Source organism: Tasmannia lanceolata, unplaced genomic scaffold (genome assembly GCF_043159265.1).
Source record: "Tasmannia lanceolata isolate RefF3 unplaced genomic scaffold, GAP_Taslan_0.1 ptg000002l, whole genome shotgun sequence".
Classification (NCBI taxonomy): domain Eukaryota; kingdom Viridiplantae; phylum Streptophyta; class Magnoliopsida; order Canellales; family Winteraceae; genus Tasmannia; species Tasmannia lanceolata.
Genome location: NW_027518679.1, coordinates 12,986,052 through 13,058,140, shown reverse-complemented (window position 1 = coordinate 13,058,140; position 72,089 = coordinate 12,986,052). Strand labels below are relative to the sequence as shown.

Below are 72,089 nucleotides of genomic sequence, written 5' to 3'. Positions count from 1 at the left end.
GGCCCTCGGCCGATTCATGCCCAAATCAGCAGAGAAGTGCCAACCCTTCTTCAAACAATTAAAAAACATATGGGAATTCGAATGGACCCCGGCCTGCCAAGAGGCCTTCGACTCTCTGAAGCAATACCTCCAGACACCGCCCGTACTCGCGAAACCCGAGCCGGGGGAAGAGCTATTTTTATATCTGGCCGTCAGCCCCACGGCAGTAAGCGCGGTGTTGGCCAAACAAAGCGACAAAAAGGTACACCCTGTGTACTACGTGAGCAAGACTCTCCACGGTGCAGAAATCCGATACTCGAACATAGAGAAATTCGCCCTCGCAGTCGTCAGTGCCGCTCGAAAGCTCCGCCCCTACTTCCAGGCCCACCCCATAGTCCTGCTAACCGACCAGCCCCTCAGGAAGATTCTCCAAAAACCAAAGACCCCGGGTAGGATGGTAAGTTGGGCCGTCGAGCTGGGCGAGTTTGACATACAAGTCCGCCCGAGGCCGACTATCAAATCTCAAGCCCTCGCTGACTTTATAGTGGAATTCACGGCCCCGGCCGAAGAACCAGCAACAATGGGGAGCGGCGGGGGCCCCACTGTGCACACGGTCTGCGACGACGGGATGCAGGACTCCTCGGAACAGAACAGCGAGACCCCTTGGATCCTGCACGTTGACGGCTCCGCCGGCAATAAAGGACACGGAGCGGGAGTGGTCCTCCACGGCCCAGAAGAGTTCACACTGGAATATGCCCTCAGGTTGAATTTCAAAGCCTCCAATAACGAGGCCGAATACGAAGCCTTACTAGCAGGACTAAGTCTAGCCGCGGAGCTCGGTGCGGGCAAGTTGAAAGTCTATAGCGACTCACAGCTTGTCGTTAACCAAGTAAACGGAATATACGAAGCCAAGGGCTTCAGAATGAAAAAATACCTCCACAAGGTAAAAGAGAAACTGCAGGGGATGGGAGAGGTAGAGATCCTCCAGGTGCCGCGAGACATGAACAACCGAGCGGATGCATTATCAAGAATGGCCGCCGAAGAGACCCATGACTTCGGCACCGTGCTCACAGAAATCCTGCCCCACCCCAGCATCGACGAGATACAAGTTCTGGAGATTCCACCGGGGCCAAAATGGATGGACCCCATCATACGATACCTGAAAGACGGTATACTACCCGCAGATAAGCTGGAAGCCTGGCGCCTAACCGCGAGAGCCGCCCATTACGTGGTCCACGGGCCCAGGCTCTACAAACGGTCATACACATGGCCGTACCTCCGATGCCTGGTACCCTCCGAATCAGACTACGCGCTACGAGAAGTACATGAAGGGATCTGCGGAGACCATGGAGGCGGCAGGACCCTAGCCCAGAAAATCGTAAGGCAGGGCTACTTCTGGCCCACGGTCCTTAGGGACGCCAAGGAATTCGTCAAAAAATGCAGCCCCTGCCAAAGGTACGTAACCACCCCCCACCAACCGGCTACACCGTACACTGCAATAGCAGGACCCCTGCCTTTCGCCATGTGGGGCATGGATCTACTCGGACCATTCCCCAAGGCCCCCGGGGGGCATACAATGTTATACGTCGCCATCGACTACTTCACCAAGTGGGTTGAGGTCAAAGCCGTGGTGAAACCCAATTCCAAAGCGACGGAGAAGTTCTTCTATCACGACGTCGTTTGCCGTTTCGGCATTCCAAAGACCCTTGTAACAGACAACGGTCCCCAGTTTGCAAGCGCCGAATTTGGCAGATTCTGTGATAGCCTAAGCATCGAACACCGTTTCGCCTCCGTAGCACACCCGCAGGCCAACGGGGAGGTCGAGGTAACCAACAGGATTTTGCTACAAAGTCTCAAGAAGAGATTGGGAGAAGCCGGAAAAAACTGGCTGGACGCACTCCCTAGCGTCCTCTGGGCCTATCGAACAACACCACGGACCGCAACTGGAGAATCCCCTTTTAGCTTAACCTTTGGGACCGAAGCGGTCATTCCGCTAGAAATTGGCCTCCCCAGCTTCCGCACCGCGAATTACGACGAGCAGGGAAATTCCGAACTCCTCCGGAACAACCTCGATCTCGTGCTCGAGAAAAGAGAGCAAGCCCTCTTCCGAACCGCCTCCTACCAGCAAAAGGTGGCACGATACTACAACGCCCGGGTAAAAAAGCGTTCGGTAAAACCCGGAGATCTGGTGCTACGGCGTGCAGAGGTATCAGACCCCCGCAACACGGGTAAGCTCGCACCCAAAGGGGAAGGACCGTACAAAGTCGTTCGAGCACTTTGACCCGGGGCCTACCAACTAGAACGCCTCGATGGGACCCCGGTCCCTCGCAGTTGGAGCATGGACAACCTCCGAAAGTTCTATCAGTAAAACGACAGGGTAAGTTCCGTGCCTTTCTTTTAAAAATATGACAAGTGTTTTGGTTTCCTTTTTGTGTTCTAGAAGCAAAGATGTATTGTTGTCAACAAATTAATGGAAAAGCACTTCTACAAAAGCAGCGTACATCTCCACTTTCCGGCCCACGATAAATGAGGGACCCGAAAGAAAACAGGGAGTGAGACAGAGGTAACATCGGGGCCGATCCCCCCGAGAATACCCTAAAACGCTCCCCATGAAAAAAAAGACCTCCCCCTTTAAGGGCAGGCGGGACCCATTAACCCCGAACTGATCATTCGAGGGGAAGATAGTCCTCCCATAAACAGACGCCCTACGGGGTGCACTAAGAATACCCTCACCAACAAAATTCGCAAAGGCCTGAGGACCAACAGCAAGAACTCGAAAACCTCGCGGCGCGTCGTATATATGCAGAGATGTCAATACGGTTACATACCAAACAAAAAAATAGGTAGTTCAAAAGTTATTACAGACCAAATAACCAGGAACATTAAAAGAAAAGAGCAAGCCCCCCGAGGCCTTCACAACATCACTGGGCCCCCTCGGAAGTCTCGGCAACTACGCGATCCACCGGGGCGGCCACCTCCTCTCCTACCGGCTCCACCACTTCCGCCGGTGCCGGCAAAGGATCAACCTCAGACTCATGCATCAGTTTATCGAGAGGGAAGGAGGGATCGACCTCTTGAACGCGCCGCCGGCATTCAGCAAACGCATCAATCTCAATATACACGCTGAACGCAGCCGCAGCCTTAAAAAACTCCGCAGAGTCGTGCCATTGCCTTCGCCAATTCCCGGGCATGAGTTCGCCGAGCCAGCGCCAATTTGTCCGACGCACGGCTCCTCTCCTCCACAGTTACCCGGAGATCTTCCCGGAGTTGAGCAACAGTGTCATCAAAGGTCGCTCTCTCCGCCCGGGCTCTGTCCAATTCCTCGCGTAACTGCCGGTTTAACTCCCCCGCAGCACTTATCTCAGCCTCATCCTCAAGAAGGCACTGCACCATCCTCCTGGCATAACTTTGGGACTGCAAAAGGCAAGTTATTAGAAAACTTCCAACATGCAATCTCGAAAACAGCGAGGAGAGAAAAATACCATCAGAAAACTGGCCACCCGTTACTTACACAGGAAGTTGATTGAAAATACTGAGCCCTCAGGGCCCTACGATCGTAGCCCTTCAGCTCAGCCTCGTCACAAGGAAGGGCAGTTGTCACCCCTAGCTCCACCCCAACCCGGGGATTCGCAAGAACGCTGTCCTCAACACCAATCCTCCAGCCAGGCTTAAACAGTTCCCCTCGCACCTGGAAACTCTGCGGGGGAAGCTCCGCCCGCTCCAGAAGAAGCTTGGTCATTACCGCCCCCTCCATCCGACTTGGCACGTCCTCCGCAAAGATTGAAGGACACGCCACGCGGCTGGCGACCCTCCTGGCAGGATGCTCAGACCCCGGGGGTGAGGAACTAACCGGCCCCTTCTCTCCAACCGCTCGACCAGAGGGGCTGGAAGGCATAGATGTTGCGAGCCTCGCTTGCGACCGACCCAGCCTGGCCGCGGCCATAAAGTCAGAAGGAATTTTCTTACGGCTCGACAAGCCCGTTGTCACCGCCGCAACCTCCTTCCCCTTACCAACGTCACCAGAAGAAGACATCTCTCCTGCCAAAAACAAGAAAATAACAATCGCTCAAAGCAAAGAAAAAAAAAAAAAAAAAAGAGAGAGAAAGAGGGGAGGGGCTCACCACGATAGCTGGCTGAACTCTCCCCCGTTCCCTCGCCCATGCAACGGACCCTCCTCTCCACAGCTCCCACCAAGCCAAACCTCTTCAGGCTCCTCTCCCACCTAAACTCGGAGACGTCAATAGCCTCCCCAGAGGCGAGCTTCCCCAAGTCAAACTTGTTGTAGTCAGACTCGTCGGGAAGGGACTTCCTCCGCCACTCAACGGAGCGCCTCCAAGAACGAGGAAAATCCCAGCCAGCGCCCAATGGAGGGGTAACAAACACATACTCCTCCTTCCACTTCTTGATGGACGAAGGCAAGTTTGCTGCAATCTTCACCTGAGGACGCTGGGTCAGATAAAGCCAGCTGTCCTCCCCCTTCACCAACGGACTGAGGGCAACGCAGGCCCGGAGCAGCGGAAGGGTGGGCTGAACCTTATGAAGACCCGCCTTGGCCACAAAGGCCAGGAGTGTGCGCCAACTATTAGGCGCCAGTTGGGAAGGAGCCACTTGGTAAAACTCGAGGGCCTCTATTATAATGTCCAAGAGCGGAAACCTAACCCCCGCCCGGAAAGCTTCCACGTAGAAAGCTACCTCTTCCTCCGTGGTACCCCCACACACCCCTTCTACAAAGGAGGGGACTCTAATCCCATAATCGTCGGGGATATGGAACTCCCTCCTAATTTTCTCCGCCGCCCCTTTTTCCAAAGTATTCCTGAAACACGCCACCCGGCCGGGACGAATAACGGCGCCAGGCCGAATGTCCCCAATCTCCGCCCCACGAGCATAAGAAACTCGAGCCGGAGATTCCGAAGCAGCGGCCCCCACCGACGACCCGGAGGTCCCGGAACTATCCCTCAACTCCGTGGGCTGCCGCACATCTTCAGCGACGCCGCTCCCACCCTCTACAGACAACCGCCTCCTCTTTCTCACCGGAGCCCTCTCCACCACTTCTACCGACGCGGAAGAGGGGCTCTGAGGCACAGTCGCAACAGACATCGTAAGCTATGAAACAAAGACACAGAACTCACCGAACGAAGCGTGGACGACAAGCAACACGTAGAAGAATCGCCGCGGAGAAAAACTCGTTCTAATCGAGGAAGACGAAGGAATAAAGTAAAAAAGGAAATCCCCAAAAAGGCTTTAAAAAGGGCTAGGGTTTTGACATCTGTCGTTCGATCTCCCGCCCTTTCTAAGTCGATGGGACGCGTACACGTGGCGCCGATTGAGAAACCCAAGGGAACCGCCATAAGTCGAAGCGCCACACGGAAAGGACGTCTCTACCCCTACCCACGACATAACTTCCCCAACAAGCCATCCATACACCTCCACCAAAAAACAAAAAAAAACCACGTTCGATGGCAAAGAGCTCGGAACCCGTCATAAAGGTACGACTAGATACCCCATACAAAATATCGAACGCAGCGACAAGGGCTCAGAAATGCGCGAGAAAGCAAGCATGCAAAAGAAAAGCAAACACGTAAGGAGAAAACACACATCAGAAACAGGAAAAAGAAAGGCACCATTCATAAACCACTTCCTCCTGGCCCAAAGGCCTACAAAAAGGGGAGTAAGGACAATAGGCACGCAGGCCCAAAGCCCCCAAGATCCCTAAGACAAAAAAAAGAAAGCGCAAAGACAAGAGGCTTCCTCCAAAAATTCCAAAATCCCATCGCAATCAGCTCAGAGGGACTGGCCGCTGAAAGAGTTTTCCGCATCAGAAAGCTCCCTATCACTCTATTCCCCGTCCGAAGAGCTTCCCCAACGCCGATTCCCAGCAAAACGGGCCTGGTCAATTAGCCAACGCACCCGGTTCCTCAGCAGATCGTTCTCCGCGCGCAAAGCAGCAATCTCCCGATCCATGTCCCTCATCCGGCTAAAAACCTCCATTCCCCTACGATGGACGCAGGAAAAGAAGGAACGGTTGCGGTGAATAAACGCTTCATGAGACTCCCTCTCATGCGGGGCAGGAGGATGATCCATGTCCCCCTCCGGAACCCCTCGCTAAGGCCCCAGCCCGCCAGAGTTTGCCTCGGGGTTTTCGGACGACTCCCGTCGCGATCAAACCTACGATCGCCGCTCACAAAGAGACCCTGGAAAGGCGACGACATCTCGGACAAGCCTGAAGAAAGGCCGGAAGAAATCAAAAAGGCAAAGAAGAGACAAAGGGCGATCTTCCTGACTTCAGGAAAGCTCACCCCTTATAGAACCTTTATAGGAAACCCCGGTGTGGAAAAATGAAGCACTTACTACCCGCGTGTTCGTTTCCTACTGAATAACCAGGCGGCGCCTCGGGAAGGAGCCGCCGGACGGAGCAGAATATCCGCTCGCACCCCAATGCTCCCATAAACGCCTTCACCACATTATCCTTTAACTATGCCAACGGGCCCGCTCCCCGAGGCCAATCAATGGACTAAAGGTCATATCACGATAACATACAAAGACGGCGCTATCACCGAAGCACGCCACGTGTCGCCCCCAGATCTACATAAAGCCTAACCTTCATAAAGGAAGTAGAGGGTAAAGGGCAAGATCATACGAATTCGACACGTTTCGCTATCCCGACCCCACGCAAGTTCGGGCCCAAAAAAAAAAAAAAGAGAGCGCCCGGAAGGGTCGGAGCATCGCAAATCCTTGCAAACACAGAGATTCTCCATCAAAAGCCAAGAACAACATTAAGAGATACGGCCCAAATACACATAAACTACCCATTGACATCCTCCTGGCCCATAGGCCTACAAAAATAAAGGGAAACCAAAAAAAAAAAATAGCACAGGGCACGCAGGCCTCAGAAATCCCCGCCAGAGAAGGGGATAGACACGCAGGAAAACATAGAAAGCCAAAGCTTAATCGAAGAACGACTCCTCTCCAGAGGAGTTCCCCTCCTCCTCCCAGGAGGTCTCCAGCAGGGGGTCCACCTCATATTCCAACAGCTGCTCGTTGAGAAGATGAACTTTCTTCTGAAGAACCTCGTTCTCCCGCTTCAAGTCCTCGATCTCCTGACCCATCTTCCAAACACGTCCACGCAGTTCCGTTCCCTGACGATAGGCTCGAGAGAAAAACGACCACTCCCGGGCAGCACGGGACCTGGACAAACTGTCCTTCCGAGGCAGGGAAGAAAGGCGAAGGGGGGGGGAAGCCCGACGAAGCGCCCGGACCCCTCTTAACCTTCTTCCGACGAGCCACGAGATCCTCCCCCGAATCGGAGGACAAGTCAGGGTCGCTCGACGACTCCTGGAGGAAATAGGCCTTGCCACTACCTCGTGAAGAAGAGCCAGACATGTTACTGGAGAATATACGAAAAAAACCCCTACCGCAAAGGAAAAAAGAAGAGCGACGAAGAGCCACAAAAAGGCACCAGGGTAATTCCCCCCTTTTAAACTCGGGAAAGAAATCCTGGTGCCTCGAGACAACGCAGCCTCCCTAACGACGCTGCCGCTTCCCAAGGACAGCCGCCGGATAAAACGGCACGTCTCCTCGCACCCCGGAGCCCTCGTAAATATCCTCATCATGACTTAGCTCGAACAAAACGTTACTCCCTTGGCCCATTCAATGGACCAAAGGAGTAAGGGGGAGTTATGATGGGGCACAAATACGGCTGCGCTCCCAGATATCGCCACGTGTCATCCATGCACGAGCAGAGCCCAACCATCATGAAGAAGGGTGTTGGAAAATGGCAAAGACCACACATTCATGACACGTGTCGCCCTCTCACCACCCAGGCCTCATCATCACAAATTAGGGAAGGAAATGGCCGCCAAAGCCACGCGCGCCGGCGAGGCAGAGGGACGGCCCAATCTTGCAAAGGAAGTTTTTCCCTCCATAATGATGAAAAGGGCCGCACACCTCCCTTTAAAAGGGGAGGGAAAGGAAGAAGAAGGGGACCCTTTTTTTTCTTTTGGCCCCTGAAAGCAGGGAATTCACCCATCCTCCACCCCGCAATACCGGAAAAAGAGGCGAGGCAACAACAGAGGAGGCCAGGAATCCCATCATGCCCTCCCTGCTAGTCCCCTCCGACTCACTCATTTATGCACCCAGAAATGTCCCCGCGCACCGGCCCTGGTAACCCTGGTCAAAACCCCCTCCCTTTCTAGCTGTTCTTTATATTGACTGGTCGAAGGATCTGACTTGGGTGTCGAAGTGGTCGTCCGGGACCCACCCCGGACCCCCTGACCCCCTTTTGTTTGTGATTGCAGACCCCGCGGAGGCCCTCTACCGACCACGCGATCGCAGACCCAGATCCAGACGCCATCACAAATGACGTACATTTATGTTTTATGGTTATTTACATGTACCTATTTAGAATGAGTTCTGAGCGTGTAGCATTATTTGATGAAAAGTGTATTAGTATTTTGCATTTCCAGCTTTGGTGGCATCATGTTTTAATCATTTAAGATGATTATAATCTGGTCCTTCCCCTTGATTTTTTAGATATATCTTAAATGAATGACTTGAGATGAAATTGTTACATATCTAGGATTTTTCCTAGAATACTCTTATTCAAGTTGTTAAGTTGTATGGGCTATACTTATACTGTTTTAGGTTTATAGATAGCTATTATGGTATATGTGTATGTGTCTAAAAGAGGATTTCTTAATGTTATGCTTGTATATTCAGGAAATGACTGAATACACTTACTTTATATGCTAAATACTAATAGTTATATGGGTCTGTGATTATATACCTAAACCAAAAGGGGTAATCACTTCATTGAAGGTTTTTGATGAATTCTTATATGCGGCTTGACATGGAACCCCATATGGTAGTGTTGAAGTTTCAGGGGCGTTTCGATCAGTCCCCTGTCTCTTGGGCTAATTGATGAAATTTGTATATAGTTTCTATTTCAAGCTCTGTTTTGGATCAGTCTCCTATCTCTTGGGCCAATTGATGAAATTTTTGTATAGTTCCCATTTGAAGCTCTGTTTTGGATCTGGCCCTTGATGCATACCCCCTCTTGTGGTTCATTCATAAGATCTGCAAATGGGAAGTGAGGGCTGTAGTATTGTTACTTGTGTGTTAGAGGTGATTTTTTTTTTTGGGTACTGTCTTATATTTACTAGTGTATTTTATCTGCTTGTCTTTATCCATTCTTTCTCCCTTTGCTACTAGTGCTCTCATTTCCATTTTTTTAGGAAGTAAAGATGGTTGGATAGTTGTAGTAGTGGTTGTCTTCCTCGGTTTCAGAAACGGTTTTAGTTTACCTTCTTTTCTTAAAATAATTGATAAAAGCCTTTTCGCCTTTGCAATGGTAATTTCCATCATTGTTAGCTTCATTTCGCCCTTTAGTTGTTGCCATTTCCTTTGGTTTCTTTTCATTCTACTATTTCACTATAGCTGAAACCTCATCTCACTGATTCAAACATTATTTCTGTGTGGCATGAGGTATATTTGGGTAGGCCATCTCTTGTGAGAGCAGTGGATTTGTGATTTGTTGTTTTCAACTAATATTGATAGCACGAGTTGTTTAGTTCATTTGGTCTAATAGTTCTTAATGGCTCAGGTTCAGGGCGATGAAGGTGTTAACCCAAGCCCGTCATTAAGGAAGACTTGCTTAAGTCCTATGTACCTTTATCTTTCTTCATATTTAGGAGACTGTCCAAGTCTTTCAGATATTCCCTTTAGGCATTAGGTTCCCTTGTCATTGCAAGACAAGGGCGATGAAGGCGTTAGCCCAAGCACATTATTAGAGGGACTTACTAGGTTAGAGTAGTACCCTCTTTCCTCTTTTTCCCTCTTCTTTAAATAGAGAGTGTGTAGTCCTTAGAGTTTTTAGTCCTTTAGATACCCATAAAACTTTGGTTCCCATTCATTGCAAGGGCAATGAAAGAGTTATCTAGAGCTCCACTAGGAGACACGCTCTGTCTCATTAAGGCGATTCTTCTACGGAGACGAGCCTCATTTAGGACCTACCCTTAGGGAGTACCTTAGTTTAGTATAGAGTTAACTCATAGGAGGCATGCTTGGCCTCATTTATAGAATCCTCTCTAAGTTATACCCCAACTTGTACCCCTACTAATTGAGGACCAACTTGGTCTGTTAGTTGCCTAATCTCTATTTAACATTGCAAGGGCAATGATAAGTGATGAGAAATAAATATGGCACCGCCCCCTTGCTCGACACGTGTCACCCATGCACCACCAGAGCCCCGCCATCATGAAGCAAGGCGTAGGGAAACGGCAAGGCAGCTCAACCACGACACGTGTCACCTTCTCGTCTTCCAAAACTCATCATCACAAATTGCGGAAGGGATTACCCTACCAAAGCCACGCGCGCCGTCCGGACAGAGGGACGGCCCAATCCTACTAAGGAAGATTTTCTCTCCATAATGATGAAGAGGCCCACACGCCACCCTTTAAAAGGGAGGTAAGGGAAAGAAGAAGGGGATCGATCTTTTTTTCTTACTCCACACAGAAACAACCAGAAAAAGAGGCAGGACTACGACAGAGGAGGCTGGGAACTTAATCCCACTCTCCCGGTTAGTCCCCTCCGACCCATCCACCCACGCGCCCAGAAAAGAATCTGCGCCTTAGTCCTGGTAAACCCGGCCAAAACCCTCTCTCCTTCTTGCTGTCCTTTATATTGTTTGGTCAAAGGATCTGACTTGGGTGTCGAAGTGGTCATCCGGGACCCACCTCGGACCCCCTGACTGTAAGTAAGGCGGGAGACGGTCGAAGAGGCGCAACGGAAGCCTTAAAACCAGTAAAACAAAAATTTCGGCCTGATTCCCGCAATCACACTGACCTAGTTACTAGATGCTATTGGTTAGGAATAAAAATTCAGAAGTATAAGAATACTTTACAAAGGTGTTGTGATTGCCCAACCGACAATCTCTGCAAGATTCACTCCTCGCTTGGTCGGCTCACCCTTCTCAAAGGTGCGGACTCCGGAAGTTGAATTGGCGGATTCCCGGTTATTGATCGGACTTAAGGAGGGATGGAGAACTCTTCTCCGCTTCTTCTAAAAACAAATTTCAGCAGCAAGCATTGATTGCTAATCTATTGCTCATTTAAGAAGGCAAGAGGCACTTCCATAAAATAATCAATGGGGTGGTTGTTGTTGTGTCGGTCACCATAAAATATGTAGAGATAACATAAAATATCCATGGTTGCTATCCAGTGACGACTCAAAAATCTTCAAAGTCTATAACTGATTGTCCCATTTATTAATATTTTGTACTTGTGTGTGTGTGTGTGTGCACCATATGATTTGGTGCTCCTCCTCCCTATATCTCATATAGGTGATCATATCCGTCCGTTCAAAAGATAAAATCCAGATCCCGGATCATCCAACGATCCTTATGGGACAAGCAAGTAATGAGTGGGATCGACGCAGGGATCCGACGGCCTATCCTGCGGAACCCATGATGGGCCCCACTGCGACTATGCCATGTAGCAACCACAGTCGCACTTAGGTAAGTGGCCCCCACCAGGACATTACCCTGAAGATGACCGTCAGATCATCTAATACCCATAATCGTATCATATACGTATGTCCTACCTCCACTCTTCATTTACTGGGTTGGGCACTACGGGGGGTGGACACTTAGTACCCCCTGGGCCCACCCAATGGTATACCTTTCAGTCTAGTAGCTCGGGCCCACAAATGCATTTGTAAATTCTTCCGAAAATATATCTTATATAATTTGAAAACATTTTGACAAACTATTTATCAAATCACCTGGCCAGGTATTTTCAGAGGCATAAACTAAGACTGAAACTGTAAATGACTTTCCTCTAATTAAAGAGGTAGAGGATTCCTTGTTGGGTATCCCTATTGACCTCGAGGGTCACCCTATGACCCAGCACTATCCGTAAGAAATCCCTAACCAGGAACTACTTTGAGATAGACCAAAGTCACAGAGTGGGCCCACAGATCAATATGACTCCTCAGGTCGAAGGACATATAAGGGTCCTGTTTGAGTAGAATCGCTTTATCCAATTTTCTGTCCACAAGCTATTCTAGAAAAGATCCTATTCAGTGCATGAACCATTCAAAGCACCCATTCTACCTTGCTTAGGATTCCCTACCCCAGTGACCGAGATAAGTCACCCCAATTCGTGTATGGAGGCAAGATCTGATGCTGGTTGTGTACAGGAGGAGGTGTCCAGCCTCAACCCCAACCAGGAACCTTTTAGGTCTGCAAAGAAAACGGAGTGTCATATCTCCCCGCTCCATAGGATCTGTGAATCCATGAGCATGACACTTCCTACGATGCTACCTAAGGACAAATGTGTGTTAATGAGCCCGTCACACACATTCCAATATAAGTACCCATGGATGTCATGAAATGATGATATTATTAATAAATATGACTCAATGCATCAAACACTGGCTTTTAGGGCATACATTCTAACAATCTCCCACTTGCACTCAAAGCCAGTTGTGTATGTATCTTAGACCCATACCCTCTAGGTGCTTCTCAAACACTCTTTGTGTGAGGGCCTTGGTCAAGGGATCCGCCATGTTATCCGCTGAAGCTATCTTCTCAATGGCTACATCTCCTCTACTGATGATCTCACGTATCACGTGATACTTCCGAAGGACGTGCTTTGACTTCTGGTGAGATCGGGGTTCCTTTGCTTGTGCTATGGCCCCATTGTTATCACAATACAACATGATGGGCCTCTCAACTGAGGAAACAACTCCAAGTTCACCCAAGAACTTCCGCAGCCATACTGCCTCCTTTGCCGCATCACACGCAGCAATGTACTCCGCTTCAGTTGTGGAATCCGCTGTGGTATCTTGCTTGCAGCTCCTCCAACTTACCGCCCCATTTGCTAAAGTAAACACGAAACCCGAGGAAGATTTCATGTCATCAACATCAGATTGAAAATCTGAGTCGGTATATCCTGAAACGATCAAATCATTCCCACCATAGACTAAACAAGAATGCTTTGTCCTCTTGAGGTACTTAAGAATATGTTTCACTGCCGTCCAGTGCTCTAGACCTAGGTCGGCCTGGTATTTGCTAACCACACTCACGGAGTAACAAATATCTGGCCTAGTGCATAGCATGGCATACATCAAACTACCCACAGCTGATGCATAGGGAGTGATGCTCATTTTCTGCTTTTCGTCAGATGTCTTGGGAGACATCTTCTTGGAAAGCTTGACTCCATGCCGAAAAGGTATTAACCCCTGCTTAGAGTCCATCATGCTGAACCGAGCTAATATCTTATCGATATAGCTTTCCTGTGAAAGTCCAAGCAACCTATCCTTCCTGTCCCTAAACATTTTAAGGCCAAGTATATAGGACGCTTCACCCAAGTCTTTCATGGCAAAGTGGTTGGACAACCATATCTTTGTGCTCGAAAGCATCCCTACATCATTTCCAATGAGTAGTATATCATCAACATATAGTACTAAGAAAGTAACTGCACTCCCACTGACCTTCTTGTATACACAAGCCTCGTCCATGTTTTGAGAGAAGCCAAACTCTTTGACTGCCTCATCAAAACGGAGGTTCCAACTACGAGACGCCTGCTTCAATCCATAAATGGATTTCTGTAGCTTGCACACTTTTCGATTACCATCTCCGACAGCTTCAAAACCCTCTGGCTGGATCATGTAAATGTCTTCCTGAATGTTTCCATTCAGAAAAGCGGTTTTGACGTCCATCTGCCAGATCTCATAATCATAATATGCTGCTATTGCTAACAATATCCGAATGGACTTTAGCATGGCTACTGGTGAGAAGGTTTCCTCATAGTCAATGCCAGCCTTTTGACTATAGCCCTTCGCCACTAGCCGTGCTTTGAAGGTCTCTACCTTTCCATCCGGGCCCTTCTTCCTCTTATAGATCCATTTGCATCCAATGGGCTTTACACCCTCCAGTGGATCTACTAGAGTCCAGACCCTATTGGAATACATCGAGTCCATTTCAGATTTCATTGCATCTAGCCAATTTTGCGCATCGATGTCTGACATCGCCTCTTGGTAGTTATGGGGATCTATCTCGACTCTATCAGAGACCATACTGTAAACTTCTCCAAGATGGATAAATCTACTAGGTAGCCTGATCTCCCTCGTACTACGTCGAAGTGTCGGAATAGGTAATGTGGGTTCCTGCTCAGTGTCCTCATGTGTTATTTCTATTGGATTATCAGAATGCTCTTCCAAGGCAATCCTATCCCTATTTCCTGTATTTAGGAGGAACTCTTCCTCGAGGAATACGGCATTTCGGCTTACAAAACAAGTTTGTTCGCTTGGGTTATAAAATAAATAACCCTTCGTCTCTTTGGGATACCCAATAAAGACACACCTATAGGTCCTAGTTTCCAACTTATCAGTGCCTATCTTTTTCACATGGGCAGGACATCCCCATATCTTTATATGATTCAATGAGGGTTTCCTACCCGCCCATATCTCATACGGAGTGGTCGGCACTGACTTTGAAGGAACTCGGTTGAGGACATAGAGCGTTGTTTCTAAGGCATAGCCCCAAAGAAACAATGGTGTGCTAGCGAAGCTCATCATACTCCGAACCATATCTAACAAGGTTCGATTCCTCCTTTCTGCAACACCGTTATGCTGTGGTGTTGCAGGTGGAGTCCACTGAGAGATTATTCCACTTTCTCGCAGGTAGTCCCTAAACTCGGTAGAGAGGTATTCTCCGCCCCTATCAGAGCGAAGAGCCTTAATGGTTTTACCCAATTGGTTTTCTACTTCATTCTTGAACTCCTTGAACTTTTCAAGGGTCTCAGACTTACGTCGCATTAGGTATAGGTATCCATACCTAGAATGGTCATCCGTAAATGTCACGAAATAGATAAAACCACCTCTCGTCTCATGAGAAAAGGGTCCACATACGTCAGTGTGAATCAACTCCAATAAATCTCTAGTTCTTCCACTCTTGCTCGTAAAGGGAACCTTGGTCATTTTACCTTGCAGACACGGTTCACAAGTTGGGAAGGGCTCCACTTGGATTGAATCCAATGGACCATCCTTAACCAACTTAGTGATCCGCTCTAGGTTAATGTGACCTAGTCGAAGATGCCAAAGATAGGTCGGATTAGCAGTGTTCCTAACCCTTTTTAGAGATTTTGTATTTGCAACCGCTATACTCTCAGTGAAGTTAACATTCTCTAAGGCATTTAGTATATATAGACCATCAATTATTGTACCTTCAGTTATCAAGGAATTTCCATTCTTTATTAAAACATTTTTATTAAAAAACACAGAGTATCCATCTGAAATCAACTTAGAAACAGAAATCAAGTTTCTCCTGATCGAAGGTACATAAAGACAGTCATTAAGAAGTAAACTACTACCACTAGAGAATGATAACTTAAAATCTCCTACAGCCTGGACTGCAACTGTTGCATCCGTTCCGACTTGTAGGTACAGCTCGCCATCAGTCAGCCTTCTAGTTTCCCTGAATCCCTGCAACATATTGCAGATGTGTGAGGTCGCACCAGTATCCACACACCATGAGAAAACAGGACCAATCATATTGGTTTCAGCAACGAAACTTTCAAACTTACCTTCTGAAGGTTTGCCCTTCTTCAGGCTCTCCAGGTATGACCTGCAGTTTCGCTTCCAGTGCCCTGTCTTACCGCAGTGGAAGCATCCATCGTTGCCTTGTGACTTTTTCTTCTTAAAGCCACCCTTGTTCTTGACCACTTTAGGAGTATGTTTCTTGGAACCCATGCCTTTCTTCTTATTACCCTTGCCTTTTGACTTGGGCGCCTTGGGAACATTTCCCTCGACAACGAAGGCTGATTTCCGGTTCCTTTTAAGGAGATCCTCTGCCGACTGAAGCATGTTCAGTAATTCTGACAACGTAACCTCCAACTTGTTCATGTTGTAATTCAACACAAACGTATCAAAGGGTTGAGGAAGGGATGCCAGAATTATGTCTATTTGGGACTCGGCATCAAAGAAGGCACCCAACACATCAAGCTCATTTAGGAAACCCATCATCTTGAGCATGTGTTCCCTGACAGGTGTGCCCTCCACCATCTTGGTGGACACTAAGCTCTTCATTGTGATGAACCTAGCAGTGCGATTCTGCTCCCCAAACATCTCCTTGATGTTGGCCATCATATCCGTAGCCGTCGGTAACCCTTGGTGCTGATGTTGTAGCACGTTGGTCATCGAAGCCAAGATATAACATTTGGCCATATCATCATCCTCAAGCCACTTGTTATATTTTCCTTTTTCCTCGTTAGTGGCATTGTCATCTGGCACTTTTGGTGCCACCGTGGTCAGAACGTAATACACCTTGGCTGCTCTCAGTACTATCGTGAGATTTCTCTTCCAGTCCACATAATTAGGACCAGACAATTTATTATCCTCAAGGATTCTAGCTAAGGGGTTGAAAGAAGCCATTTCTTAAATCTACATGCAAAGGAATGAGGCAAAAATTAGCAAGTTTCCACATTAGTTCATTATCATGACATATCTCCATCAGTTTTGGGTTTTTAAACTCGATGGTTCTACCCAGTGAACATTACATCCAAGGGACCCTCTACCCCAAGGATCAAGAGAAAAACACTTTTTCTCCAATGGGCATTGGAAGCCCATCCATGCAACATTGGCCCTCGACTATATGCTAGACCATACTTGCCCTGAATGAGCGGATTCCTCTAATCCATCGTGTTACATACGATCTCCAATATAATACGGCCTACGAGCATTGCGATGTATTTATCCTTTGGGCATCAACATCCTTTGCTCGTTTAAGTCAAACCCACTGCCTAGGAAACATGCAAGGAATTATAATTGGCTTCTGCTTTGGCATATGACCATTACATTCCCTACATTTTCCATATCTCAATGAGAATCAGATGGTTGCACTAGCTAAACAAAAGGTTCGGGTTCTGCTTTGGCATATGACCGCACATCCTTTTAACTAGCCAACTAAATGATGGCTGCGGAAGGCCATGAGAACATTCCTTTTTAATGAATCCCATTCTACAACTTAATATTAAATTTGAGGGTATTTTCGAGAGATTAACCAAACCATACATCCATCTCAGCAATACACAACATACAACATAATTAAAGTGCTTCTCGGTTCAGCATCTTGGATTAGGAGGGTACTCCCACTAACCATGATAAAAACAGCAGCCCCATTGTCCAAGATGTCAAACCGAGTGGTGATCATGGGCATCCAATCGCATTGGGAAAATCCACCCGACCTCAGGGCGAATTTCCATAGGACTCGTGTGATCTAATCACACAACAAGTTCCATAATATGACGCCAAAATAAAAATAAAATATTTTATATGTGGCTGCACCATCTCCGGTTGTAGCATCAACGATCCCATCGCGGTGCGTCTCTCGCTAGAAGATAGTCCCAACCATCGATTGCCTACCGGCTCGCATCCCGCGTCCAGTACATCAAATCATGAATCTTAAACCTCAAATTCTAGCCTAAATAATTCAATACATCAATATATGCTCCTTGGGAAACCGGTTATTTTCATAACCGCCTAAGGACTTATTACAGTTAAATAAAAAATAAAAAATAAAAATGCCATGTATCTCATATATAGGCTGAGGTCCATGTCCTTTTATGCCCAACTTTTCACCATGCACTAAACATAACAGAACATATAAACAAGCATCTCATGCATGTTCCACCATCAACAATAAAAAATGATCATGCAATCATATTGCGTATCCATCCATAAGAGAACGTATAAACAACAACATACATCTCATGCATGTTCCACCATCAACAATAAACAATTGATCATGCAATCATATTGATTATTTAATAATCAGAATTATTAAAAAACATTTTAGATTGCTTTTAGGATCCATCAGTGGCTGGAGAAATAAGAAAACCTTAAGAATCGGACAGTGCACAAGTCTGCACTTATTCCGTTTATGGGCTGATCTTGTTTCTACCATAAACTTTGACCCGGCTGATGGATTTTGGCATTATTGGGATCATTGGATTTCTAACAATATATAAAATTCCATGATTCCAGCTGATCACCGAAATTCCATCATGCAAGAATCAAAGATCTACTTTGAGCCAATGTTTCTAAAACATGCACTGTCTTGATGTTCCGCAACCTCGGATAGCCGGGAATGGGCTCCGGGCTCACCGGTAAAAACCATGATCTATCTTTGGTTGCTGGAACATTCCATCTAAGTAACTAAGGGCTCTGATACCACTGTAAGTAAGGCGGGAGACGGTCGAAGAGGCGCAACGGAAGCCTTAAAACCAGTAAAACAAAAATTTCGGCCTGATTCCCGCAATCACACTGACCTAGTTACTAGATGCTATTGGTTAGGAATAAAAATTCAGAAGTATAAGAATACTTTACAAAGGTGTTGTGATTGCCCAACCGACAATCTCTGCAAGATTCACTCCTCGCTTGGTCGGCTCACCCTTCTCAAAGGTGCGGACTCCGGAAGTTGAATTGGCGGATTCCCGGTTATTGATCGGACTTAAGGAGGGATGGAGAACTCTTCTCCGCTTCTTCTAAAAACAAATTTCAGCAGCAAGCATTGATTGCTAATCTATTGCTCATTTAAGAAGGCAAGAGGCACTTCCATAAAATAATCAATGGGGTGGTTGTTGTTGTGTCGGTCACCATAAAATATGTAGAGATAACATAAAATATCCATGGTTGCTATCCAGTGACGACTCAAAAATCTTCAAAGTCTATAACTGATTGTCCCATTTATTAATATTTTGTACTTGTGTGTGTGTGTGTGTGCACCATATGATTTGGTGCTCCTCCTCCCTATATCTCATATAGGTGATCATATCCGTCCGTTCAAAAGATAAAATCCAGATCCCGGATCATCCAACGATCCTTATGGGACAAGCAAGTAATGAGTGGGATCGACGCAGGGATCCGACGGCCTATCCTGCGGAACCCATGATGGGCCCCACTGCGACTATGCCATGTAGCAACCACAGTCGCACTTAGGTAAGTGGCCCCCACCAGGACATTACCCTGAAGATGACCGTCAGATCATCTAATACCCATAATCGTATCATATACGTATGTCCTACCTCCACTCTTCATTTACTGGGTTGGGCACTACGGGGGGTGGACACTTAGTACCCCCTGGGCCCACCCAATGGTATACCTTTCAGTCTAGTAGCTCGGGCCCACAAATGCATTTGTAAATTCTTCCGAAAATATATCTTATATAATTTGAAAACATTTTGACAAACTATTTATCAAATCACCTGGCCAGGTATTTTCAGAGGCATAAACTAAGACTGAAACTGTAAATGACTTTCCTCTAATTAAAGAGGTAGAGGATTCCTTGTTGGGTATCCCTATTGACCTCGAGGGTCACCCTATGACCCAGCACTATCCGTAAGAAATCCCTAACCAGGAACTACTTTGAGATAGACCAAAGTCACAGAGTGGGCCCACAGATCAATATGACTCCTCAGGTCGAAGGACATATAAGGGTCCTGTTTGAGTAGAATCGTTTTATCCAATTTTCTGTCCACAAGCTATTCTAGAAAAGATCCTATTCAGTGCATGAACCATTCAAAGCACCCATTCTACCTTGCTTAGGATTCCCTACCCCAGTGACCGAGATAAGTCACCCCAATTCGTGTATGGAGGCAAGATCTGATGCTGGTTGTGTACAGGAGGAGGTGTCCAGCCTCAACCCCAACCAAGAACCTTTTAGGTCTGCAAAGAAAACGGAGTGTCATATCTCCCCGCTCCATAGGATCTGTGAATCCATGAGCATGACACTTCCTACGATGCTACCTAAGGACAAATGTGTGTTAATGAGCCCGTCACACACATTCCAATATAAGTACCCATGGATGTCATGAAATGATGATATTATTAATAAATATGACTCAATGCATCAAACACTGGCTTTTAGGGCATACATTCTAACACTGACCCCCTTTATTTGTGATTGCAGACCCCGCGGAGGCCCTCTACTGACCGCGCGATCGCAGACCTGGATTCAGACGCCATGAATAAGGATACTTGGAGCCCACCTTTGTGTCTAAGAGACTTGCCCAGTCTCACTAACGTCTTGTTTATTTTCTCTCTGTTTATTAGCAAGTCTTTGACTTTTTTACCCCCATATTTGGTAGCGTTATTAGAGAGTCTCCGACTCATTTACCCTCTCATTTTAATAGCGTTAGAGTCGGTAACTTATTTGCACTTCCTCTTTAGTGTTATTTGTTTAGGAGTTTAGCTTTTAGCATAACCTTATTTCTCTTCATTAGAGACTTGTTTAGTCTTATTAGAGCCTTATCTAGTTAGGATTTTTAACTTTCATAATGGGACACTAGTTTACTTGTTTTGGAATCATTTCACTTTTAGTGAGTTTGTTTGTGTGGAGTTTTTTCCTTTACCCTAAGGGTTTTGCCCTAGGGTGGTGCTTTGTGTGTTCCCTTTGGCCTTTGACCAAAAGGGTTAAAATATTTTAAAAATCTAAAAAACATTGAAATATTTAAAAATCCAGAAACATTAGGAATTTGAAACTCAAAAACATTTGAAAACTTTAAAAACATAAAAATATTAAAATATCTGAAATGTCAAAAAGATTTTAGGAGCGTATTAGGAGAGTTTGTTTCCGAACTACGTTGGCTAGATCCTCTTCCATGAGGTACGTAGGCAGCTTAGGATCTTTATCCCAAGTCCAGTCAAACCTTTAAAAATAAATATTTCAAACTTTCAGAAAGAAACCTTTTAAACACTTAAAAGAAAATCAAATATGTTTGAAAAGCTCTTCCCCTTAGATTCTAGGATGGTGTGAGAGGGGGTTTAGATTGTCTAGAGTTTTGTTTGGTCTTGTTTGTTGTGTCTTGTGTGTGAGTGTCCCTAGAGTTAGGAGGCCTCAAGTCGTCGTCGGTTAGACACTTAGTCAGGCTGATGGCTAGATTAGGATGCACTTAGTTAACCCACTTTCTAGGGTCTCAGCTTAGTTACACATAGGATGTAGGGCCCACCTACATGAGACTAGGTTGATTTGCATTAGTTTAGGACCGTATAGGAGTGTCTAAAATACTTGAACAATTCAAACGTGAGTCGAGTTGTATCGTGTCGAGTCTAGTGTGGTTTAGGCACATTTAGGCATTGTAGCTTAGAATAGACCACCGAACTACGCTAACTCTGATTCTTTCCGAGGCTAGGATACGTAGAGCAGCCGGGATGGCCATCCTGGTCCGAGTCAAACTTCACATTAGAGTCTAGGGTTTGTTGTGTTGTGTCGTGTGTGGTATCAGGTTGTGTTGTGTGTTTCGTTGTATTTTCTTATTTTTCTATACGGACCTTATACCTTTAGCTGTAGCATGCATGTGTTTGTCCACCAGAACTTAGACACCAATTAGGCATGACACTCGTGACTTAGCTATGCTTAGGTGACATTTCTTTTTTTATATTTTGTATGTGCTTATTATCCTCGGGTCATGCATGTTTAGGTAGACATTTTCTCGGGGATGTTTGTTCCGTTTCACATGATTTTCGTCTAAAACTCTTTAAAGTTAATAAATAAATGGCATAAGAGACCAAGTGCTCGCACTCAGGCAAAATGAAGTGCTCTTCGGACCTTCCTCATTCGTAATCAGGCATGGACCCACATATATTTCTGGTTATCCATTGCACAGAGAATTTATTTTTATGGGTTCCAGGGCTGACTTCCCTGGATGGCGACTCTGAGTTATTTTAGGTATGTCTTGGTTTGGGAATTTATCCTTGGATCAAGAGGTATCTCATACATTTATCGCCACTCATGCTATGCTATGAGGGTGGCACCTGTTTTAAGGGTTCCTCAGTAGAGCTCTCCTTCATGTGGCGATCCAAAGGTCCGACGGGGGACTCGTCTCCTCGCCGTCGTCCTCAGGATCGGGGTCCACAGGCTGGCGACTCTGCTGGGAAATTCTTGAAACATTGCCTAACTCTGTAAAATCTAAAGAAATTTGGGCCAAAATTAAGTTAAATGGGAACTCTATCATTAGAAATCCAAAGGCACCAAATAGGAGCGTAAAACCAGGGATTCACACACTGCACTGAAAATAATATCATATTTTATATTCTTTATTTCTTTCATTGTTTTTCATTATCATTGGCTCTAGGGATAGATACGGCGCGTACCGGATGGGATGTCATTACCCTGATGGGACCGTTGAATCTATTTCCAAGCTATGCACCGGTGTAGACACCCCATTTTGACCGAACCCTTAATAGTTTTGTATGAGCAAAACTATATCAAATCAGTGATTTAGGGTTCCAAATTTCATCTTACGATAGGTTAGGGTTCCATCTAGGTCCCTGCAAAATTCCGTCGAAATCTGACTAGAAATGCCAAATAAGATGAAGCGAGTAAGGAGCGTAGTGTAAACAAAAAGGGGGGTGAATTTATCCTGAGCAGGGCAGAGTATGAGCCATATGGGACACGATAGAACCGCGCGCTCATCAATTTTTGCGTCAACCGCGCGCCCATCAAAAATAGTTGTGCTGATATCAACATCACTAAAACCTATAAATAATACACTTAAACTCTCATTTGGGAGGATCTAGGGTTTTTCCTAATTTCTAGTGAGAGAAAAAGTGGGAAAACAGAGTTCTTTTCTTCTACTCTATGAAAACCCTAACCATAGCTCATTTTCAGTTCGAAAATTCTTCCTTTTGTTCAAGATTTTTCTCTTTGTCTCTATATCTTGCTAACATTTGTTTGTATCACTTCTCCCTTTTCATTCTCAAGTCTCAATTTTGTAAGAAAAGACCTCAGATCCATGTTTTTCTCATGTCCAAACCCTAATTCGATGCAAGATTTCTTAGATCTGTTATATTCTTAGGTTTAAGGTGTTAGATCAGGTGTTATTATGGAATCAGAGCTTAAATTCAAAGAATAAGAGTAGAAGTTAAAGAGTAATTCAAGAAAATCAAGTTGAGAAGAAAAGGAAAGTAAAGAACACAAGGAGCACTCGTTTCTACATTTCAGGTATTTATTATATTTTGTAATTTTTTGATGAGATCCTATTAAAATCTGGTTTTGTTTGCCTTTAAATATAAAATGCTAATAGCATTTGTAAATCATTTATTGATCTTAATCTTTCTCTGAATTTAGATCTTTTCCTCTATAAATATGTATTCCTGATTTTTTCTGATATTTGTTTAGACTTGTCATTTTGTGTAAAGAATAATTTTGTACACTTAGGGGTTTTTAATTCATCTTATAGACAGATTTTGCTTGTAGCTTATTTGTTAAGTAAATGATATGATTCATGTCATGATTTGTCTCATGCTTATTCAAGTAGTTAGTGATTAGTTTTAGCTTAAAAGTTTGTATGGTAGAAATTGAATTCAGCCACTTGTGAGTATATAAAGAAATGCATCATTTAGTTTATTCTAATTTTTTGAACAAGTCGTACACTTCAAATTTTGTTGTCATGTCATAGAAGCAGTTCAGGTTCAATCTATTAGTTTGATTGCTTTAGATATGTTGGTGAAATCATCTAAGTTGGCTGGGAGATTAGTAATATAGGCCTTGAACAATTTATTCTCAGTCCAAATAATATTGTGAAGGGAATGCAAACCATTAAAGTTTGTGTCACTTTTGGCTTTAGTGTCAAAATTTTCTTCTATTAGGTATGTCTTCATTGTCACTGACATGGTCATTATAAAAGAATTTGCTACAAGTTTGTTTGAACTAATTCATTCATGTGTTTATAATTTCCTCTTAGGCTTCCCAGTCAAGTTTATTGAAATGAGTTGGTAGTTGAAGCAATAATTCATTTTTGTTTCAGCCATGATACAACTCTATGTGCATGTGTTTGTTGTCCTAAAAATTTTCAAGTGTTCTCTTTTAGTATGTACTTTCGCAGGAAAACTGATGGTTGTGTTAGTGTTTGATGTTTAAACCTTTATCTGTGTAAGAGATCATTAATTTTCATAGTGGATGCTTGATCATTGTAAGAGACAAAATTTTCTAGCCATTAGTTTTGGCTAGTTAGCAATTTTCATTGGAATTCAAATGTTGAGAAGAGGTGAATGTTGTTATAAGAAAGAATTTAAGGAGCTTTACCGAGGTCAAGTGTTATTTTCCTCATGAGTATTTAATTAGGGGGCGGTTGAATCTCATTTATTGCAAATTAGATTCTGATCATTGGAATTCTCACTTTGTTAGACTTTATAAAAGTAGAAAAAAAATTAGTGTTACGTACATTCACATACAAAATGATCCTAGTTGATTGACTCTACTGATCTTTACAAACATTGATTGATCATTTTCAGTTTACCTAATCCTGCTATTGGTAAGGAATGATATTAGTATTATCCATATATATAAACGTACAGTCATTCTTCTTTGTGATTTACACACATACAATTATTGGCTTGGGTTATTGTGTATTTATATTATAAATTTTAGTCCCTCATTCTATGATAATAAGAGGTAGCTGCAGCTGTGTCACTTTGAGTACTTTCTCATGTTGTATCCAATGTTCTCTTCATGCTCTTACTATTGACACCATTCTTTTTAATTATTGCATCAGCATCATCATGCTTTGTCACTTATTTTATTCTAGCTTATCTTTATATTTCGTAGGGAGTGGTATTAGTCCCGCCATGTAATGATAATTGCATAGTGTTACTTTGTCTTTTTATTTTAATGGACTTGCAAATCTTTTGGAAGCTGAAGTAACCTTTAGGCAGTTCTACCAGCACAAAAAAATAAGATGCTTGGATGACTTCATTTTTTTAGGAGGGTGTCAGTTTTGAGATGCATTTATTGACTTTGTTCTATTTTGGTATATTGGTCGATGATTTTTTCTTGGGTATGCACTGGCAGTTGTTCTCTCTAGTTAGTTATCTCTATAAAAATCATCATTTTAATAAAAGCTGAGCACAATATTGCATCTGCTAATTCTTCTTTATCTTGTATTAACTTGGTGGTTAAAAGTTTCTTAAAAGCTGTAATAATCTCAAGACACAATTTGATAATTTTAGAAAAGAGGAAATATTTACATGTCTTAAATCCAAAGTCTTTATTAGCATGATTTATGCCTTGTATTTCTGTATGTGAATGCATGATACTTTTATTTGCAAAAGAAAATCTTTCAGTTATTTTTGTCTTTCAAATTTGTTGACTTGCTTTGTAAAAAAAAAAGTTTTAGAATAGTGAAAATTATTTTAAAAGCTTTGAAAACTAGTAGTTTATACCCTGTATCTCTTTTATTTCTAATAGAATTACTAGAGCATTAGCTATCTATCAGGTTCATATTGAGTTATTTTTAGTTGGTATTTCTGCTAGTCATTTAATTATCCGAGTTTCAAAATAAAGCATTTTGTTGCTTTCAGCTTTGAAAATTGTGTTAAAAAGATATAGAAGTATATATACTTGTTTTACTAAGTTTTGAAACCATGTATATGTTTTCTGGGCATTAGGCTCGCTTGTTGACATCAATTTGCAAAGAGAGGTGACTAAGATCACATTCTCCACTTGGTTTTGAACACTTGCATAAAAGTTTTGGGATGATATTATTGAATTTCTAGGCAATGGCTCTTATGCAAGTCATTTTTTTTTACACTGTTTGCACTATGTTTTAGTAGTTGCACTGACTCAATTTTCTCTACACTATTCATACTATATTTTAGTAGTTACACTAGCTCAGTTTTCTTTACATTATTAGCATTACATTTTTAGTAGTTGCATTAGTTCAGTTTTCTTTTTCATTATCACCCTCATCTATATGGTAGTCTTCTAATGAAAGTACAAAAGGATATTATTAGAGGATGTCAAAGTCATTTGGCCTTGAATTCATCAGACTCGTTTATGCTTAATCTTTGGTGATGAGACACACAGATAGATATTTAAATATATATATATATATATATATATGTGTGTGTGTGTGTGTGTGTGTGTGTGTGTGTGTGTGTGTGGAGTATACTGGATGTGTATAGTCCATTGTAGGGAATTTCTTAAGTGTCTTGTAATTTCTGTTTTATCTGCATGACTCCTTTTTCCTTCAATTCCTTCTCAAAATATGATGATTTAGGTCGATTCTTATTTGGATTTAATAGGGAAAGGAGAAGAGTTGCAAATCATCATTAAATAGAGTCATGTCTATAGTAGCACTTTGCAAATTGATATTAGTACTACTGTTTTAAAAATTCCACATGTCAACCTAAATACTATTCTCTAATTAAGTGGGGCCATATGAATTGCTTGGCGTTTGGCGACTACTTAAAAATTAATTACTCTTAGTGTAATTGTTTATTAATTGTAAATATTAACATTCTTTGGTTTCAGTTGTTGCATAAAATCATTATGTTTTTCTTCTATAGATTGGGTCATGAAAATTCCTTATTAGAAATGTTATTATCTTGAGAGGTCATAGAGTAGATGAAAGAAAGGCAATAATTTTCTTGACGTATAGGGAAAATACGGCTTAATGTCTAGAGAAGATGGGATCATTTTTTTAACTATGGTGGTGGTAAAATTGTAGATTAAAAATGATTATATACTATTCTTTATATTTAGCAATTAATCCACGTTTTGTTCAATATTTCAGAACACTTTGTATCCACTGGATTAACTATATGATCCAAGCTTAGAAATTTCTATAATTATCTCTTTTTCAGTCATGTATTCATTCTTGTCTCTTATTTTGTGTGCGAAGTTTGTTTTCAGTTTATGCAATTTCTTCGACTGGTCAGGGTAATAGGATGCTTTGGAGATCATCATTTTTATTATTTTTAGATGATAGTTATTTGAGTTGGAGTATAATGAGACATTTAGACAACTCTTGAACAGGTTATGAGACCCAAAGCTATTGTTATTGACTAAATTTTCTATTAACAATTTCTTGTTTTGTGTCATGTTCTATGTCTTTTTGAAAGTGATATTAATCTTATTATGGTTTTAGGCCATTGGAAAAATAGGATAGTTGCAATAAGGAAATGTCTTAGATGTTAGAAGGGCGATGAAGGCGATAGCCCAAGCCCAACCTTAGGGGACTTACTCGGTCCTAGTAGTAATCCCCTCTTTATTTAGTAGACTTTCTTAGTCTTTTAGACAACTTTAGATAATTAGTTACCTCATTGCAAGGGTAATGAAAGAGTTATCTAGAGCCCTCTTTTAGAAGACAAGCTATGTCTCATATAGAAAGAGTTATACCTTCTAGAGACAGGCTTTGTCTCATTAGTGAATCATACATAAGAGACTATTCAAGTCTCAAGTAGAACACCCCTCTAAGATAAAGACCGATTTAGTCTATTAGTTGCACTTGCCCTGACCCTATTTATCATTGCAAGGGCAATGATAAGATTACTTGGAGCCCTCCATAGGAGACATTCAGTATCTCATTAGAGTTAGTTATTCCCCCATAGGAGACAGGCTTTATCTAATTTGCCCTAGTTATCCATTTGTTTTAGGAGACTAGCTTAGTCTCATTAGCACTCCCCTCTTAGGGTTATGCACTAGGAGTCAGTCCTTTAGTATATGAGTATGTTCTTAGCTAGAGAGTCAGTTTTTAGCATAGGAGTCAGTCTTTCAGAAATCTGTCCTACCATCATAGGAGGCTAGGATTTTATCCAACCTTTCACAAGTCATGGGATTCTGTCCAACCCTTGCAAAGTATGTGATTATGTTCAACCTTTGCAAATCTTCTGAGTCTGTCCTGCCCTTACAGATGATTAGGAATCTGTCCATTCCGTTTGTGAGTCTGTCTTTATATAGGAGTTTCCTTTTTAGCTATAGGGATTCAACCCTTAACACTGACACTCCGCCAGGCTGTGGATCACGGGGTACAGACATATGGGTTCCCTTTGACTAAAAGGATGAAAACACTTTAAAAAATCAAAAAAATATTAGAAAACTTTAAAAAACAATAACATTGAAAGTATTCAAAACAACAAAAATACTTGAAAACATGAAAACTCAAAAACATTCAGAAATTTCAAAACATCAAAACATCTGAAAAATCCAATCATCTAAAAAGTCTTGAGTCATTAGGAGTAGTTAGGAGAGTCTGTTTCCGAACTACGTTGGCTTGATCCTCTCATGTGGTACGTAGGTAGCTTGGGATTCTTATCCCAGGTCCAGTCAAACATTTCAAAATAAACATGTTGAAATCATTCAAAAACACAAAAATTCTTCAAACAAATCCTTTACAGTCGGTTTTTGAAAAGATCTTCCTCTAGAGTTAGGAGTTTGTCCTAGATGTTTGGGTTGTCTTAAAGTTAGGAGGCTGTCCTAGTTATATTGATGCTTTGCGTGTTTTGTGTGTGAGTGTCCCTAGAGTTAGGAGGCCTCGAGTCGTGGTCAGTTAGACACTTAGTCGAGCCGATGGCTAGACTAGGATGCACTTAGTTAGCCCATTATTTTCCTTAGGTCATACAGCCTAGTTACACATAGGATGTAGGGCTCACCTGCATTAGTTTAGGGCTAACTTGCATTAGTTAAGGCATATAGGGAGTCCTAAAAATTACAATTCACTTGAACTTAAGCAATCGCACAAGAAGCTTTAAAAACTACTCAGGTCGAGTTGATCGAGTCTAGGATAGCGGTCTTTGATGGTTAGGCATCGTAGCTTAGAATAGGTCATCGAACTACGTTGACTCTGATTCTTCCCGAGGCAAGGATACGTAGAGCAGCCGGGAAGACCATCCTGGTCCGAGTCAAGCATCACATTAGAGTCTATGGTTTATCGTGTCGAGTCCTGTGTGGAGTTGAGTTGTGCTGTGTATTTTGCTGTGTATTTTGCTGTGTTTTCTTACTTTCATGAACAGACCTTATACCTTTAGCTGTAGCATGCATGTGTTTGTCCATCAGAACTTAGACACCAATTAGGCATGACACTTATAACTTAGCTATGCTTAGGTGACACTTCTTTTACTTAATTTTGTGTGTGCTTATTATTTTCTTCCCCGAGTCATGCATGTTTAGGTAGACGTCTTCTCGGGGATATATGTTCCCATTTCACATGATTTTCGCCCAAAAGTCTTCAAAGTTAATAAATAAATGACATAAGAGAACGGGTGTTTACACTCGGGCGAATTGGGGCCGCCTAACACCTTCCTCATTCATCATCAGGCACGGACTTTTGTATCTCTGGTTATCCGTTGCGACAGAGTATAGTATGGGATCCAGGGCCTACTTCCTTGGATGGCGACTCTTCTTTGTTTTAGGTACGTCTCGGTTTCGAGACTTCGGTCTCCAGATCAAGAGGTATCTCATTCTACATGGCAACTCATGCTGTGAGAGGCACTCTTTCGAGAGTTCCTTGGTAGAGCTCTCCTTCACGGGTGGAGATCTTAGAGGATTGACGGGGATCTCGTGTCTATGCCACCTTCCTCGGGATCGGGGTCTACAGTCGGTGCTGCCCCCGTAGACACTAAGTGTACTTGTGTTTACAGCAGCCGATGAGCAATGAAGCATACTATGTATAACACTAGGTGTACTTGTGTTATACATCTAAAGTATGGATCATATGCATAGTGCCCGATAGATTGAGTCCGGAGCCCTACTTTATTTCATATATATTATGTACATAAATATATTTGTTGACTTAGTGAAACCCAACTAAGAAGTGCATGTGTTTATATATATATATTGCATTCATATAGGATGTACATGTGTGATGGAAACACATGTGAGCCTAGGATAGAAATCAGCCTACCCATGTAGTGTAGAAGGGTAAGTCACATTATGGTTACCCGCCGCGCTGTTTAGTACACTCACATATCAGTCTTGAGTCAAGTGTCTTGACTCCGTTAGATTATATTAGGGCTGGTGCCCCTGGTTAGGGTATATATATATATATATATATATATATATATATATATATATATATATATATATATGTACATACTATATCTATTGGGATATATCTCTTAGATCATGTTCCTGTATCTATTTTAGTTATATCATTCTTTCAGACATGGTCAGTGATCCTTACTCTTACCTGATCATCATTTAGATCATGATCTACTCTGTGATCTCCAGTTGCACGGTTGTTCTAACTGTCTCCGATTTATATCTGATTCATCGATCATTAGATCATGGCTTACTTCCTAGTAAGGTTTTTCTGGTCTATTGTTACCGATTACAGTTTGTTCATTCTTTCATTCTTGGATTTGGCCGAAGATTTTTTTGTTCATCACCTCCTGTGGCCATTGCTTGAATCTTTGTTATCCATTTCACATAAAATTCTGTAATCTTAATCATATTCTTTGTGTTAGCTGTTAGATCAGGGCATGCCTATCAGTAAATTTTTTTGGTTGAACTATTAGCTACAATTTTTTCTATTCTTTCAATCTTCCGACCTGGTCAGTAATTTTCCTTGTCATTATTCTGGCCATGGTCTACCTTTTTGTTTCTCGAGTGTACAATTGTGTCGTTTCTTTATACATGTCTTGTTTGCTGAGTTGATTTGCAGTTTTGTTATCTTCTTGTACATACCCGATTCGTTGAGTCACTTGTTTAGATTAGGACCCATTTCCTAGTCTAATTCATCCTATTTACATTCTTTCAACATGGTTGGTGGTATTTCCTTTGCCATCGTTGTGACTGTAACTTGTCTTTTTGTTCTCGGATTGTACAGATCTTTTGTATATATCTTGTTCTGTCGGTTGATTAGATTAGCACCCATTTTCAGTGGGGGATTTCTGGTTCAATCAATCGTATTTACATTTTTTAGATTCATTTGATTGATGGCATGTACTTGTCACTCTCATGGCCACAGTCTATTTACTACCCTTTGATTATGTATCCACTCTCTTGCTGTGTCATAGATTCATGTTGTGTATATATTACTTATTAGGTTAGATTCTTGTCGGTTTATCTGTTTTGTCTTAGATTTGGCTGATGGCTTGTCTGCTGTCTTATGGTCATGATCTATCGTTTCTAACCACGTTGATCATACAGTTGTTGATATCCATTATTCATATTTTAGATCTGGTCCTTGACCCTACTTTTGTCGTTCTTATGGCCATGGTCTATTATCTGAGCCATTAATTTTTCATTTGATCCATGTTTACCTATCATATATCATTTTGCCTTAGATCATATTGAAATCATTGATGAAAAAGTTTGATCTTACTTGTATCCTTTGAGTGCATGATTATTACTGAGGTTAAAACCTATTTAGATCAGGAGTATTTATCGTTCCTACTCTTTCATACCCAAAAGAGAACAGTCATATCCAAAGAAAACTTAAATGAGTGGATTGTGGATTCCTTAGACCCTATTGGTGTAGGTCATGTCATCAATGCTTTTCGTTCTTTGACCTTCATAGATTGACACTTACCTATTTCATAACTCAAGTGTGTTCATGATTATCCTTAACACTATTTGTACAAGATATTTTATCCCAATTATCATTCATTTAACCTAGTGTTTTAACCTCCATTTCAGGATTGAAAGAGAGCAAGCGTCGCTCCAACAAGAGATAAGCAGTTAAAACCAACTTGGTCTATACATTCTTTGGTATCTAGACTCGTTCTTTATTTTGATTCTCCTGTCACATCTAGAGTACCCTTACTTCCTTTCCAGAAATACTTTACTCACTCGAGACTGATCCAATGGTTGACTCAGTTGATCCTATGATAGCCATTCAAGAGATGATGAAGAACCTAACCCGAGAGATGGCAAGCATGAGAGAGGAGATTACCCATCTGAAAATTCAGAATAATGAAAAGGCCTCCGCTTCTAGAGGGCCAATATCGCAATCTCTTCGAGATGCATCTCCAGACTTGAACAGACCAACCGTTTCACAATTTAAAAGCAATTTAGAGGATGAGCAATACGCTGAAAAGTATTGTGCACCTATGGTCAATAAAGAGAAAGAAATATATGACAAGTTAGAGAAGGAGATGTATGATAAGTTTAGAAAGTTGGCTCAAGATGTAGAGAGTATGAAATTTCAAGGGCCAAAGAAGTTCTATATTTCTGAGTTTATGATACCCCCTGAGGCTATTCTGCCACCCAAATTCAAAACCCTTGACTATGCTAAATATAATGGGACCGGGTGTCCTCGGAGTCATATAGGATGGTTCATAAAGCTTTCCCAACAACACAGACTCAACCCCGAGCAGATGGCACAGTTATTACCAATGTCCCTTGTGGGAATCACAAAACAGTGGTTCTTGCGCCTGAAACCCGAAGAAGTCAGAACTATGGAGGCCATAGCAAACAAACTTGTCGGATAATTTTCAATGGAAGAGGGTATCAAAGTTACCAAGAGAGATCTGAAACAGTTGAAACAAGGTCCTCAAGAGACCTTCACCTCTTTCATCCGACGATGAAAAAGAAAGTTAGCACAATTGAATCAAGGACTCTCAGAGGAGGATCAAATCAAATTGGTAGTAAAGAGCCTATCCTCCCAATACTTCCATTTTATGGCACCTCATCACTACCCTAGCTTCGACCATCTAATCAAGACGGGGATTCAGACTGAAGATGCTTTAGCAAAAGACCTGAAGGCTAAGACTTTATCTGATATTAAAGAAGGGAAAAGACCTATGTTTGAGCCAAAGGAGGTACATAATGTCAGTTCTGTTAGGACTCCAGTCAAAACAGTATTGGAAGGGAAAGAATCAGCAAAAAAGAAAATAAGAAAATTTACTCAGCTTCCTTGCTCATTATCCTACATTCTCAGGGAATTGCTCGAGGCCAATAAGATTGAATTGCAAGAACGTAGAATCCTACCTAATCCTCTGCCTAAGAATTGGAGAAAGGATTTATATTGTGCATATCATCGTGGTTCAGGTCATACGACTGATAAATGTTTTACCCTGAAGCATAAAGTAAAAGATAAGATTAAGAAGGAGGGACTCACTATTAAAAAGAATGATGTTACCCCAGGGCCTCTGAACACTCATGTTGTGTCACCACCAGCCTCGATAAATGCCATTTCTACTGAACGACCAATCTTGGATCCTGCATCCCTCATTCGCCCTATTTCTTAGACCCCACCTGTCCCACCGCTAGCTTCAATAAATGCCATATCCACTGAAGAACCAATATTGGATCCTGCATCCCTCATTCGCCCTATTTCTGAGAACCCACTTGTCCCATCAAACACTTGATCTGTAGAAGAATCTGTTGAGAGGACTACACTTGTCAGAATAGAAAATTGGATGGTCAAATTCTTTGGTCAGATGGCTATGTTAACTGATGAAGTGAGGGAGATGAAAATTCAGATGCAACACTTGTCCACCAGATGTGACTCTGTTCTGAAGCAGCTTGTTGATATGGGTACAATGATAGAGGAGACATCAGTTCAAAGTTTGATCCTGGATAGATATGTTGATTTGCATAATGGGAAAAAGCCTTACATTTCTTTGAAGAAATTTAAGAGTGTTGGACCTTCTCACCAACCTCTTAAGAAGCCTTTCATCGCTCCGAGGGAGGTTAAGAATGTTGGACCATCTCACCAACCTCATAAGAAGCCAGTGGTAGCAGAAGAAAAGATGGGTCAGAAACGGGAAAGCGAATTCACCTAGATGCCATGTTCTCTTATAGTCATCATGAAGAAATGGGTCAGTGAAGTTGTTTGAGACTTCCAGATATTAAATCTACACCTAATTCTTTACCTGCAAACTGGAGGATGGATCAATACTGTGAGTATCATAGAGGCCCGAGTCACCTGATAGAGAATTGTTTAGCTTTGAAACATGCGATTCAGAACCAGATAGAGAAAAACTCTTTTACTCTTGCTGAAATTCATGCTTTTGTGAATCAGACACTTGAGAGAACTATTCAACCCCCCAGAGATTGCATCACTTATGTCACTTCAGAGTTAGAGAATAAGTTGAAGGGAAAAGAATAAATGTTAAAGTCAGAATTTCCTGAGATCGTCAAGGCAGAGAAAGTGATGCCACAAGCAAGTTTTCAAGGGCAGTTTGGGTTAAGTCAACAAAGCTTCATGGGACCACCTTTTCCGAGATTCCTATACCAGGGTCGGACTCCCTAATCAGCATTATCATGGAGGAAGGCGTACTACTCGTGAACTTCTGTGTCAGTTCCTTTTCTTTGTTTAGCTATCATGTTCCAAGTGTCATGTTTAAAGATTCAGTTTCTATTAAGTGTATACCAACTTCTATGTTGAAGGTTGGTGAGTCTTGTAGTGTCAATGTCAAAAACAAAAGTGTGTGTTGTGTCAGTCAGTTTTCTCATTGAGTCGGTGTTCAGCCCTGTGTCAAATCTGATGAAAACTTATTATTTATTTTATAACATACTGAACTTTTATTGAAAAATTCACAGATTTAAACCATATATGAAAATAAAAACCCTAGCATGTTTTTCTACTTTTGAAATTACAAAGACGAAAGAACCTACCGTTGATCGCGCTCCTTGTCTCTAGGGTGCGTAGATCCGAGATATACGCTTTGTCGCACCCTTTTATACGCTCTAGAAACCCCAAAGAATAATAAACTAGCCTCTAATGTATTGAATATGTGAAAGCACTTTGTGAAGAACCAAGTGAAAGAGATGAACACCAAAGCAACAAAAGAGAGGAATGAATTCCAAGGAGGAAGAGAGAGATGGATCAATTTTCTAGAGAAAGGCCAAAGGTTGTGCTTGCTTTATTTTTAAAGAAAAAGTTAGGGTTAGATTGGATTTGGAAGTTTCCAATATGAGAACTCCTACCTTTAGTTAGTTTCCAATTCTCACATATGGCTTGATTTTCCCTTACCTTTTAAATTGGATTAACTTCTAATATTGATTTCTTACAAGCCAAGCAATGCTAAATTACACAATGGAGATCCTTCAAGATTAATGTAGAAGCCTTCTCACATAGGAAACTAGCTTTTATGAATGATTTTCGTCCAAAAAGGGTTGCCCGATGTGTGAGCTCATTTTTGACCTATTTAGAGGCTGATTCAGGAAAAGCCGTGGACTAGAAAGTTGTAGATCTTTTCAAGACATTCAAAACAAGTATAAATCTAAATTTTGTAGACAACAAGATAAAACGTTATGGCCGTTTTAGTAACCTGACCACACAAGCTCATTCTAATTATAACTTTTCCTTTCTTTATTATTTTTCCAAAACAAATATGATGTCACCAACCACCTCATCCCATGTTGGACATTTTTGCATGTGGCCTCCTCATGTGGGGCGCCCACTTATGTGGCCGACCCACATGGGTGGGTCCACATGGACCCCCACCTTGTGGGCTTTAGCCCAATAGGCCTTATGACATGTATTTTGGGTTTTTTTAATGAAAATTCAATAAAATCCTTTAAATTTAAAATTCTTATTAATTAACCCAACCCACCCCTTTATAAAAAATAATTTTTCGGACCAAAATACCCCTATTCGACCTTTACACATCCAAATGCGACCGAAATACCCTCAAATTAGTTCATCCCTTAAAGGGGAAAGTTAAAAATGGAAAGTCTTTGTGGTCAAACATAAAAAATAGAAACTTTTAAAATTGGGTCATTTTGGTGGGCAATATCAAACATGATCATTTGGTACCCCCGAAAAATACCCCAAATGCCCTTGACACATAAAATTTCCAAGTCAAGCGAAACCCTTGAGAAACTCTAAATTTAGTAGGCTTTCCAAAATTCATGAAATGATCTAAGATTCCTTAGACACACCCTAGAGGTCAAATGAAACATATTGGAAATGACCAAACTACCCCTATAGTGCAAAAATGGGCAAAAATGAGGGTGACCCTAAAAATTCTAAAAATACCATTGGAAACTTGAACTTTCATCTTCCAGATACCATTGGAACACCCTAGAAACCATTAGGATTGCGAATCAACTTCCAAACACTTAAAATGAGATGAAATCTACCCTAGAATGCATGGATGCCTAATCTATTGTGAAACATGGACTTGACACCTGACAAACTACCAAATCTTTTGCTTTTTAAAGTGTAGCAAAATTGGGGTGACTACAGATATTTTGGGTGTCTACAGATACCCCTCTTTGGTAAAGATGACGTAGTAATCGAATATCAAAGCAAAAATGACAGAACCATTTTGCGTAGCGTTAATCAACAAAGGATTCTCTTGACAATGCAACCTAGCCTAAGGCAAGACCCTAGATGAAGTCCTAGAACATAATCAAGATCATTTATTCTTACCACCATGAGCTGGTAGTTCAGAATAACGAAGAAATAAATTCAATCTGATTGCAAAAATTACACAACTCAGAATGAAAGATAATTATGAGGCAACGCCGTTTTCAAACGGCAATGAGGAAATGAGAGATCATTTTCGAATGGATACCGCTTTCAAACAGGCTCAACAGAAATGAGGCACTGTAATTGTACATGCCAAAGGGAAATAAGAGATAGATCATTTTCAAATGGAATCTCCATTCCAAATTCCCTACAAAAGTGGCGCTAGAAATAGAGAGAAAACCGGCGATAATTTCCCTACAAAATTGGCGCAAGAGAGCCCTATATGACCGGCGATATCACAAAGTGGGTTTGGAGACAGCAGCACAAGCAAATCTATGGCAAAAACCCATCAGGGATGAGAAATCCACGGCTAGAATCCTAAAACCAGCGATGGAAAACAGGGGAAAAAACAAGAGGCGGTGCCATGATGCTTCAAGAATTGTTGAGGCGGTGGTGGTTTATGCTTGAAGCATTACGCCTAAGGCATCAAAGTGGAATGCCAGACACGTTGCCTCCAGGCCCTATTTATACTCTGTATAAATATTAAAGGGATAAGGATGAAAAATAAGAGAGGAGGTTATGGGCCCATACACCTAATCCATTATCTATGGGCTTATATTAGAACATATTATTTATACTCTGTATAAATATTAAAGGGATAAGGATGAGAAATAAGAGAGGAGGTTATGGGCTTCAGCCCATATGGGCCCATACACCTAATCCATTATCTATGGGCTTATATTAGAACATATATCCAACACTGTTCACTGCTTTCTATTTGGAGAAACTGTTTTGAATGGTGACTAAGACACGGTATAATGTTATGGCCAGGTGCGGAAGTTCAGGGAAACCACAAGAAGCAAAGATGGCAGCAATGGTGGCACTGGGATGCGCCTTCCTGATTGGAATATTGAATGTGACATGGACGTCAGTTCTAAGAAGGCAATGGGCCGGTCTATTTACCAAGGATGAGGCGGTGTTGGCGCTAGCAACAACCGCAATGCCAATCGTCGGGTTGTGCGAATTAGGGAATTGCCCACAGGTAACAGGTTGTGGTGTCCTACGAGGGATGGCTCACCCCACCATTACTGCTAGAATTAACCGTACTTCTTTCTATGTACTTGGCTTGCCTGTGGCCGTCGGACTTGCGTTTTGGCTCAAGGTTGGGTTACGAGGGCTATGGTATGGGCTCTTGTCCGCCTAAATTGTTTGTGCCCTTTCCGTTTTGTTTGTGATGTTTGTGAGGACAGATTGGGAGGCTGAGGCCCACCGAGCTAAAAGCTGACCAGTGAGAAAATGGGGATCAAAGATTTTGATGAATTAGAAAATAAAGGTCTGTTGGTTAGGGAGGATGGTTTGTAAGGAGAAACTACATCAAATACATGACTTCTTAGAAATATGTGCTCTACTACTTTGATCGGGTGGTGTTATTTTGTAGCTTTGCATTTTTATAAAGATCTTATGTAAAAGAAGGATATGTGGGTAACTACATCAACAAAGGTTTCATGATGACGAGAAGAATTGGGACAAGTTGAAATTTTTTAGTGAAAAATGAGAAAAATATTGAAGAGAAGAAGCTACTATCAAGTTCAATTTTTATTTAGGAAAATGTTATTAGCACTACTGTATTTTGATGATTGCACTCCTCACTTTATTAAAAGTACGGTATGGCCCATACCATAGGATGATCCAAACCGTCCATTAGATGGGCCACAGCCTATATAGGTTGTGCCCCAAAATTTATTTGCATAGGTTGATCCTAACCCTCCGATCGAAAGAGGGTTAGGATCAACGCTCTAACAATCAGATTGGAGGGTTAGGATCAACCAGTGGGAATGATTTTGTGGCACAACCTATTTAGGGTGTGGCCCATCGAATGGACGGTTTGAATCATCCTATGGTGTGGGCCATACCATACTTTTAATAAAGTGAGGAGTGCGGTCATCAAAATACAGTAGTGCTGATAAAATTTCCCTTTATTTATTCCATTGCTTTACAAAACGTGAGATGAGCCGTTGGATGTTTTTTTATTGGGATATTTTAGAGTTTGCATTATCTTATATACTCTGCATTATGAAGTATACAGGGTCCAATGCCCAATTTCCACTTCCGATGCCCAATATTTCCTGCTCCCGTGTTTACTTTTACTTTGCAGCTTCCACTTTTCAGTATCTACTTGTCACATCCTATGTATTTAGAGACTTAAAAGAAGGATCTGAATGCTTATCCTAAATACCACAAAAGGAGGTGTAAGAGTCTACGAAACTAGCAAAGACAAGTAGACCAAAGAATCCCAAAACGCAACCAATTGGGTTCGTACGTGAACCACAAACTACAAACCCCAAAGTAACATAGATAGTGAGCAATATATGGATCCAGATGGCCCTATTCTTCCGATTCGTATAATCCTGATACCCCTATACTTGGGATTCGTATTTGACTCAATTACCTAAACGTGTGATGCCCCTGTCCTTCACAAATTGGATTGGATTATAGGGATTTAGCAGTGCCAGCCAACCAATTTCCAACCCTAGCGCCCAATTAGTGTAACAGCTTGGGCCATGATCAATTAGATGCATCATATGCAAAAACTATAAGTGCACCTCATAGCAGCATTCCCTGTAATAAAATTCAGTTGATTAGCATTTTAATAGGTGATGCTAGAAAATCTTGGGAGGTAACTTCTTGTGAAGAGTAACATTCTAAAATTAATCAGCTAAACAGGAGTCAACTTGGGTGAGTCAAAGTTGGTTTTGATTGACTTGGTAGGGCAAAACTCAGACTAATAAGAACTCGACCCAGGTAAAACCGAGTCAACTCACTCAAGTCAATAATTGATTAAGGGAGCTCTTGACAGCGACCAAATAGTGTGATCGTGTAAAACTACTGGAAATGGTATTATGAGGAGCAGTTTATGTGAGAAGCCAAATAGACGGAATGGCATAAGTTGCTTCAAAGATTTCATGCAGATCCCATGATCGCCTTTTTTGCCGCCAGCAAGACCAAGAGTACAAGGGCTTCGCACAAAATATCGTTGAGACAAATTACAAAATTCAGAGCTAAAGCCGAGATTGTCTCACCAAAGTAGAGAGGCTAACCAGGTAGCCGATTCTCTTGCTAGCTGCAATGAAAGAGATATTTGTACATTCTGACGGTAGAAAAATCTGTCTAGAATGACTAAGGGTGCTACAAGATGTGATTTTTTTGCGTATTCGTATGATACATTGTAAATAACTGGATTAGTCTGCTCTGGGTTTTGACTTTTGAGGCAAGGTGATAAGTCCCCCTCTTGTAATTCTTTTCTAATTAATAAAATTTTACATGCCGCCCGGGTCCCTAGATAATTCCGGGTTTAGAAAAATTATAAGAATTCAGACAAAATCACAAGCTAGAGACGAAAGAGCAGATGAAAACTGTTTGGAAGTTTAGTTTTTGATCAACAGCCCCTCCATAGTTCAAACTTCTAGCACTTGATCTGATTGTAAAACATTGTGAAAACCCAAACATGAAATGAAAATGAGGTTTGGGAAACTTACAACTTCTGATTTCATAGGCAACGCATTTTGCTTGGCCAAAAAGAACAAAAACGAGGAGAAATGCTAGTCTAAAAAACCAAAAATAAAATAAAATATATATCATAATACTAGAATTTATGCCAATAAATTACTGAAAAGAACTAATAAAAAATGATAAATAAGTTCTTTTCAACTTCCAGAGATATATTAGATAGAAAAGATGGACACCACTGCTTTTCTTAAGCCCAGGTGAGATAATATCGCATTATCTTAAATACCATAAAACCAAGTTAATATATATGTTGTTTGACCTTCTAACCCTCAAGGTTACTCACCTGTGCCTGGGTCTCTTAAAGTCATCCTCTGTAAATGACTCCCAGTTACTGTGATGGAGTGAGCTCAGGTCATCAAGATCGGCTATAGCAAGCAAATACTGTGTCAGCTTCACCAGCTCTTGATCACTGTTCCGATTCAAATGGGCTTTCCTGAAAGGCCTGATTGTCAGACCATTCTGTGGATTCATCACAAAATTCCTCCGAAGGTCATCGAACATTATGGTATTTTTCGAATCATAAAACTGCAAATGAAGTAGTAGTCTCTCAATCAAATGGAATCAAATAGCAAATATGACAATTTAAATTTATCACATTATCAGACCTCTGGAAACTGGGCCCAGATCAAACCGAGTGGCTTGCAATCAAAGATCCCTCGAGAATCACTTTGCACTGTTATCATGGCCAAGTGGTCCAGAAGAGCTGTTATTTTGTAGTTAGGATTATTGAGAACTCCCAGCTGCCCCATCTTCAATTCAACCCACTTCATACTGCAAGAAAAATGGATATTTTTGCTTGTGGGGTTTATTGATATAACAAGTACCTTCTATTCCCAAGACCAGGATTTAATTTTTGTCATAGAACAAGAATATTAATCTGACCTGGTTGCAGACCATATCATTATATCATACTTGGCATAAACAGCAGATAAAAATTCATGAAGATCTGCACACAAAGCATGGGTGATGATAATAGTTTGGACAGCAAATGAAAGAAACCCACCAAAACCTCTAGTTAAGCTTACATGGCCGCATCAGCTCAAGGGGGTTCTCAGCTGTGGATCGATGATCAAATAAAGTATAATCAATGTCCAGGACAAGTAGCTTCTTTCCTTCACGACACGGATGAAGAAGTTCGATCTGGCAGAAACATATCCAGTACAACATAAAAAAACTAATGTTAGCCCAAAACCTCAAGAATGCAACTTTGCAGCTGCCAAGTGACCAAAAGGCTACTCGATTTCATTTGCCAAGTGCTCTTCCCAACAAGAGTTGTCTAAACTCTAAACCAAGAACCAGATGTCCACAGGGGGGATGCGAAATCTTAAATGATAAGAGCTATGTAACAAGAGAATTAAATTTTCATAAAATTGAATTGTATGTATCGGACATGCATCAGCAAAGCTAAACTCTTTAAATATTTTTTTGGTCTTGCATTTTGGCGTTGTTAATTTATGAATTTGATTTTATGGTTTTAGTGTATATTCAGCTATGTTTTATGAACAAAAATGTTCTTGTAATATGTATTTCAAACACCAGAATAAATCTACATGGATGTGCCAGCTTCTTGTGATTTCCAAGCTCCTATTGTCAAAACATATGTCTGTATCCTTGTCCAACACTGATATAAGTGTTCATGTCCTAGTTCCATTGACGAGAAATGCACCGAAAAATAGTAAGGGAGATGCAGGAGAAGCAATGAAAAAATCATTTCACAAGGTAGAAAAGAAGAAACAAAGAAAGAGAGAGTTTAATAGAAAAGGATGTGCTTTGTTGTACAAATAATATCCCTTTCTTATTAAGAAAGGTTACAATAATGGAAGAGAAGTGATAAATCCGCCCCTTTTGATTACTTGGGACACCCAGAAGCGGTGTATCAATGACTACAGAGGGGCTGATGTACTTTACGTCAGAAAGATTCAATGGGGCTGATTGCCACGTACACTGCTTCTGGGTGTCCCAAGTAATCAAAAGGGGCGGATATATCACTTCCCTACTCTAAAATCTGCCCTTGAATACATCAATAATCTCATAAAAGACAAAAGACTGATAAGAAAACTATTATATACATCTCAACACTCCCCATTAAGCTAAACTATAGATATAAATTATACCCAGCTTGTGAAGCGTCTCCTGAAGCTAATTCAGACAAACTATCTTAGTAAGAATATTTTCATGTCAGTTTTCAGATCTAATGCATGACACAGTAATGATCATGGTAGCTAAATGTTTTCGAAAAAAGTTGCAGTCCACTTCTACGTGTTAAACTGTCTCTTGGAACAAAAGATTGGAAGTGGCATGAGTTTTTTTTCTTTTTTAAATAACAATTTTATTAAGAAAAGATGTTGCAAGAAGCATACCACTGGGACAAGACATCTCAAATACAGAAACCCTCTTAGCCCTTAATTATCCATCCTCACATCTTCAAGAGCTAAAATGAGAATCTCTACCACTTCCTAGTTTACACCTTTTACCAGCTTGCCAGCTTCTCCATTTGCTAATCTCTTCAAAAGATGTAAATCGGGCCTTATTTTCAAAACAAGGTCATAATTTCTGAAATAATGTGATGCGGATGAAAATCATAAAAATTGTTTCAGTCGTTTGCGTTGAACAAGTTTTTATATTTTAACTATTATTTTCGTCATTTTATTTGTAGCCTACTTTTTAGGCATCAAATCTCACCTATTTGGTGTGGTTTTTATATTATTAGAAAGGTTTTTCAATTACCTATCTAATGGGCCCAAGATCACACGATTTGGGTGTGATTTGAGCAAGTTATGAGTGTTTTTAGGAAGGGGTATAGGTCAATTACGGGATTACTATTTTTGGTAAGTGTTTATCTTTATTTAGCTTTGCTTTAGATTAGATGAATGGTTGAGATTAGTTCTTAACCTTAGGTTATCTTTTAGGATTTCTTTTTCTTATAAATATATGTTATGTAAGCATTGTAATGAACTTTTTGACTATTGAATAAGGAATTCAAGTTTTTGCAAAAGAAGCTATTTAAGCTTGGAACTTCTTCTCTTTTCTCTTCTTGGTGGCTTGGAGCCATTCTTCTCAATCCCCTCTCATCTTCTCACTTCTCTTCTCCTCTCAAATCAGCCATAAACAAGTATGTCATTAGTTCTTCAATTTTTGTGTGTTCTTGAACCCTAAAATATAAAAACCCAAAATCCAAATATCTCCTACATCGTTTAAGATCTCATCTTGAAACTTTGAAAGACTTATTTTGGGATTAAACCTTAGCCATAGCAATCAAAATTCATAGTTTTACAACTCTTTTCGTGGCCAATCAAATTTTCACACCTTTCAAGCCCCAAAACTTGCTTTTGGAGATTGAAAGCGTAATCGGCCAACGTAGCAGCCCTCTAAACCTGAAAATCTGATTTCTATCGTCATTTAAACCTATTATTTTTCAACCCACAGCAGTTTACCCAGAATTTCCAGATCTGTTCAAATTACCAAAATACTCTTTGGCCTAAATTGGACCGATTTGACCCCTTTTTGTTGCCGCAGAAATTTATTACTGTTTTTCATTAGATTATTGATGATTTCTCATCAAAATCAGTTTTAATTCATAGGTTTTGGTACTGTTTTAATTATTCTACTTGGTCGCACGTTTAGAACCCCGTTTTAGTCTAATTTTGCCCTTAACTAGTTACTCGAAGGACCCTTTAACTGTCGACTAATTTGTTTAAGGTTTATCTCATGCTAATTGTGTTCTTTCTCATTATTTAATGCAAATTTAAGCCTCAATATTGCTGCTTTCCGCCAATTAATTCTGCCATAAATCAACCCTAGTTAACCAGTAGGTGTCTTTAGCCTCTTAAGAGTTAGCCCTAAACTTTCCTAGAACCCATTATCCCATTAGGAGTGTAGGATCTTCCCTATTCTAGATATTGTCCTGCATCAACTTGGTATCAAAGCCTAGGGTTAGTTGTAGGAAACCTTTAGGGTGTTAGTGTCCAAATTAGTGTCTAATTTTCCTTGCATGCCCACAAGGAGTGGTAGAGATTACCAAGCAATGACTTTTAGCAATTTAGTGACTAATGATGAGTTAGCTCAACTCATTAGAGACACTAGAGCGGAGCTGAATCTTAGCCGCGAAGAGATACGGCATAGTAGAGAGCACCGTGAAGCCTGCACTCAAGACCGTGAAGCCCGCAGTCGAAAGCTACAAACCGTTAGCCATGAGATTCCATGGTACCGATGTTACCAACAGACGTTATTCAATGTTACCACAGTCGAGAGCTATAAACCCACAACCGATGTTACCCACTCCCACGACATGCCAAACGCAGTTGATGCTAGTGATGGGTTGAATGTTCTTGGTGAAGAGTACGCCACTGATGACAAAGTTGCTGGGTATACCGAGTCTGGGCATATTGTAAAGATTGCAGACATCGAGGCCATGATGAGCATTGTGACTGAGGATGCCGATTCTATAGTACATGAGCACAATGACAATATTGACTCTGCAGTCGATGCTCCGATCGAGATGATTGTGGAGGTTGAGACCGACGATATCAGTGAACATGATGATCATCAGGAGGTTTGACAGTCTGCCATTACTGATCCAGATACAGTTATAGTAGATGCTTTTGTTGCCGATTTCACTGAGCCTGTTGCGATTCCAGCGGATGTTGATATTTTAGAGGATGGTCATGGATTGATACTGCACAGAGCTGTCATGCCGATCCTACCGATCCAGGAGTACGTTGCTATCTTTCCAGCCAGATAACTTCTCCGCAGCCGTTTGTGTTCTTATGATTTTTCAGGGGCGATTTCTTCCCTCTCACTCCGCCGGCATTTCAGACGGTTCTTACAGTTCCCACGAGCATGTTACAGCATTCGAGACTCTGACAGATTACGACTTATACTGATTCAGTGGATCGTCTACATATTTGATCTAGGCGGACTAGAACTCGAGGGCGAGTTCTTTTTCAAGCAGGGGAGAATGATGCGGATGAAAATCATAAAAATTGTTCCAGTCGTTGGCGTTGAACAAGTTTTTATATTTTAACTATTATTTTCGTCATTTTATTTGTAGCCTACTTTTTAGGCATCAAATCTCACCCGTTTGGTGTGTTTTTGGTATTATTAGAAAGGTTTTTCAATTACCTATCTAATGGGCCCAAGATCACATGATTTGAATGTGATCTGAGCAAGTTATGAGTGTTTTTAGGAAGGGATATAGGTCAATTAAGGGATTACTATTTTTGGTAAGTTTTTATCTTTATTTAGCTTTGCTTTAGATTAGATGAATGGGTGAGATTAGTTCTTAACTTTAGGTTATCTTCTAGGGTTTCTTTTTCTTATAAATATATGTTATGTAAGCATTGTAATGGACTTTTTGACTATTGAATACGGAATTAAAGTTTTTGTAAAAGAAGCTATTCAAGCTTTGAACTTCTTATCTTCTCTTTAATCCAGGCCAATAGAACCTATCTTCAACCAATGATATGGTCTTATCGCAGTTCCTCCAGCATGTAATTCCCATGCCATAAAATCTCATAAGGAGGTACGAGGCAGACACAACTTAGTTCCCTTGAACAAATAACCATCCCGCATTAAATAATCAGAATGTAAATCAGAATGTCCATCGTTCAAGCTAGCATACACCACTCCAAAGTCTGGGCATTTGACATATTCATCTTTTATCTTGTCAAACCCAATGACTTCTACACTCATGGAATTCAATAAGTTGTTAACATGACTCCACGCTTGAAATTCACATGAGCCATTGATCTTCTAGAAGGCCTTAGAAGTCATGAGAAGCGTGACACAACTGAGGGCATCTGCAGCTGTATTCTCAACAACTGGACGATGTTTGAGGACAAAGGTGTACTCTTGCAAATACTCTACCTATCTCGCATGTATTGGTTTCAATATCTTCTGCGAGTTAAGATATCTGAGGGCTTGATGATCAGAGTATAACACAAACTCTTGTGGTAGCAAACAGTGCCTCCAATGGCGCAAAGCCTGGACTACTGCATAGAATTGCCTAGCCTCATTAAGTTTCTCGCTAAAATAGGCAATTGGGTGTCCTTCCTGACTTAGAACACCACCAATTTCGACACTAGATGCATCACATGCAACCTCAAATACCTTGGAAAAATCAGGTAGACGCAAAAATGGGAGCCTCAGTCATGAGTCTCTTAATTTTGTGAAATGCCTTCGTGGCACTCTTGGTCCACTTGAACTCCCCTTTCTTTATGCAGTCAATCACAGGAGCCATAATGGAACTGAACCCTAATAAATCTCCGATAAAATGTTGCCAATCCATGAAAGCTTCGAACTTCATGGATATTAGTGGGTTCTGGCCACTCAACAATAGCACGAACCTTCTCAGGATCAACTTCTACACCTTTAACTGAAACGACAAACCCAAGAAATATAACTTGATTGCTGAAGAATGCATTTTTCAGGTTTGCGTACAGTTTCTCCTGCTTGAGAGTCTCGGACACTTGTCGAAGATGTGATAAGTGGGCAATTTTGGTTTTACTATAAATTAATATATCATCAAAGTAAACAACCAAAAATTTGCCGATGAATGGTCGAAGCACCTGTGTCATTACTCTCATGAATGAGCTTGGTGCATTTGTTAAGCCAAAAGGGATAACCAACCACTCATATAGACCGTCCTTCGTCTTAAAGGCAGTCTTCCACTCATCGCCGACTCGCACTCGAATCTGGTGATACCCGCTTTTAAGATCAATCTTAGAGAAGATGGCGGAACCAGCCATCATGTCAAGCATATCATCAAGTCTAGGAATTGGAAATCGATACTTGACAGTGATCTTGTTTATGGCTCGACTATCGACGTACATGCGCCAACTTCCATCCTTCTTTGGTGTAAGCAATGCGGGTACCGCACATGGACTCAGGCTTTCTCGAATCAAGACTTCGCTCAAAAGTTCATCTACTTGCCTCTTTAACTCAGCATGTTCTTTAGGGTTCATGCGATAGTGGGGCAAGTTCGGCAAAGAGGATCCACATGCTGAATGTCTCGCATACGAGGTAATTCATCTGGTAGTTCCTCATAAAATAATTCCTCATATTCTTTCATTAACGGTTTCACCTCAGGAGGAATTTCAATAACGGCCTCATTCTGGAGGATATAATCCTCTTTTGCCACGAGAGCATACACCTCTTCAATCTCCTTACATTCCTTCTCAAAACCTTTCCGGTTAAGAATGTCCAAGGGTTTCTTGGACTTGCGAGTAGAAGAAACATCCTTCTTGTAAGCAATGTTCTAAAAAGCGCTGAGCAGAGCTGGGCGGCTGACTGAGCTCCCAGCGCCTAGGCGTTTTGAGGCGTTTCTTCATTTGTTTAGATATTAATATATTTTCATAATATCTTGCATTTTTTTATATAAAATACAAATACTTGAATGCATAACAATCCAAACCATTTTATGCATAGGCACTAAACATTAAATAATAACAAAAAGTCAAAAATGCCCAAGGCCTGGGCGGCCTCCCAATAACGCCCAGGCGGTGAAACCGCTTTTTTAAACGCCCCGGGCCTGGGCGGTGCATTTTTTCTGCGCCCAGCGCCTAGGCGGCCTGGGCGGCCGCCTTTTAGAACAAAGCCTGTAAGCCCAAGCGTTCCCATGGGTTAATCATTCACCTTCCCTATTGTTTTGATGCTAGCAAACCAAATTGATTAGCATTTATGGACTAATGTGTTGCTTTGAGGTGTTGTGTTGTATACATGATTTTCATGTCATAATCGCCATTACACAACTCTTCTCAACACATGGCTTGTGAATCAAGGATCAAAGGAACCAAGAGCTTGCACCTACAGCGAAGACATCCTCATTTGAAGATGTTCAAGTAGAGAAGCTCAACATGAAGATTCCACAAGTTCCTAGCAAGTGCCTAGAAAGGTCTTGGAGTTGAACATACCATGGTGACACCTCATGTACCCCACAATATGCATTGAAGATTGGAAGGAGTCGTAAGAGCTAGAACGAGTTCAAGATGTTCACTCAAGCCAAAGAAGTCCAAGGAAGTGCAAAGGAGCGAATACATTCCAAGAAGACTCAACGGTATCATTTTTAGAATGTATTTAGAGTCCTTAATTTTATGTAAAATTGCACTTTCAATAGATTTTCAAATGGTTTTAATACTTACATTTTTAAGATGTTCAAGTAAAGAAGCTCAACATGAAGATTCCACAAGTTCCTAGCAAGTGTCAAGAAAGAGCTTGGAGTTGAACATACCATGGTGACACCTCATGTACCCCACCAACATGCATTGGAGAATGGAGGGAGTCACAAGAGCTAGAACGAGTTCAAGATGTTCACTCAAGCCAAAGAAGTCCAAGGAAGTGCAAAGGAGCGAATACATTCCAAGAAGACTCAACGGTATCATTTTTAAAATGTATTTAGAGCCCTCTTGATTTTATGTAAAATTGCACTTTCAATAGGTTTTCAAATGGTTTTAGTACTTAACTTTTTATATCTTTGAAAACTATACACACACCCAAAAATGTGTTTGAAAACCCAGGACTTAAGCCCAAAGACCATGGCCCAAAGCCCCTGATTTTTAAATGGAATTTTACACAGGGTCGGTCGACCGGGCTATGCCGGGAGACTGCGGGATGGAACCTGGAATTGCAGGGCATCTCGAAATTTATCGAGCAGGTCGACCGGGTCAAGCCGGGCAACCGTGGAATGGGTTCTGTTTCAACACAACCATTCTGTCATGGTTTTGGGCGGGTGACCGTCGTGGGTCGGTCGACCGCGGATAGATTTTTGAGCTTAAATTTGAGCGAACAGGTAGCCCTCGCCAGGCGACCGCCATGGGGCTGGTCGACCGCGACGCTAAGGAATTTGAAAATAAAAAAGGGCGCCCGATAGGGGTGGGCGACCCCGGTAGCTCGATCGACCGCGACGGTCGGGCAAACTAGCTGTTAGGGCTTTCGCAGATTGACTTTTTCAACCCAGTTATTTACAGTTTTACCCCCAAACGGTCATATTTTCAAATACACTATATATACATGATTAAAACCTATCTAAACAAACTTTTGAACATTTGAGAAAGATCAAAACCCATTTTCTTTGAGCTAAAACCTCTATGAACTTGATTTTTACATTTTATGAAGAGGAACTCCTTAGGCTTTACATTTTATCTTCCTTGGAGTGATTGTGAGCTCTCAAAATTGTAGTCCGCCTATCAAGAGGCAAGAGAGTTCTATTTTTATTTTCTTCATTTGTTCTTGAGGGTCTTCAATTCGGCCCGTTAAGAAAGGTGAATCATTGTAAGATGGTGTGTCCCCTCAGCAAGGCTTCCTGCAGAAAGGGTGTCCCCTTTGAAGTTGAAGGAGTCGGGTGTACGACTTCGAGATTCGCTCTTCGAAGAATCTCAATGTTTTAGTGGAGCGCCCCAAGGAGATAAACTTAGAAGAGTGGAGTAGGTCTTGTGATAGACCGAACTACTATAAATCATGTGCCTTGTGGATGCTTTCTCTCCTCCTTCTCTTTGCACTTTGTGGTGATTGAGAAACTCTACCTTTTCTTGTATCTATGTTTTATTAAAACAGGGGTTAGGGCAAATAGGCTTAAAGTAATATCTAAACCATAAATTTCATTATCTTGAATATTTGAACAATTGTTAGATTAATAAGTGCTTAATTAGTAAATTAATTTTAATTAAGCCCAAAATTTTTAATTGACCAATTCACCCCGCTCTTAGTTGTCACACTTGTATTTCATTTGGTAACAGAGCTTCGGCTCTTAGAGAGATTTTTAAATTCAAAAATCTACAAGAAAGATCCGTGACAATCCAAATGGATTTTGAGCTAGGCAAATCTGCTCTTATTCCTCCATTTTTCGATGGAACAAATTTTAGAGCTTGAAAAATTCAAATGCTAGCCTATCTCAAATCCATAGACTTTGACATGTTAGATGTCATTGAAAGGGGATTTTCTATTTCAAGGAAATGTTCTAAAAATGATTTAAAACTATTTTCCTTGAATTCAAAGGCAATGATCTTATTATGTTATGGTTTAACTCCAAAAATTTTTGAGAAAATTTTTAAATGCATCGATGCAAAAGATCTTTGGACAACTTTAGAAGATATTTTTGAGAGAAATATTTGTCTCTTTTCAAATGATAAAATTTTTGAACAAAAAGAGATTTCAAGTCAAATAGATAATTGAAAATCGGAAGTAAATGAAAGTTTGAAATGAAATGAAAAATTAAGTCATTTGAGCAAAATTTTGATAAATAAAAATGATGACTTAATTAAAAGATGCAATGCCTTTGAAATAGAAAATAAATGCCTTGAAAACACAAACATGGATTTAAATGAAAATACAAACATGTTTATGAAAATGAAGAAAAACTTAAAACTAATTTATCTCAACAAATAAAGTGTTTTGAAAATCAAGTGAATGAGACAAAATTAGTAAATGAAGAACTCTCTCTAAAGAACCAAATATTACAAGAGGATAAAGACAAACATGTTTGTCTTCATCATTCTCATGGTTCTAGTTATTTCTCATCTACCAATGTTTATTCTTGTTCATATTGTGGTAGATTAGGACATCACAAATCTAGATATAAGCTTAGATTTGTGAAGTCAAACAAGTTTGTTTGGGTAAGAAAGATACACTCCCGCAAACAAACTTGGTCGGAACCAAAGTAATTTGAGTTCCAAAGTCCCCCACTCAAACTATTTATTGAATATATTGATGTATGGGATTGTGCTTAATTGTTATATCATATGAATGCTCTCTAGATACTATATTTTAAATGTTGCATTCTTTGTATATAGATAACTTGTGCTTATATGATATATCATTTCTTTTTTTAGCTTAGATACATACCATTATTCATGTTTTAATAGAATGTATCTTTGCAAATTGTGCTTGAATGATCACATCACAGCCATGCTATAGTCTATAAGCAAAACAATGATATACTTGTTGTAGACTATATCTTTGTATTTTATTGAATATCATCCTAGAATTTTTAGTCTAAGTACACACACTTTATCTCATATCTTCTTGCACTTAGTATTCATGCACAAAGAAAATCCACAATACAAAATTTCAAAGTGAAAATCATATGTGTGCTTCCATGAAAATCAGTCACTCCTTACCCATGAGTTCAACTTGATCTATCAAGTCCATTTCCTCTATATTTGAACTCTATCTAAGACAAATTTGGCACTTGCTAGATGTTAGGACATTCAACTTGTTTGGGATGTCATCTCTAACAAAATTAATGAGTTGAAAGCCATGTCTAAGGTAATCCACTCAAATCCTTTCTTAGACATCTCTTGTGCCCTAGGTGTGTAAATGTCTATTATCATGCACCTAGTTGTTCTTCAAACCCATTCTTGTGTGCTTAATGATTATCATTAAATACATAAAAAATCTTGATGGGTTAAAGCAGATGTGTTCTAAAAACTTAAAAAGAATATCTTCTCGTGACTAAGATGAAAATATCTAGTCAGAGTAGTTCATTTTGGAATACATGTGTCCAAAGTGTTTATCATTTGATATACTCTAAAGAGTCCTTGGATCCTTCCCTAAGTTCATATAAGAATATATTATATAAGAAAGATGGAAATGAGTCTAGATTCAATATATGAAACTCATTTGAGTAAAGTTGAAAATGGTTAAGGAATCTAGTATCATTGTTGGGCAGTTACCCATGCTGGTGGTTGGTATACAATGCATTGTGATGGGAACACTTGTCTCCCATACATTTTGGTTTTCCATGGGATTATGCACTTGGTGCTTAATACCCTACCTTTGTATTGTGGTTTGTGGATGTAGGTATAGATGTTTGGACCAGGAACTCTTTTGTGTCATGATCATTGTGTCCAAACATGGTAGACGATCCATGAATGATTTAAAATGTCATATCTTGCTCATGACTATCCATAGTGGTATGTTCTCTCTTATATGAGTCATAGATGTCTCTCTCAGACATATTCCTCTATAGTCTATTTTTCTGTTGTCTACTTTCTATAGATTTGAGCTAAGTTGCCATATCTATAAAATCTATAGTTTCATCCCCTTGAATGGTATTGGTTGCATGGTAAAGATGGTAAACCTAAAGTTAAAAATCACTCAATTGGTACTCTTTGTCCTCTCACCTAGTAAGTTGGAGAGTGTACACTCATATCTTCAATTAAAACAACTAATCTCTTTGGCTTCTAGCCAACATCTTCACCATGATAAAGCCATATGTGCATTGAAGTGTTGCTTATATATATGATATATATATATGTGTGTGTGTGCACATAATTAGGGAGTGCATTGTCTGCTAGGTTGTCATCTCTTTTGGAATTACTTGATTACCCCTAACAATCATGCATTAGTAGCCCAAGGGTAGATTGCAAATCATTCATCTTTAAATCCCTCGGTGCTTTTGTGTTAGGACAGCCCTTTGGATTCATACCATATATGAGTCTCTAATAAAGGAGGAGCTTTACATTTATATCTGTCATTTCCATCTTATCATATGATGTTTGATGTGGATCACATATGATAAATACACTCATGTGGAGCTACATTACTCCATATGTGTTGTAGTTGGGTCTTGTCCTATTCTTTATATTTGAGATCATCTCTCATCTTCCGACAAGTTCCCTTGGCCTAAAGCCTTAGTGTCATATCCTTTTAGGCCTTATACTTTTCTTGGATAGACTGTATGTTTCTATCTCTGCCAATGATAAGTATCTTGCTCTAGAGTTTGAAAAATCTCTAGAACCCTTCTTCATTGGACAGTGCTTGAGATGATCATCTCATTGTCTATGAAATAATCTCTTATCATGTATTTTTGAATGAAAATATTTTATCATGATAAGATCCAATGGCTGTGCTTTTTACATTTATATCTAAGCCATTGTATATTGTCAGGCCTTACATTATAAGAATTATCAAAGGTCAATGACAATTTCTTGGAAGAGGGATGATTTAAAAATATTTTTGAGTTTGTCATGTCCCATCATCTCTTCCAAGATTTTTGCTTCGGAGGACTCCACTCAAATCATATGTCCTTCGCAGCTTGTCTGGGTACTTGTCTCCTTCCATCATGCCAGATGTGATAAGATGGTCATGAGTAAAGGCTGGCATGTGCACTTCATGAGCATCCTCGCAAGGATATCATTTTGATGAAGGAGAAGATTTAAAACAAGTACACAATCTCTCAATCTGGGAAGAACTTTTAAAGATGCTACCCTTACATGGAAGAAAGGGTCAAGCATTGATATAAGCTCTTCTAAACATTTGAAGAAGAGTTACGGAAAGAAGAATGTACAATTCAGTTGTACTTCTTTCGAGAGATTTTCAAATACCACTTTTATCCTTTCAAAAGATATTAATTGAAATGTGGTATCAATCTTCCATCTTGTTCATGTATATGAAGCTTCATGCCTCTTATCTATATATATACATGATCTTTTGGTTGCCATGGACATGTTCATGTACTTCAATGGTTTGATTCTTTTATCCATGTGTTTATTAGACTATACTCTTTTTATTGCCATATCTCATGTCTAATAATCATCCATTCCAATTCCATCTGTGACTATCATTTGAATGGAGCAAATTTTTGAATGGTTAAGGTGATTTCAAATGTAAGCTCCCCCTGACTATATCACAGTTCAGAGCATATACATGCTCTGGAAGAGACTTGTCTGCTTACTGTCCAAAGAACCCCTCATGGTGCAACTTGTGAACTCAAATAGTTATGTCATAGATCTGAGCATATCCTTGCTTAGGTAGAGACTTCTCTTCTTCAAAAGTTGCAAATGGAGCCCAAGTGCTCAAATCTCTTACATTTTCAACCATTTTGCCTTGGCATGCCCTATATCATAGGTTTCACCTATGGCCAATGACAAATCCATAGGGGGAGAACTTAATGGTTTCTTATTCATGTTTATATAGACCATTGTGATGTGCTCACATAGTTTATTGCCCCCATACTTGTGCTAAACTTGCAAAATCTTTAGATCAAAATAAAAAAAAAAGGGGGGGGGGGGGCTTATCATGTACTTTGTTTTCTATTTTGATAAGCATTCTATAAGCATGAATGTTATATCATATACCATATATATAGCTTATATAAGCTATCATTCATCTTGACACCCCACTTGCACTTTCACTTACATATCCCTAATTTTTTGCTGTTGCCAAAAGGGGGAGAGTTTTGAGAATTGATTAGGTAGTCCATATTTTGTATGCACCGCATGCTTTACATTATCCTTATAAACTTGTGCATATAATGAGGGGGAGCATTGCTTCATTGTTTATAGTGTTTAATGCTTATTCATTTATTTGTTTAATATCTCCTGTCTCTCTAATCAATTTGTTTGCCATCATAAAAAAGGGAGAGAATGTAAGCCCAAGGGTTCCCATGGGTTAATCATTCACCTTCCCTCTTGTTTTGATGCTAGCAAACCAAATTGATTAGCATTTATGACTAATGTGTTGCTTTGAGGTGTTGTGTTGTATGTAGGATTTTCATGTCATAATTGCCATTACACAACTCTTCTTAACACATGGCTTGTGAATCAAGTATCAAAGGAACCAAGAGCTTCCACCTACAATGAAGACATCCTCATTTGAAGATGTTCGAGTAAAGAAGCTCAACATGAAGATTCCACAAGTTCCTAGCAAGTGTCAAGAAAGAGCTTGGAGTTGAACATACCATAGTGACACCTCATGTACCCCACAACATGCATTGAAGATTGGAGGGAGTCACAAGAGCTAGAACGAGTTCAAGATGTTCACTCAAGCCAAAGAAGTCCAAGGAAGTGCAAAGGAGCGAATACATTCCAAGAAGACTCAACGGTATAATTTTTAGAATGTATTTTTAGAGTCCTCTTGGTTTTATATAAAATTGTACTTTCAATAGGTTTTCAAATGGTTTTAATACTTAACTCTTTAGATCTTTGAAAACCATACACACCCAAAAATGTGTTTGAAAACCTAGGCCTTAAGCCCAAAGACCATGGCCCAAAGCCCCTGATTTTTAAAGTTAAAAATGAAATTTTACACAACGCCAGTCGACCGGGCTATGCCGGGCGACCGCGGGATGGAACCTGAAATTCCAGGGCATCTCGAAATTTATCGGGTCAGTCGACCAGGTCAAGCCGGGCGAGCGCGGAATGGGTTCTGTTTCAACAGAACCATTCTGTCATGGGTTTGGGCGGGCGACCGTCGTGGGTCAGTCGACCGCGGATAGGTTTTTGTGCTTAAATTTGAGCGAACAGGTAGCCCTCGACGAACGACCGCCATCGAGCCGGTTGACCGCGACGGTAAGGAATTTGAAAAAAAAAAAAAAGGGCGCCCGATAGGGGGGTGACCCAGGTGGCTCGGTCGACCGCGATGGTCGGGCAAACTAGCCGTTGGGGCTTTCGCAGGTTGAGTTTTCCAACCCAGTTATTTACAGTTTTACCCTCAAACGGTCATATTTTCAAATACACTATATATACATGATTAAAACCTATCTAAACAAGCTTTTGAACATTTGAGAAAGATCAAAACCCATTTTCTTTGAGATAAACCTTCTATCAAAAGCAAAACCTCTTTGAAGTTGATTTTTACATTTTATCAAGAGGAACTCTTTAGGCTTTACATTTTATCTTCCTAGGAGTGATTGTGAGCTATTAAAGTTGTAATCCACCTATCAAGAAGCAAGAGAGAGTTCTATTTTTATTTTCTTCATTTGTTCTTGAGGGTCTTCGATTCGGCCCGTTAACAAAGGCGAATCATTGTCAGAGGGTGTGTCCCCTCGGCAAGGCTTCGTGCAGAAATGGTGTGTCCCCTTTGAAGTTGAAGGAGTAGGGTATACGGCTTTGAGATTCACCCTTTGAAGAATCTCAATGTTTTAGTGGAGCACCCCAAGGAGATAAACTTGGAAGAGTGGAATAGGTATTGTGATAAACCGAACCACTATAAATCTTGTGCCTTATGGATGCCTTCTCTCCTCCTTCTCTTTGCACTTAGTGGTGATTGGTAAATTCTACCCTTTCTTGTATTTATATTTTATTAAAACAAGGGTTAGGGCAAATAGGCTTAAAGTAATATCTAAACTCTAAATTTCATGATCTTGAATATTTGAACAAGGGTTAGATTAATAAGTGCTTAATTAGTAAATTAATTTTAATTAAGCCCAAAATTTTTAATTGACCAATTCACCCCCCTTCTTGGGTTGTCACACTTGTATTTCACTTCCCTTCAACCACTTTGATTTGCTTTGGTGGGCACGGCTGTAAAGTAATTTTCTTCCCTTTATGCTCAAACGAATATGTGTTGGATTTCCCATAGTGCACAACATCTCTGTCATACAACCACGGTCGTCCTGGTAAAATGTACTTTATATAATATATGTTATGTAAATATGTTATGTAAGCATTGTAAGTCATTCTTCTAGAGTTTCTTTTTCTTATAAATATATGTTATGTAAGCATTGTAATGGACTTTTTGACTTTTGAATAGGGAATTAAAGTTTTTGCAAAAGAAGCTATTGAAGCTTGGAACTTCTTCTCTTCTCTCTTCTTAGTGGCTTGGAGCCATTCTTCTCAATCCCCTCTCATCTTCTCACTTCTATTCTCCTCTCAAATCAGCCATAAACAAGTAAGCCATTAGTTCTTCAATTTTTGTGTGTTCTTGAACCCTAAAATACAAAAACCCAAAATCCAAATATCACCTACATCGTTTAAGATCTCATCTTGAAACTTTGAAGGACTTATTTTGGGATTAAACCTTAGTCATAGCAATCAAAATTCATAGTTTTACAACTCTTTTCGAGGCCAATCAAATTTTCACACCTTTCAAGCCCCAAAACTTGCTTTTGGAGATTGAAAGAATAATCGGCCAACATAGCAGCCCTCTAAACCTGAAAATCTGATTTATTTCATTATTTAAACCTATTATTTTTCAACCCACAGCATTTTACCCAGAATTTCCAGATCTGTCCAAATTACCAAAATACCCTTTTGGCCTAAATTGGACCGCTTTGACCCTGTTTTGTTGCCGCAGAAATTTATTACTGTTTTTCATTGGATTATTGCTGATTTCTCATCAAAATAAGGTTTAATTCATAGGTTTTGGTACTGTTTTAATTATTCTACTTGGTCGCACGTTTAAAACCCCGTTTTAGTCTAATTTTGCCCTTAACTAGTTACTCGAAGGACCCTTTAACTGTCGACTAATTTGTTTAAGGTTTATTTCATGCTAATTGTGTTCTTTCTCATTATTTAATGCAAATTTAAGCCTCAATATTGCTGCTGTCCGCCAATTAATTCTGCCTTAAATCAACCCTAGTTAACCAGTAGGTGTCTTTAGCCTCTCTTAAGAGTTAGCCCTAAACTTTCCTAGAACCCATTATCCCATTAGGAGTGTAGGATCTTCCCTATTCTAGGTATTGTCCTGCATGATAATGTTTGCTAACTTCCACAGTCAACTTGCTTTGTTGCTAGCCCATGCCAAAACAATCGCTGAATTCCCGTCAATAATTAAGCGACCGTTTATAGAATTTGCTTACCATCTCAAACCCCACATTAGGGCTCTTTCTTCCGCCTCATTAGAATCATATACCCCGGTTGGACCAGAAAAAAAAGAGTAAAGTTCAATGATTTGTAGACACGGACACGGGTGTCGTGTGTCGACATGGACATGCAGTATCGGACACGGTGAAACACCAAAATTTAGAAATGGGGACATGGCTAAAATAGAAAGCATATATATGATAGAACAACAAATACCAGTTAAAGAAGAGCTAAAAAAGAGTCTATAATAAAAGTAGAGTATAAAAGAGGTAAACACAATATGCAATAATAAAACAGAATGTCACACTTGACACGGCACAAAAACGTGTGCACACACCCACATTAAGTCCAACAGTTATAGCAGTACATTCAAAAGTGTCCAAAGGAGTGTCGACACGGGTGGACATGCGCGTTGTGTCGGACACGGCAGGACACGTGTCAGGAATAAATTCAAAGTGTCGGCTAGATCATAGGTAAAGTTCGTCCAACAGAGTCGCGAAAGATGATGTCAATGCCCGCATGACTAGAATTTCCTTTTGAGATTTCATCAAAATTTATCTTCACGCATAATCACATTTTCCTTTAATCTCCACTCATGTTTCATTCATGATCGTAATCTCAAATACTGTAATTAGAGACATTTATTATTTCCTCCCCAAAAAATGGGATCACGTTTGATTTATAATAATATACTTCCCCATCAGTCCGTCACCTCTTTTTTATATAAAAATGCGATTATGCGTCTCCTTTTGTATGTGCCAAACCAATGCCTATGGTACTAACCTCCAAAGAACCTGTCTTACTCCACGAAAAAGACCACCACTCCAATGCAGCATGGTATTCTTCATGGATCTTTGGAGCACCCAAGATAGGCCAAAGCATCTGATAGTAGCCTGACATAGTCGGTGAAATAACGGGCAATGCACCACTAGATCATCCAATGACTTCCTTTCTTGCATTAAACACATTGGCTGGCAAAGTGAAGCTTTCTTCTTTTGAGGCGTTCACAAGTGTCGATCTTTTTATTCCCCACCATCCAAGCAAAAGCCACTACTTGGGGAGGCGCAATGGATTTCCAAATCATTGTAATGTGAGTCTTCCTTGTTTAGCGAGATCAATATGTGGAAAATGGGCGATTGGAGAAAGAACGTTGAGTTTCAAGGATTCACAGTCTACAATTAGGCAAGCTGGGCGAGCAATAATAGGAGCTAAGGACACCTAATAAAGAGGAAAGACATACTATTTGACTATCCTTAAGATTTTGCCAAAGCCTAATGACTTACTTCAAACACTCATCCCTCCTCAGTTCCATATAGTCACAAACTCTAGCATCTTTATCAGTCGTTAATAAAAGGTAATGGTTCGGAAATGCATTACAAAGTTGAGACATCTATCCAAAGATCTACCCAAAATCTTATCCCCTCTCCCCTCCCCACTCTAAATCTAACTAATGACTCGTAGTGATGTATAGGAAACACAAATGAACTTCCATATAGCCGAACTTGGTCCAAAAGACAAGTTTCAATTATCCCAATCTCTCCCAACCCCGCCCATACTTGTCCCCAATAATTGTGTCATAAGCTAAGATTCATCGACAATTTGCAGCATTAGCAGACCCGTTTCGACATGTGTCAACATGGACACGACTCTGGACAAGTGTCGACCTGCTATTAGACACGTGATGCCGACAACCTTCCACTACTGCATTTTCCTTCTTTCCTTCACTTGGCTGTTAATCTTGTTGGTTACAACCTCCAATAACTTTCTCCACTCAATAGATGACCCATCTTTTTCAACGACAGGATACTGACAGAGCCCCTCTAGCTATACCACTAGGCTCTTTGGTCAGTCGATCAAATTCCACTCTTCGTACTAAGAGCACTGATACGAAAGTCCTTGTAGGTGAGGCAAGTGCCGGTTGTGGTCTTCTTGGGCCCAAATCATCCACCATCGCCTTTAAATGTTTTAAGTGTGGCGAATCGGGTCGGGTCATATGTCGTCTAATTGTCCACATAGGGGATTCAATCCTCAAACGATCAAAAGAAGTAGAACGTGAGGATAACACCGAACCTGAAGAACATGCTTCCCATAATAAGAATTCTTGACAAGAGGTCATGGATGAGCTTGAGAGAGAGTATGATGAAGCTATCCTGGATGGGGAACATGTGGAGGCCGTTTGTGTGATTCATCACGTATAGTATCCCCTCAAAACCAGGCATGGATGAATAGTTGAGAAACATTATTTTCGACACCACTTGCACAACAGGTGGTGAGATCTACACTATCATTGTCGATAGTAGGAGTGCTAAGAACCTGATCTCTATCATTGTCACTGAAGACCAGGACACTCACTCACCCATATGAGTGCGCATGGATCAGAGGTGGGGTCAAGGCCTCATTTAAGAACCAATGTCCTGTAAACTTTTCCAATGAAAATGTTTATCGAGACTCAGTTTGGTGTGCTGTAGCTCCATTAGAGGTGTGCCAAATTCTACTAGGTCGTCTTTGGCAATTCGATCGCAAGGCCATACATGATGGTTAAAAGAACATGTATCCCTTCGTTAGACACGACAAGAAGATTAAGTTGATTCTCATCAAGGATGTCCCTAGACCGTCAAAGGATGTGTCGACATCTTTGGTGAAAAGGAGCGTAGATGACTCCCCAGCTATGCTTTGTGGACACGAACACGAGTGTCACGTGTCGACACAGACACGATGTGTCAAACACGGCAAACCATCAAAATTTAGAAACAAGGACAGGGCTAAAACAAAAATGGGGAAATGGAAAAAAAAAAAAAAACCAATAGGATACAATGAATATAATAATAGAATAAGAGTTTATTTAGAGTTTTAGGTTTTGGAGAAGGGATATAACAACAAATATTAGTTAAAGAAGAGAGAAAAACGAGTGTATATTAAAAGAAGAGTTCGCTATATTGGTTCAATCCTACATAAGGAAGGAGAGATTGAAGAGGATGTTAACAACAGAATAAGAGCAGGTTACTTGAAGTGGAAGCATGCTTCAGGAGTTCTGTGCGATCGTAAAATACCTACCAAGTTGAAGGGAAAGTTTTATAAGACAGTTGTGATGCCAGCCATGCTGTACGGCTCAGAATGTTGGGCCACCAAGAAGCAGCATGTGTATAAGATGAGTGTAGCGAAGATGCGAATGCTTAGATGGATGTGCGACCACACAAGGCTAGATCGAATTAAAAATTAAGACATCAGTAAAAAGGTGGGGGTGGCACCAATTGAGAAGAAGATGAGAGGACACCGCTTAAGATGGTTTGGGCATATCCAACGTAGGACTTTGGATGCTCCACTGAGAACAAGTGACTAGTGCCAAGTTGATGGAGTAAAAAGAGGTGGGGGCAAACAGAAAACAACTTCCTTTCACCTTCTTCATGAAAATTCTAAAGGATTCATTAGCCGACCCCAACTAGTTTGGGACAAAGGCTTAGTTGAGTTGAGTTGAGTCGTGTATTAAAAGAAGAGTTAATAATAAAAGAGGTAAACCCAATATTAAATAATAAAAAGGAATGTCACACTTGACAACGTACAAATTTTGTCGAAAAGCCTACATTAAGCTTGACATTTCTAGCAGAACATTTACGAGTGTCGAAAGGAGTTTCGACATGTGTGGAAATGCGTGTCATGTCGGACACGACACGTCATGTGTGTCAGCAATAAATTCAAAGAGTCGGCTAAATCATAGCTCCCCAGTGAGAGACTAGCAATATTTTTAAGTCGATATCAATTTGAGATGACTTCTCAGGGATCTCCTTTAAGACACCTTTAGCGCCCATACTCTATAGTTCCATTATTTGGTCCTATGGGTTTGCCTACCAACCATATGTGATGTTGGCCCAATCAGGATGTAATGTGATTCAATACAATACAAGTCAATCTGTTAGTAGAGTCGAGACTATCTTCATCATTGACTATCTTCATCATTCATATTAGGGTCTTCGGGATGTCTCCTTCCATGCAGGTTTGCATAGTTAGGACCAAGGTTGCCAAAGCGGGAAACGCGAAGCGGGAAGCGAAGGCCCCCAGGATGGTGGGAAGCGGGAAGCGTGAAGCGCCGGGGGAAGCGTCGAGGAAGCGCGAAGGGAAGAGCGACGGGGAAGCGTGTTTCCCATTTTTCTAATTCCCATAAAATTAAAATGATGGGAAGAGACGAGGAAGCGCGTTCCCATTTTGGGGAAGCAGGATTCCCATTTTGGGGAAGCACGATTCCCACTTTTTGGGGAAGCGTCAAGATTCCTGATTCAAAATCGGGTTCCGGGGAATCGCGATTCCCCGATGCAAGGGAAGATTCCTGCTTCCTTGGTTGAGTCATGTCCGGGGAACTTTATGGAGCCAAATGGGGAAGACGTTTCAATTTTATAGTGCTTACATACCCAGACAGACGAGCAAACAGAGGTGGTCAATCTCGGCTTAGGGAATTTACTAATGTGTTCCGATAGTAAGAGACCTCATCAATAGGACTTTGTTCTGCCTCAAGCAAAATGTGCTTATAATAGCTCTATTAATAAACCCCCGAGTACGTCACCTTTTGATGTCTACGAAATCCTCATTCCCCATCTTTAAGTCATACCCAATTGTCTTATCCTGGTCGGTGTAGTGGTGAGGTCAAGGATCTCGTTCATCTCATCAAGTACAGCAAGAGATGTTGGAGCAACTAAGCACAAGTAACGAGAGGTACCGGGTAGCTATTGGTCAGCACCAAAGATACCAGACGGGTGGCATAGGGGATTTGATGATGGCCTATTTTCGACGAGGGCAATTTTCAGTTGGTAGCCTGCCAAAGCCCGATGATATTGCCACCTTACAACTCATATTGAGCTCACCTGTGACGGATCAGATTGATGATATAGATAGAGCTCACCTGTGAAGGATCAGATTAATGATATCATGGACATTAGGATGACTGACACTCTTCAAGGATCACATCGACAGTAACTTATCCGTTGGAGAGATCGGCCGTTGACCGACTGCACATGGATAGATGATGCTGAGTTGTGCCGACTCGGGGAGGATTTCTTCCACCTTGTTACGAACCTCTACTTGACAGGGTCGAGTTCTTCCCACTCGGAAAGAACTAATATGATCAAGCCATGATTTCTTGTCATTTAGCCTAGTTTTTATTTTTGGTCACTTTCTTTTTTTAGCACTTTCTATTTTGGAGAGTTACTATTTTAGGAATGCTAGTATTTTTAGTAACATAGATCTGAGGGTGCCCACATCAAGTAGGGCCCGCCACCTCACCTTGCTATAATTGTCCCATACTTATGCCTTTGACCATGGCCCACCCCTTAACCTTATTTCACTTAGGTCATTAAGTTGAATGAGTTAAGGATTTTATCTTATTGACCAATTAGTTGGGCCCACTCACTTAGACACTAAAACCTCTATAAAGAGAGGCTAAAGGGGAGAAAAACCAAATTAATTGGACATGAAGCAGAGTGTCCCCTGCCCTCCTCATAGCAGCACAATGTAGGAGTCACTTTCTCCCCCTTCCCCTTCATCCACTTCGTTTCCTTCTCCTTTCCTCCTCTTTTCTCTCCTCTCCACCCTCTCCTTTCATTCCCTTCTCTCCCTTCTTTCTATTTTCTCTTTTTCTCTTCTTTCCCTCATTTTCTTTCTTTCCCTCTACCCCTCAGTTTTCTCTCCATGACAGTCGTGTGACTGGATTATAGTCCATGACTACACCAGTCCCCTTTTCTCTTCCCTCTCCTCTCCTTTCCCTCCATTCTTTTATTTATTCTTCTTTCCATTGTCGACAATCCCTCCCTACCTTTCCACGTGTTTACTGCAGCCTTTTCTTTCTTTCCTTCACTTGGCTGTTAATCTTGTTGGTTATAGCCTTCTATACCTTTTTCCACTCGACTCCCCTATACTTCATTTCTTCATCTTATTTTCTTCATGAGGACACTATGTTGTCTATGGGGCTGTGCAACTAATTTCACTCAAGTTTACATTACATTTGTGGCAGTTTTACACCGCATCTCGACGATCTTGCTGCCACGACTGCGCACGTGCATATTTCCACCATAACCAAGACATGATATATTGATGACTGATGCTGCCCTTGGACTGATCGGACTTCCACGGCTTCTCCACCACTCCTCTTGGGCCTTCTACGTTATGAGATTGCAGGCTGATGTGCATACCAGCGGGTGAGATCTGACCTATCTCAGTTTCTTGCCTTCTCAGACCCGATTTTGTTACAGACACCCCCTTTAATTGAAGGCTTTGATTCATTAAGCTCATAAAAGTTCTCCAATGCACCCGTGAACCCTATGTTCGCACCATCTCCTTCCTCCCCCCCCCCCCCCGCTTGTTCGCTGCAAACTGCGCACAAACCATATCTCTGCGAGGATTCTCAGCCACAAACCTCAAACTACCTAGCAATGCCAATCGAATGCCATCGATCTATGACTTTCAGCTAGACCCCACTGTAAAGAACTGGGCCCTAGCATATTTTATGTTGGCCTCTTACCCCAACTCCATTTCAACCTTCAATACAGACCCAAACAAGCTACCCAACACTTCTATCATCGATACATCTCTCTTGTTGGTCATGAAGCTTATGATTTTCTTCTATATGCGTCTCAATTTGGTTTTTCTCCTAATTTACTTGTTTCCTTTAGCAGATCAAGAAGATACTTAGATTGGGATATATAAATCCAATGTATTGACCAAGCAATATCAACCCCAAGAAATGTATGCAAGCGCACCCAAAGAGTCTTTGGTCTCAACCCCCAACAAATGCTTGAGAGGACCCTGAGTCTTAGGTATCAATGACCTAGCCAAGATAATGTTTTGCTTTCGAATAATCAGGTATTACATAGTTCATTGGCACTACTAGGCTTGTGCTTTGTGGTTTGTATCCATTTACACCCAAACAGAATTTTCCTTTAGGTAGCATGACCAGACCTGAAGTTTTACTTTTTATCTTTTTATCCAACACCTGCTTTCCCTCTAGCATGGCCTCTTTCCACTTCAGATGAGCCAAGCCATCCACAACTTTGGACGGAATTTTAAAGAGGAAATAGAGGATAGATATGCTTTGTATTAAGGAGAAAGAGACTCATAAGAAAGAAAGTTAATAATTAGATGAGACTTCCAAGGCATTCGCCATGTGAATGGCAATGAGCATGGATAGAAACATTTGGATAGGAGGCACAAACGCAATACTCGAATCTGACAGATTTGATTTATGAAGAGCAGATTAGGTCTATGTAGACTTATCTTCTCTTATTTTTTGAGTGTGCACATTTAATTGATTTCCATCACTAAGTGACAGTCATCAACACCATTTATAACCGGGGGATGCAAAGAAATTTTAAAAGACCCTTTTAGGGGAATAGAACCAACAAGAGATTAGCCAATAAATGAAATGGGAATAGATACACTGAATGTTGCATCCACAAACGTAGCATTAAAGGGTGAATCGTCGTCATCAAAACAACCAGAATAGCGATCTATCTGTAACCCAATTTAAAGCTATGATGACAAGAAAATGTAACGAGCACCGAATCCAGTTTTTAAAGCTCTGATGACAAGAAAATGCAAGGAGCAAAGAATACACTTTTCTAATTGGGGACCCTGCTGCCTTTTACCTCCAAGGCTTAGTTTTGATCTCTGATATTCAACCAGGATAATTTGGACCCAGAAATCTCCATAGATCGAAGAAAAATTCTATCGCCATTCAAACGTAATCATATAAAGTATTAGTGGTACTACGTATGCGCTAAAATCTTATTTGGATATATACACATAGATACAGGGAGCTGCAACTCTCACCCTACAGCGTGGAACACTGTCTCGTACCTTCTGACAAAACACCCTCATTAGTTGTTAGGAAGAAACCCTTATTGTGTATTATCCCTCATTCTAACCCTCACCTTTTAAGGTGTGAGTAGAATTTTCAATCTATACACACACAATATGGCATTGGAAATTAACAGGATTAGAGAACCGATGTTTTGAGATGAGCTCAAAGCCTACCCTAGTGAACCTCCATTTTTCACAAAATCCACACACTACAAATGTGAAAACAAGCCCACTCAAGCATTCCAAAGTATTGTGTGAAGGAAACTGTCTATAGTGAGCAAAGATTTACGTGAGGATGCTGCATGCGATAAGAAATGAATCAACAATGCTTTCTTACATCATGTAAATCTGACATGTGTAATAAACAGCCAGATCTACTCGAACACAAGTTGCAGGACATTCATATGTCAAATGGAGAAGAGTTAAACCACGTTTCCCATGAGCAAGAGGAACTAACATAATGGTAATTATACAAAATAACGCACTTTTCGTAAATTAACTAACCTTATATTGATTAATACGGCGCCTCAATTTCTGCTTGTTGACCCCTTTATCTTTAATGTCAACAACTTCATCTTGTCCAAGTTCAAAATCATCAATTATCTCCGGAGCATCTACTTGGTCCACGATAATATCATCTTCCACAGTACTAGAAAATCAGTGTTAGGAAATAATATCATCTTCCACGGTAATAGAAAATCAGTGTTAGGTGACTACATGATTAAAGATATTATCCAAATTCAATACAGTACATTCAGAAAACATCTGGACTTGGCATCACATACGCATAAAATTGAATTGTGTATCCTAAACAAAGCAGGAACAAAGGTTCTGAAGATATCCAAATGTTAAGGACTTCATAACTAACCAAACCTGTACTCAAATATAGAGATCTTAACTTATTTACCATAGAATCAAACCTCTCCTATCGAACAGCTGTTTATGGTTCAAAAAGGTGATGAAGAATTTGCTAGTGTCAAAATACACATCATGGCGATGCCCACCATAGTTTTAAAACTCCTCTGCGTCCTCGTCGACTTCCCCGAGACAACTCATTTTTACCATGGCCACATTCCGCGTCGCGTCACATCCGCGTTCCGCATTTTTCCCTACAGAGTCAATAAAAACTCCTTTGACTCTCCCGAATTATGACCACGTCAACCGAGTACTAAGCCCTGTCAACCGAGTACTCGCATGTGCCATGCCGAGTCCACTAGGATTTTCTTCGGCTGCGTTACACACCGCAACCTTGTTTTTAAACACTAATCCCCACTTCAACTCTCATTGGTCGTGGATATGTATCTACCTATGTGCATACATACGTATATACGGGTGTATGTGTGTATGTGAGTACGTCAGTTATGCAAGTACACACGTACGCATCCACTTACAATCAAATGCATGTTCGTACACATGTACGTACATGCGTACATGCGTGCATGAGTAGGTAAGTAATCTATCTCTTTCATTTACTGCCCTTTAGTAAAAATGTAATCTGTATATAACTGTGGATCCCGGAAAATGGGGTGTCGATAATAACTAACCTCCAATTCTCTCTTTTATTTGCTTATTTTTTTTAGGGAGAGGGGGAAGCTGGAATTGAACCTCTGACCTCAAGGTTGCAAAACAAAGTCTTAACCAATTGAGCTAAACTGTAGAGGCCCCTTATAAACTCCAGTTCTCAATAATAAGAATCTCTTTTGGGACTATTTTTATCTTTTTTCTTCTCATTCTAGTGCTATGTCTGAAATGTCAAATCTGGTTCATGAGGTCATGACACAGAAGTTGAATGGTTCAAATTACTTATGATGATCTCTCATTGTCAACTGTATCTTGGAGGGAAGTAATTGTTTGGGTATATTGATGGGTTCAATCACAAGTTATCATATTGTCTTCAATTTGTTTTGTTAACTTACCAACTTCTCCAAAAGCTTAAGCTGTTGGAGAAAGGCGTTATTTATCTTTTATACTTTAACATTCCCCCGCACGTGTGGCCCACTTGGCAAACACGTGGCACATGTGGTCCCACTTTGGGCCGACCATCGCATGTCGATTTTTGCTATCCGGGAGGTTTGAACTCGAGATCTTTGGCTTTGATACCATGTTAACTTACCAACTTCTCCAAAAGCTTAAGCTGTTGGAGAAAGGCGTTATTTATCTTTTATACTTTAACATGTTTAAACATGCTTGAATGGTTCAAAGAAAAAAAAATAACCAGATGACAATATTGTGGCTTTAAAATTCCATGAAACAGACAAACTCGATAGGAAACATATATGTCACTTGCAAGGGAGATTTGGACTATTATTTCAGAGTTTCTCATGCAACTACAACTTGAGGTCAAGGTTCTACAGCAAATAAGTTTAAAATCATTAATGGATTGCTAAAATACTTGCATTCATGAGAATAATGAATTGATAGACTCCTGTACTTGTACTCGTGATTTTCATCAATCCTATACTGAGTATGTGAGCTGGGAAATTTTTTCTCAACTACTTGCTGGACTCAAACTTGAGTCTAAAGTCTAAACTAGAGATACTGATAAAAACACAGATTCTTGAAAATATGAATATTACTGATATCTCATTTACCGTATCAAATCTTATTAATGAAACGGTATCCAGCCACATTAAACACTAACTGAGAATCAAGCTCTAGCAACAATAGCACTCTAGGTAATGTCAAAATGTTCAATGTCCAACACCAATGAAGAATCTAGCAAACTTAGGTCCTGACTGTTTTGGATTTTGAAAACCAATTGCAAGTCAAAAACAGATTAGTGGACTCAGAATTACTTTTAGTAGACAATTGTTGAGATACATGATCATGTGCTGCTTGCTCGTGCGAATGTTGCCTCTAGAAGATCATCAAAAGATACTTCCAAGGATCTAGAAGTTGAGGTACATCAACGATTGGACATAGATGAAAATTTCTCCAAAGTCGCGATAAAGAAAACAAGGAACCTTTCGGGGTCGAATGTTGAAGCACAACTCTGGGCTATACACAAGTCAATTCAAAAGCATTTGAATTTCTACACACACTTCATGTGTGAGGGATTACATCCAACACATGAAGCACTCTTCTAAGTCACGCTGAGAGTTTGAATAGAACAAAATTCAATCATCAATCAGTCTGTGGTGGACAAGTTGCAGTAAACTACCTCTTTCCACATACTTTTTGTTCATGGAAAACAACAACCTCAAAACCTCAATAAACCCTTGTTGAGAGATAAGAGAAGAGAAGAGAATGAGAGAAAAGAGTGAGTTGGAGACATGCTCCCCCTCACTTATGTATTTATATAAAGAGAAAAGTACAAAGACCAAAGAGCCCTTAGGCAGATATACACTCTAACACTCCCCCTCAAGCTGGAATGTAGATGTCATACATTCCTAGCTTGTTACAAATATCAATTATCTTAGCTTTACTAAAGGGCTTGGTAAATACATCAGCTAGCAGATCTACAGATCTAGTGAACATAGTGCATGTCTTCTTTTTGGATCCTTTGGCATATGAAATGACAATCCACCTCTATGTGCTTGGTTCGCTCATGAAAAATGGGATTGGTAGCAATGTGAATAGCAGCTCTATTATCACAATAATGCTAAGCAGGAGATGAGGAACGGAAGCCGATTTCAGATAGAAGAGAGTGCAACCAAATAAGTTCTCTGCCTGTGTGACATGGCACGATATTATGCATTTGCACTCAACTTGGCCACCACATCTTGTTTCTTACTTTTCCAAGATACTATGTTACCTCCAAAAAAGGTACAATTTCATGTAGTAGATCTCCTATTTGCTGGTAACCCTGCCCAATCTGCATCACAAAATCCTTCCAACTTCTCATGACCATGCTTCTTATATAGCAAGCCTCTGCCAGGCGCACTTTTCAAGTAGCAAAAAATCTAAATCACGACAGCACAGTGGGAGATGCATGGTGCACTCATGAACTGGCTAACCACCCCCACTATATATGAAATATCTGGGAGAGTAACTGTGAGGTAGATCAGCTTCCCTACTAGTCGTCTATATCTTCCAAGGTCATTTAGCAAGTCTCCATCATCTGGATGTAGCTTTGTATTTGGGTCCATGGGGACAGCAGCTGGCTTCCTAACCATAGAACCAATCTCATCTAACAGATCTATGTATCTCATCTAACAGATCTAATACATACTTCCTCTATGAGAAGGAGAGATTGCTACCAGAATAAGCTACCTCGATTCCCAAAAAGTATCACAGACGCCCAAGGTCTTTTGTAGAAATGCCTCTAACCTCTGTATGCCATCTGTGTCACTCCCTATAATGATAATGTCAACCACGTAGACTATGAGAAGGGCATGCATAAGATCTTTGACTAAATACAGAGTGCTCAACTGCACACTGTGTCATACCGAATCGCATAATAGCATCACTGAATCTCTCAAACCATGCTCTAGGAGATTGTTTGAGCCCATATAAAGATTTGCAGTAAAGCTAAAAAAGGGTTGAGGGTGAGGTTTAGGGTGGAGGGCTGATGTGGTCGGGAGGGTGGTGGTCGCGGGAAGAAGGAGGAGTGAGGGCTAGTGAAGCCTGGGAGGAGAGGCGAGGGGGTCGGGGGTGGGAAAAGGGTCGGGTGGGGCGTGGGAGGTGAGGAGGGGGGGTTTGGACGGCAAGGAGGGAAGGGGAGAGGGAGAGGGGGGTTGAGAGAGGAGAGTGGCGAGAGGAGAGAGTGGCGAGAGGAGAGAGAGACGAAGTCAGCGGCATCTGAGGCCAGATGTCCATCACTCTGCACCTGAGGCGCCCAAGGAATCATCTTTTCAGCAGCCAATTTTGGCCCCTTCCTCTCAGGTACCTCTTGTTCCCTCTTCTGATGTGGCTGTAGACTCCCCTATTGCTTCACGAACTCGTTCTCGTTCTACTGCTCATCCTACTTCTCACTTTGTCTCTTATGATAATCGCACTCCTACTTTTCACAGTTTTGTGTCTTCCTTAGCCTATGTTTCCTTACCGAAGTCTGTGCCCGAGGCCCTTGCTCATCTGGGCAGGCGTGCTGCTATGGACCTTGAGATGGCTGCTCTTCAGGCCAATCACACTCGAGACCTAATTCCCACACCTAATGGTCCTAAGACAGTGGGATGTCGTTGAGCTTTTACCTTCAAGTATCCGCCAGATGAGACAGTTGAGCACCTAAAGGCACGCCTTGTTGCAGAGGGGTATACCCAGACATTTGGAGTTGACTACATGATGCAGTTGGAAACTGCCAAGAACATACGGCTTGGAAGACCTTCTATTTTTAATTATTATTTTCGTTATGTTATTTGTAGCCTCCATTATCGGCATCAAATCGCATCCGTTTGGCATGATTTTGGTATCTTTAAAAGGTTTTTCAATTACCTATCTAATGAGCCTAAGATCACACAATTTGGTTGTGATTTGAGCAAGCTATGGGCATTTATGTATATGGTATATGCTTATTATGGGATTACTATTTTAGGTAAGTTTTAGTCAAGATTTTAGGTTCTATTTATGTTATTTTAGATGGACTTCTACGATTAGTTGCTTGGGTAGTAAGTTAGCTTTAGGGTTTTCTTTTCTTATAAATAGAACTCATGAAAGCATTGTAATGGAGAGATACTTTCTTTGATTATGGAATGGAAATTTGCCATTAGGCTTTTTTAGGTTCTTTCAGAACTTTTCTATGAAATTTATTTGGCTTGATCTCTTAATGTTCTACTAAGGATGTAAGCACGTATTGATCGTGGTTTGCTTCTTTGTCTCATTGTTTCTTTTGAGTTTTGGAATATATTTGCGGAAATCTAATGTTCTACTAGATTTGTCGAAGTATTTCTAACCTCATCCGAGTTTGATTCGCTCCCCATCCTACGGTTTCGCTGCAATCTCTTCCGGGATTGCATCACTACATCGAGACTTTTTCCCCTGTTGCTAAAATACCTTATGTCAGAGTGCCGATATCCCTCGCTGTCAACCGAGGATGGCCCTTATTTCAACTTGATGTCAAGAATGCCTTTCTCCATGGCGACTTGATTGAGGAGGTGAATATGGAGCAACCTCCTCAGTTGCTCTGATACCATGTTTAGAGATAAGAGAAGAGAGGAGAATGAGAGAAAAGAGTGAGTTTGAGATATGCCCTTAGCCACATAAACACTCTAACAACCCTAATAAACAAACATCCCGAAATCCCAGAAAGACCAGAACGCACCCACGCAGGTACTTACAATACAAAAAAAAAAAAAACCATAAAATCGAAATGAATCCATCTGGGTTTCCCCCAAAATCCAAAATAAACGGAAGAGAATGTTGCACTGCCATGTTCAAGCGTAAATAAGAAACAATAAATTGCTTTGCAATAAAAAAATCAATACACAGAAGATAAAAAAAAGAAGAAGTAAAGGGAGTCCAATTACCCAATCATAGTCATCTTTATAGAAGACTTAAGTTGGAGATGGGAGAAAAGAAGTGAATCGTCGGAGAGCTTAGAACCGAGTTTGGGGTAAAGTAGTTTCTGGCGTTTGGGGAGGACGTTTGTGACCTCACAGATTCGGCGTTTAAGCTCACCCACACTGTCGTCTACGCAGACTCGAACAGTGTATTCCTTTCCACTCCAACGAAACGTGAGGGTTAACTCCTCCAAACCCTCATTCTCCTCTTCCTCGGACCTTGAGGGGGAAGACGAAGAAGCCATAGATAGAAGGAGAGTGCCCAACTAATAGCAGAACAAGGGATTAGGTAGCAGAGGACAAGACGAAAGGAAAACGAAATTATAAAGAGAAAATAACCCCAAAAAAAAAAAAAAAAAGGGGTTTGATATGACAATGACCCTTGGAAGTGACCAATGTAAAGTGTTGTTTCGACGGGAATGCCCCTCACTGTACATTTTTCTCTCTCCCTCTCCCTCTCTCTCCCCCTGTCAAATCAAATTACAGGTGATGATTACTTTTCACTTTTTTATTTTCAAAACCCCAAACCACTTCTCTCCCACTCTCTCACCTGTTTTATTTTCAAAACCTCAAACCACCTCTCCTCTCTCTCTGTCCCCGGCATCGGCACA

The 72,089-nt window shown here is 40.9% G+C and overlaps 2 protein-coding genes across 2 annotated transcripts; both read right to left on the bottom strand.

The window, feature by feature from the left end:
• Positions 1–15,145: 15,145 nt before the first annotated feature.
• On the bottom strand, positions 15,146–17,519 carry LOC143882434 (uncharacterized). Its single transcript, XM_077385928.1, has 2 exons — positions 15,561–17,519; positions 15,146–15,459 (listed from the first exon to the last, which is right to left on the bottom strand). The coding sequence occupies exons 1-2, from the start codon at positions 16,405–16,407 to the stop codon at positions 15,443–15,445; spliced, it is 864 nt and encodes a 287-aa protein (XP_077242043.1). The 5' UTR covers positions 16,408–17,519; the 3' UTR covers positions 15,146–15,442.
• Positions 17,520–39,721: 22,202 nt separating this feature from the next.
• Positions 39,722–71,792, bottom strand: LOC143882423 (ubiquitin family protein). The gene is made up of 6 exons (XM_077385920.1): positions 71,446–71,792; positions 65,549–65,693; positions 40,709–40,823; positions 40,566–40,629; positions 40,289–40,454; positions 39,722–40,208 (listed from the first exon to the last, which is right to left on the bottom strand). Exons 1-6 carry the CDS (start codon positions 71,721–71,723, stop codon positions 39,963–39,965), a joined length of 1,014 nt encoding a protein of 337 aa, XP_077242035.1. The 5' UTR covers positions 71,724–71,792; the 3' UTR covers positions 39,722–39,962.
• Positions 71,793–72,089: the final 297 nt, after the last annotated feature.

Excerpts from the sequence above, each read along its gene's own strand:
- LOC143882434 (XM_077385928.1), bottom strand. The coding sequence starts at position 16,407 with ATGGCTTCTTTCAACCCCTTAGCTAGAATCCTTGAGGATAATAAATTG.
- LOC143882423 (XM_077385920.1), bottom strand. The coding sequence starts at position 71,723 with ATGGCTTCTTCGTCTTCCCCCTCAAGGTCCGAGGAAGAGGAGAATGAG. Across the intron at positions 40,630-40,708 it reads CCTTGAGCTGATGCGGCCAT|ATCTTCATGAATTTTTATCT; the intron begins GTAAGCTTAACT and ends CTTTGTGTGCAG. Across the intron at positions 40,455-40,565 it reads ATGATATGGTCTGCAACCAG|TATGAAGTGGGTTGAATTGA; the intron begins GTCAGATTAATA and ends TTTTTCTTGCAG.